General features: G+C 32.6%; 1 protein-coding gene, 1 long non-coding RNA gene and 1 pseudogene across 19 annotated transcripts; 2 read left to right on the forward strand and 1 right to left on the reverse strand.

Moving 5' to 3' along the window:
• Window positions 1-25,162: 25,162 nt before the first annotated feature.
• On the reverse strand, window positions 25,163-29,506 carry LOC149498929 (uncharacterized; annotated as a pseudogene).
• Window positions 29,507-41,599: 12,093 nt separating this feature from the next.
• On the forward strand, window positions 41,600-48,442 carry LOC110009066 (uncharacterized). 18 transcript variants are annotated; one of them, XR_016318700.1, is made up of 6 exons: window positions 46,318-46,477; window positions 46,657-46,695; window positions 47,117-47,203; window positions 47,428-47,481; window positions 47,923-48,072; window positions 48,220-48,442. XR_016318700.1 is itself a non-coding variant. In XM_037635336.2 (5 exons), the coding sequence occupies exons 1-5, from the start codon at window positions 41,678-41,680 to the stop codon at window positions 48,282-48,284; spliced, it is 363 nt and encodes a 120-aa protein (XP_037491264.1). In that variant the 5' UTR covers window positions 41,600-41,677; the 3' UTR covers window positions 48,285-48,442. The 18 variants fall into 18 exon arrangements, 4 of the variants coding, with proteins under 4 accessions (XP_037491264.1, XP_037491265.1, XP_020533316.1 ...); XM_037635336.2 differs by lacking the exons at window positions 46,318-46,477; window positions 46,657-46,695 and adding an exon at window positions 41,600-41,788 and having other exon boundaries at window positions 48,027-48,072; XR_002283887.3 differs by lacking the exon at window positions 47,117-47,203 and having other exon boundaries at window positions 46,299-46,477; window positions 48,027-48,072.
• A 968-nt stretch (window positions 48,443-49,410) lies between these two features.
• Window positions 49,411-53,980, forward strand: LOC149498930 (uncharacterized). The gene is made up of 2 exons (XR_016322502.1): window positions 49,411-51,945; window positions 52,212-53,980. It is a non-coding gene; the product is annotated as an uncharacterized LOC149498930 (long non-coding RNA).
• The last annotated feature ends 7,620 nt before the right edge of the window (window positions 53,981-61,600 follow it).

Raw genomic sequence — 61,600 nt, forward strand, 5'->3', positions numbered from 1 at the left:
TGTTATCTAGGATAAAGCATTTGCACCCGAAAATATGAAAATAACCAATATTTGGTCTTCTACCTTTGTATAGCTCATATGGAGTCATTTTAAGTTCAGATCTTACCAAAGCCCTGTTTAGAATATACAGGCAGTGTTGACTACTTCTGCCCAGAAATACTTTGGTAGTTTAGAATTACTTAGCATGGTTCTGGCCATCTCTTGAAGTGTTCTATTCTTGCGTTCCACTACTCCATTTTGTTGAGGTGTTCTAGGTGCTGAGAATTTTGGAAGAATCCTGTCTCGTTGCAAAAAGCATTGAATTTCTGATTTTCAAATTCTCCTCCATTATTACTTTCTAATTGCCGTGATGTTGTATCCTTTCTCATTTTGTATTTTCTTGAACATATGAACAAACATGTCATATGACTCATCCTTATTTCTAAGGAAGAGTGTCTAGGTGAATCTTGAGTATCATCTACAATAACAATGCATAGAATTTTCATCCAAGACTAGAAGGAGTATTGGACCAAATAAATCAAGGTGTAGCAATTCTAAAGGTCTAGAAGTAGAACCATGCCCTTAGATTTAAAAGAAGTTCTGGTTTGTTTGCCCATTTACCAAGCATCACAAATGTGATCTTTTTCAAATTTTCAACTTTGGCAAACCACGAACCAAATCTTTCTTAGATAGTTAGAAATAAGGTGCATGCTTGTATGTCCAAGTCTTCTATGCTATAACCAACTAGAATTATCAATAGAAACTAAACATATATCCTGGTTATGCATATCAGACGAGATCTACTAGGGTATTGTGAATAACCAAATTTTTGAGGCTCGAAAAGTTATTTTTCCCGGACTGCAAATAGTCTGGCCGGACCGGAGGCCATTTTGGAAGTTCACCCGAAAGTATGCCAATGTGGTACTTAAAACGTCCGAAAAATTACGAGGATCGTAGAACTGGTCCCGGAATAATTTTGGAGGTCCGGAGACTCCCGAGAAAAGCCTCTCGAAACAAAAACTAGAAAGTCCGCCGGCCGCGGCCCGCCCTTCACGGCGGCGGCAGACGCTGGAGACAGTGGCTGCGGCCGCCCTTCACGGTTGGCAGCAGCCGCCCATCCTCGGCGGGAGCTGCAGCTGGCCACAGCGGCAGCGGCCGCCGGACCGGGCGGCAGAGGTCGCCGGCCCCGGCGAATCCAGCCGCCGGCCTCCGGTGGCAGCAGCGGCCGCCCGCAGACGGCGGCAGCGGCCGCCCTTCAGCCCGGGTTTTGCCTATAAATAGGCCCGAGTCCTCAGTTTTTACTCACTCAGTCTGTGTGACGGACGCTCCCTTCTCCCCTACGCTCCTTGCGATTCTTTTACTGCTTTTTCTGCATTTTAATTTAGCTTTATTGCTTTCCTTGCTTTGTTAATTGGTCACTAAAATTGAATTAATTAATATTCCCTTAACGAGGAGCTTAACCTGGAGCTAAGAAGTGGCCGACGACTGACTCAGGTAATAACGAAACCCTGTCTATTTAAATTCAGCATAATCTGCATAATTTCTCTTCTACTCCAATTCTGAATTCATGCATAAAGGCATTCATATCATCAATATGGCAAATAAGTTGCCTCAATTAAAATACGATTAAGCTTAAGTGCCCGGTTAATTAATAATCGTGGTATTAAAGCCTAAAGTCCGACAATATTGGCTAAAAAGCCTAGTTAATTAATAACTATGGTGTAAGTGCCTTTATTTCGAACAAGTTCGGCTAAAGTCCAATTAATCAATAATTGTGGCTAAAAGCCTTAATCAATCACGTTTTTTTGGCAACAAATTGCCTACAATTTAAGCAATCACATTTTGGCAACAAATTGCCTAAATTTCACGTCAATTCTTGGCCAAATGCCTTGAATTAATCAATCTTTTGGCTAAAAGCCTTAAAATCAATCAATTTTGGCGATAATCGCCCAATCAACACTTTTGGCAAACCAATTGCCTAAATCAACTCATTTTGGCTAAAAGCCTCAAATCAATCAATTTTGGCGACAATCGCCTAATCACATCAACTTTTGGCAATAAAATTGCCCAAATAAATCTTTTTGGCTAAAAGCCTTAAATCAACGTTTTTTTGGCAACAAACGCCTAATCAATCAATTCTTTGGCAAAATGCCTAAACAAAATGCACAAAGCATACACACACTCATGCATTAAGCATACCCATTCAAGCCCTTTTAAAAAGGCCTATCGAACTACATTGACTTTGATCTTCCATTCAAACGGAAGTACGTAGGCACGTTTGGGATTTAACTCCGAGCGGCAAGTCGAAATCTCTTTAACATTTCAATTGGTCCAATTACATCATTCACCTTGCAAAGCATTCATTTTTTTGGTTAGTTCATCAACATGACATGGTCTCGAGATCCACCTCGGGTTCGCAAACCATGCTTTAGATATTGGATAATTAATCTAGTAATTAGGTTAATTAAAATCGGAGTCAACTTAGGGTTTTTCCTAGTTTACCCTAAAATAATTAAACCAGGTGGCGACTCACACATCCATGTGCATTTCTGCCCTTAGTCACACGCATCATATGCCATATTTCGGGGTAGGGGTTCACAGGTATATATTTCCAAACCTTTTTCCAGTGAATAAGGTTGTGTTATCATGCATGTTCTGAACTTCACAATGAGAAGGTTCAAAGATCACTCTTCTATTTTTATCACAAATCTGACTCACACTTAATACGTTATAATGTAATCCTTCTACTAAGGATACATCTTCTATTGAAGGATTAGAACCTACCACACCAATACCAACGATCTTACCTTTTGCTTTGTCTCCAAAGCTTACCGTACCCCCCTTTTTCTTGTCTAATTTGGTGAACCTCTTTTTGTCACCAGTCATATGCCTAGAGCAAGTGCTGTCCATGTACCACATCTCTGTTTTTAGCTCGCTCAGATTTAGGTACCCAACTCATATTGGGTCCTGGATGGTTAGTGGTAACAGGTGCACTGTGATTCTTTTTGTTGAAACTTTGATGTTCTAAAGTCACAACATTAGAAACAGCATTTTTCTGATTAGAAACACGATTCAATTTAGAAATGCTATTAGAACTTGTCTTCTCTTTAGAAAATGATTCTGAAATTGATTTTAGAATTCTAATCTCAGTTTTCAAGGATTCATTTTCAGAATTCAGATTTTTGCATTTTTCTTCAAGAAGTGTCAGATTTTCAGAAAATTGATTATTACAACTTTTAAGATCTTTGATTTCTATAATAAGATCTTTACATGTAACTTCTTGATAAAAAGCATCTTTTAAATGATTACTTTCAGATTTTAATTTTGTGAAATATTTCTTTAGAACTTTATGCTTTCTAACAAGTTTTTCAAACTCATTGCAAAGATTATTGTAAGTATTTAGAAGATCACTTTCTGATTCGGGCTCAGAAATACTTACAGTGCTTTCATCATTCTCATGAATTGTTGCATTTGTTTCGTTGATTCTAGCTTTCTGCATTGAAGTCAAAGTGCACTGACTTATATACTATCAAAACTTCTTTATGAAGGAAAGTTATAGAAATTGGAACTTCCTCATAAAGTTTGAGAAATCAAATAAAGCTATGTGAATGACAGTTATTAAATTCAGATTTTCTTCACAGAGCTTTAATAAAAAAAAAAAATCAGAACGACTTTATGATGGAGAGCTATCAAGATTAGAACATCCTCATAAAATCTAGAAAATAAAATAGAAACCCAAACAGTGAATTATACTGGGAATAGAACAACAGTTAGAACATTGTATATTCACTTTATTAGAATACCAGAGTTCTAATGTTCAAGATAGATGAAACTTATTGCCGTTTTAGAACATCTGAATTATTAACAATTTCAGCGTTTCTAAAAATTAAACAAGAGTGTAAAAGAGACAGTATCAACCAAACTTCAGAAATAAAGAGATCAACACCGAGAGTTATAGTGGTTCGGCACTAACTCGCCTACATCCACTCCCCAAGACGCATCTTGAGATCCTCCACTAAGTTATCTCTTTTAAAGGGTAAGGGACAAACCAATAGTACAAGGCAATAATAAAAAACCTAGATCTACCCTTTTGTCCCACTAGATTTTCCAAAGGTTCTAGTTAACCTCAACCCTTTCTGTTTTTGGCAGAGAACAGAAAAACTCGATTCAAGACATTAATATCCCACACATGGAGAAGGTTGCTTGATAACCTCTATCTCAATAGCTTCTAACCTAAGCTATTACACACAAAGTTTAACAAATAAAGAGCCTGTCTACTATAGATTACACAATCTAAATAGACAGAAAGAAACGCCCATATAAGCACAGGAAAAACAATTTTATCAGGTTAGAATATCGATTTGAACACAGAATTGTTTTTCAAAAGCAATTGTAAAAATTCTTTTCACTTCAAATATTGAAAACGTTAAGAGTAGAGATGAAAAGAAAATGGGGGTAGAGAGTAAGTTTTGAGAGATAAAGATTCGTTCAATGAGAGAGTGCTCTTAAAACAAAAACTCTTACTTCACCAAATGTTTAAGGCGTGAACGTTCCTTAATATAGGAAGCAAAGGAGCTGTCGCTTTTTGGAAAGAGATAGAAATCAGAATATCTTCTTTCCTTGTTTAGAAGATATGAAAATCTTTGTTACCAAAAATTATTTTATCTCTTTTGGTAAGAGAATAAAACCCGATTTTTCCTTTAGAAAAGATTTTCGACAGCATTTATTTTGGAAGGATATTCTTACTAAAACCGAAAGAGATTCTCTTTCGTTTTTAAGGTAAGAAAATAATTTTAAGTACCTTAGATCTATCAAAAAATTATTTCCGAAAAGAGAGTGATTGTATTACCAAAAACATTAGAGAAGAGATCTCTTTAGTTTTAGGAAAACAAAACTTTTCAATTTAAAGGAATATTTTCGAAAATAAGATATTTTGAAGAAAACTAATTTTTCGCAAATTATTTTTGAGAGAGAAATATATTTTTGTGCTCATACATGGATTTTCTCTCTATCCTACAAAGTTTCCTAAATTCCTAGCTACTAGGTACTTTCAAATCTTCACACTCAATGTAGGATTTGCCTTGTACGATTTCTTTCCATAGAAATTCTGCATAAAATAAAATTAGCACAAATAACATAATTTTAAATTTATTCGTTTTGTATTAATCATCAAAATCCGAGATTAAAAATCGACCCTTGAGCCAATAAATGATCACTCCAAATATCACAACAATAATTTGTTTTATATAAAGAAATAATAGTTCGTTTTACAGTATTTCTTGGCACTCTTTTAGGAGAAGGATTTAAAGCTTTTTGACAATATTGATTAAAACCTTGGATTTAAAAAGCTTTTTGACAATATTGATTAAAACATACTTTTTCACCAAAACTAAAAGATAAATGTTCCATAGCAATCATTTTAGCTAATTCTTCTTTTTGTTGTTTTTCAGAATATTGAAATAAAGAAATGTTAGAAGATGTGTACCCAAAAATTTGTGTTTGAGACCGATCAACTCCTATTTTTGTTGGATGTTTTGCTTCCAAATGTTTCCAAAATGATCAATAACTGCTCGCTTGTTTGTATTTATAAGATGTTCCACAATAATTGCAAATTATATCGAACATTTTGTCACCTTTAAATTTCTTCGTGAAATGAACGGCGAATTTGTCGGAACTTTGTCTTGCTCTTTAAAAAATTTGTGTACCTTGCTTTTCCTCTTGCTGTAAATTCTCATGATTAAATTCAGATTCTGGAGTTGGAATTATTCAAATTTTCATTTGAATATTCCTCAAGATTATATTGGTCGGGGGTGAAATAGAAGATGTCGTTTGTAAGGATAGATGAATATTGTGTTTCTCCAATCTTTCCCTTGCCCTTAGCGGAACTTGAGTTTCCTCTACTTGCCATTATAGGAAAATAATATGTAACTTGGAAAATTGAATAAAAAAAATTAGAGAGAATAAGTAGAGATTGGAATTTGAAGAAATTAATTCACAATAATTTGGACAAATAATTTGAGATTTGACTTTGAAGAAATTATTTTTCAATATTTTGGACAATAATTTATGAATGAAAATTAGAGATATTGTAGAGTAGAGAATAATATAGAGTAGAGAGAGCAGAGATTGTTTTGTGTCAGGGGATTGTGAATGGAATGAGATATTTATAATAAATCCAAGAAATCATTTTTCCACAAATACCCTTGAAACTAGCCTTTACGTAGCCGTTTATAGTTGTTAGAAGGGGTAATTTGGGGATTTCATAAAACTATTTGAAAAATAAAAAAAGCTGCTAGAACCGCCGATTCTAGCCGTTTAACATTAAATCCAAAATCTGCTTGGAATAGCTGGTTCCAACCGTCGGTTTCAACCGTTGGTTCTAACCGGCTGGAAAAATCGTCGGTTTTAGACAGTTCCGGCCAGTTTTGAGAAATGTCGGTTCACGATTCTAAAAATGGTGGAACCAGAACCGAACCATAGGCCACCGGTTCTGGTTCCAGTTCCCATCGGTTCGGAAGCGACGGTTCCGGTTTCAAAAATCGTAATATGGCCGGGTTTAGTTGTACAATAGTTAATATGTTTACAACTGATCCCTATATTTGTGTTCTATATTTGAATACAAAAATGAGATAATAGCAGTAATAGTAAGCTAGCTATACTCCATCCATAGTTGAATTTAAATTATTGAATCTATTATCCATTTGACGAGAAATAACAGGAGGTTTAACACTCCCCCCACAAGATTAAGGTTCCATCACGAACACTAATCTTGGACAAATTAAGAAGAAACAAAGTCTTGGACAGCGATTTTGTAAGAAGATCTGCCAATTGATCTTTGGAAGAGACATGAGAAACTCCAAGGTGACCACGCTGCACAAGATCTCGAACAAAATGAACACCGATTTCAATATGCTTCATTTTGGAATGAAACACTAGGTTTTGATAGGTATAGGTAGTAGAAATATTGTCATAATAGATAACCGGAGAAGAGATGACATAAACAAGTTTTGCAAGAACCTTCGAAGGTATGGATGCTACGACACGATACTCGGCTTCTATTGAAGATCATGCAACACACTTTTGCTTTCGCGAAGACCATGAAATGGGAACAGTGCCAAGATAGAGAATGTAACCAAAAGTTGAAGTGTGATCCCCAGGGTCACAGCCCAGTCGGCATCAGAAAAGCATAGAAAGTGAGAGATGACTGTGGGGAAATCTGAATTCTAAAATAAATAGTGGACTTGAGATAACACAATAACCTATTTAATGCATCCTAGTGGAGTGAAGAAGGGCACTACATAAACTGGCATAATTTGTTGACAGGGAAGCATATATCAAGTCGGGTCCAAGTTAAATACTGCAAAGCGCACACAACTTGATGATATGTAGTAGCATTAACTGACTGATTAGAAGGACTCAACTTAGTGAGAACTGTAGTGGTGGCAAACGGAGTAGAAACTGGCTTAGCACCATCCATGTTATTCTTCTCTAAAAGCTTTTGAATATAATGGTGTTGAGAGAGAAATAAACCCCGAAAAGTAGAATGAACATTAATGCCAAGAAATAAATATAGAGGAGACAGGTCTTTAAGAGAGAATTTGTGCGACAAGGCAGAAATAAACTTCTTTATTAAAGACCTGTTATTGCCTGTGACATTAGATCATCAACATATACCAAAAAATAGCAAACCACATTAGCCTTCCGATAAACAAACAAGGAATTATCACTATATGCCTAGTGAAAATCGAAATGCAAAATAACGGACCAGAGTGCATGATACCAAGCCCATAGGGCTTGTTTGAGACCATAGAGAGCTTTAACAAGCTTACAAACATACTCAAGCTCGGAATGCTCTTGCAAAGGACCATGCAAAAACGCATTATTAACATCCAATTGGAAAATCAGCTATCGTTGCGTAACAACAATTATAAGAACTACTCAAATTGTAACCGGTTTGAGAACCGGATTACATGTATCTCCATAATCGATACTAGACCTCTGTGTATATCTTTAGCCACCAAACGAGCTTTATATTTATCAAGAGAACCATCAACATGCTGTTTAACTCGAAATATCCATTTACACCCAATTAAGTTTTGATAAGAACTTGGAGGAATAAGGATCCACATACCATTCTTGAGTAAGCCATTAAATTCATCGGACATGGCAGAATGCCACTCAAGCAGACGCAAAGCTTGAGAAACACATGTTGGCTCAAGTACTATAGGAACAGGATGTTTGGTAACTTGATGAAGAACTTTGAAAATATTATTTTGCAGTCTGGAACGCATGGAAATGAGTGCACAAAGGCAAAGTTGGAAGATTAGAAGAGGAAGAAGAAGCTTATATGGACTAAACAGGAGGGATGGAATTAGATGTTACGGAGGGAGAAAATTCGAGAGGAGTATTAGTCAGTGACACAGGCTGCAAGAGGAACTAACCATATGGAATGAAATATAGACTGGATTAGAAGACTTATAAGAAGAAATATCAAACCATGAATTAGTATTTACATAGACTCAACTTTTGCTATCCCAGGAAATCGATTTTCAATAAAACCATATGTCTAGAAACATACATCCTTTTACGAGCAAGATTCATAAATATGAACTCTGATGCAATGAATAGCCAAAAAATAAACACGGAACAAACGTAACATTGTTTTGATTTTTAAGAAAAAGAACACTTAAGAAAACATAGCTTTTTGCAGAGAAAAGGATTCATTCTTCATTAGCTTTCTGCAGTACATATATAGGAAACAAAAAACATATTAAACGGCTGGTCATCACTAACATCACCTGCTTTTAAGTTTTAACATATCTAATTCCATACATCAAGGATTTACATATCTTTATACCTTATCATTGACTGTTGCAGCAGTTATAACAAAAACAAAAAGGACAATTTATTATTTTATCTAACTTAAAGGATTTGGAAAAATATCAATTTCTAACACTCCTCCTTGATATTTTTCTTGAAGACTCCAAGCATTGATCTGAGCCTTTCAAACTTGGCTTTAGGGAAAGATTTTGTCATAATATCAGTAATCTGATTTTCTGAACAACAATAAACCAAATCAACTTCTCCTTTCTTCTCTGCTTCTCTAATTGGATGAAATTTCATATTAATGGGCTTGGTCCTTCCATGCTGGACAGGATTTTTTGTGATTGCAATGGTAGATTTGTTGTGAACCCAAATAACAGTAGCATTTTTTTGACTTTGTCACAAATCTGACAATAATTTCTGCAACCAAGTAGCTTGGTTTGCTACTGCTGCTATAGAGACATATTCAACTTTAGTTGTAGATTGAGCTACAACTTCTTTTTTTTTTTTTTTTTTTTTTTTTGAATTCCATGAAAACACAACACTTCCAAAGGAAAAAACATATCAAGAGGTGCTTTTTGAATCATCAATATTGTGGGTCCCGTATATAAATGGCACAACCCAAGAGGGGGGTGAATTGGATTTTCTAAGAATAAAAAAATAAAATTTAGCTTTAAAAACAAAACTCAGAATTCTAAGTGCAGTGGAAAACTAATGAAAGTGTGAAAATAAGTTATTGATTAGAACTACCTCACAATGTTCTACTCAGAGAAAATAGAAAGACTCTGCAAAGTGCAGCTATCAATTAGAACTGCTTCACAATGTCTTATTGTAATATTGAAACTGCTTTATGACGGAAAGCAATTGTGATTAGAACTTCCTCATAAAGTTTAGAAAGACTGTGTGAGAGACAGTTATCGAAATCTGAACTGTTTCACAAAGTTTTGATCATGTTTAGAAAACTGATTAGAAACCCAAGAAGTGAAATATACTGTAAATAGAAGAACCGTTTAGAACTTGGTATATTCACTGAGCAGAAGTCCAGAGTTCTAATGTTCAGCAAAGATAAGACTTATTTCAGATTAGAACATCAAAACATTAACAACTGTAGCATTTCTAAAAATATAAACAGAAATGTGAGTAAAATATTATCAAGCAGAACTTCCGAAAATAAAAAGATCAACACAGTGATTTATAGTGGTTCGGCACTAACTCGCCTACATCCACTCCCCAAGACTCATCTTGAGATCCTCAACTATGTTATCTCTTTTCAAGGGTAAGAGACAAACCAATAGTACAAGGCAATAGATCAACACCTAGATCTACCCTTTATCCCACTAGATTTTCCAAAGGTTCTAGTTAACCTCAACCCTTTCTGTTTTTGGCAGAGTACATAAACTCAATTTAAGACATTAGAATCTGTCTCACGAAGAAGGTCGCTTGATAACCTCTTTTACAATAGGTTCTCACCTAAGCTATTACACAAATGTTTATCAAATAAAAACCTGTCTACTAAAGATTACACAATCTAAATAGATAGACAGAAATGCAAATATAAGCACAGGAAAAACAATTTTTGAGATTAGAAAATCGTTTAGAAAACAGAACTGTTTTTAAAAAGAAGTTGTTATAAAATTTCTTTTTCTTTTAAAGATAAAACAAAACGTATCAAGATGAAAAGAAATAAGGGGGTAGAGAGTAAGTTTTGAGAGATAAAAGATATGATCATTGGATGAATACTCTTAAAACAAAAACTCTTTCTTCTATATTTTTCAAGAATGAAAATGTCTTTTTATAGAGAGGTCTGTGACTCTCGTTTTTAGAAAGTGAAAATCTCTTTTTCAAATCAGAATATTGACTTTCCTTATTTAGAAGATACGGAAATCCTTGTTACCAAAACCTTTTGAGTCAATATTCTTTCTGTTTGGTAAGAAAATAAGAGACAAACTTTCTTTCCTTAAAATAAAGATTTTCGAAAGTAAATACTTCAATAAATATTTTCAAAAAAGATTTTTCTTACTAAAACGAATTAAAATAAGATCTTTCTTAATTTTAGGTAAGAAGATAAACCAAGATTTTTAGATCTTCAAAAAGGTTTTATTTCTGAAAATGAACTGCATAAGATCTTTATTCAAGTTATTCATATTACCAAAATTGTTAGAGACAAAGTCTCTTTAATTTAGGTAATTCGAATATTTCGAATCTTAAGAGAATTCGAAAAATGATTTTTAACGTAAAATCAAGGAACAAAAAGATTTATTTTGAAGAACTATTTTCGAAAAATAATTTTGATGAGAGAAAAATTGATTTTTGTGCTTATAATTGAATGTTCTCTTTATCCTACAATGAATCCTAAAAGTCTAACCACTAGGGTCTTCAAATGTCTTCACAATTCTTGAATTTGTAAGACTTGCCTTGTTCATATATTACTTTCCATATGTATTCTGCATAAAATATTATTAGCACAAATATAATTTAAATTTATTTATTTTGTTTTAATCATCAAAATCTCGAGATTAGAATTTGACCCTTAAGCCAACAATCTCCCCCTTTTTGATGATGACAAAACCAATAAATTTAGCAAACATAAATCATGTGCTCCCCCTAAATCTTATGCATAGAAAAGTATAAGTTCTAAGTAAGTCAAATGATCTTATTATGAAGCAAATTTAGAACATGTATTATGCTCCCCCTGAATAGGTGTAGTATAAGTATTTATGAGATTTAGAACAAGGAAAACATTTTAGAAACTGATATTAGAAATAGCAAAAATATACAAGATATTCTAAGTTCTAATAATCAGAGCATAAGGATAGAATGGAAACTGATATTAGGAATAGAACAAAAAAAATCTTAAGTCTAACCTGCAGAGCATTCGTTACAACAAAAGAAATCTAAGTACTAAAGACTAAACAATCAGTTTATCATGTAAAACATATAGCTTATGAAATAGAACAAAAATAACACAGATTAGAAAATAATAAGCAATGAGATGTAAGTACTAAAGTTACCACATATTAGCAGAGTACGTTACTTAACCATCAAATATCCTGTGTTCTCCCCCTTTTTGTCATCATACAAAAGGGTTAGTAAAGATCAGAGCACATAAAAAGAAATCTTAAACATAATTCAAACGATATGCTCTATAAAGACATACAAAAAGATATATTGTTCACAAAACATAGACAACACTTAAGAAATCAGAGGGGTTAGAACTTCTGAGATTCTGAGTAGGAGAGGTTTCAGTAGAGCTCTCTGGTCGTTTAGAGGAAGGGTGCAATGGAGGCTTTCTTCCATGAACCTTATGTTTACCCGCAGTGTGCTTTACTTTCTTTGATTTCTCTAAGGCAGGAGTGTAGGGTGTTCCCTTAACTTTCAGAGTAGCTAGCTTCCTTTCATTAACATCCTTCATTCTTTCCAAGGACTCGATGAGAGATTGATTTTGTTCAATCACAGTCTTGCAATGCTTTATTGCCTCATCAAGCTCCTTATTATGCTCTTCTATAAGCTCTTTTTCCATTCTACCTAGCATAGCTTCTCTACTCCTTTGAGCTGATAAAAACTCATATTCTTTTTCAGTTTTGACCTCAGTTGACCTGTCTTCATCACTGAATTCCAGTTTCTCTGTTTCTGCATCACTGGCTTCTTCTACTTTCTTTTCTTTTTCTACATTTTCAGACTCCTTTTTCTCTTCTGTTTCTTCCCCTTTTTCTTTTTCTGACTCTGCTTCCTTCTCAGCTACTGTCTCCTTCTATTTTTCTTCCTTCTTTTCCTCTTCTAATTTCCTTTCTTTCCCTTCTTCCTTTTGTGAATACTCAAATTTTGAGGCTCAAAAAGCCAGTTTTCCCGGACTGCGAATAATAAAATTTGCTACAGTAAATTTGACTTTGCCTACAGTAAATTTGACTTTGCTACAGTGCCTTTTTTTTTTTCGGACTACAAACAGTCCGGCCGGGCCGAAGCCCATTTTGGAAACTCGCCAAAAGTATGCCAATATGGTACTTGAAACGTTCGAAAAATTACGAGGATCGCAGAATTGGTCCCGGAATAATTTTTGGAGGTCCGGAACTCCCGGAAAAGCTCCTGGAGCGAGGTACAAGAGACACCACCGCAAACGGCGGCTCCGGCCGCCGGACACGGTGGCAGCGGCCGCCCTGGGCAGCCGCCCAGCTGCGGCGAAAGCAGCCGCCGACTCCGGCAGCAGCCCCGCCGCGGCAGCACCTGCCGCCCCACCTCCTAGGCGGCAGCTGCCGCCGACCCCGGCGACACCTGCCGCCCCAGACCCGTTTTTTGGCTATAAATAGGCCACTTACCCCTCCATTTGAGCTTGCTCGGTCCATGTTGACGGATGCTCCTTCTCCCCCCACGCTCTTTGCGATTTCTTTTACCGCTTTTTGCATTTTAATTCAATTTTAATTGTATTTTGTTGTGATACTTGGTCACTAAAATTGAACAAATTAAAATTAATTAATATTTTCCCAAACGAGGAGCTTAATCTGGAATTAAGAAGCGGTCGTCGATTAAATCAAGTACTTAAATGAAACTCTGCCTATTTAATTTTAGCACCTCATGCATGCTTCTCTTCTACTCCTAATAATTCTAAAACTGCATAAATGCATTCATATCATATTTAGACAAATAAACTGCCTCAATTAAAAACAATTTATGCTAAAGAGCCTAGTTAATTAATAACTACGGTTCAACTGCCTTATTTCAAATAAATTCGGCTTAAGTCCAATTAATCAATAATTGTGACTAAAAGCCTTAATCAATCACGTTTTAACAACAAATTGTTTAAATGTGATTAAGCTTAAATGCCCGATTAATTAATAATCGTGGTATTAAAGCTTAAATCCGACAATTTTGGCTAAAGAGCCTAGTTAATTAATAGCTACGGTTCAATTGCCTTATTTCGAACAAATCCGGCTTAAGTCCAATTAATCAATAATTGTGACTAAAAGCCTTAATCAATCACGTTTTAACAACAAATTGTTTAAGTGTGATTAAACCCGAACGCCCGATTAATTAATAATCGTGGTATTAAGGCTTAAATCCAACAATTTTGGCTAAAGGGCCTAGTTAATTAATAACTACGGTCCAGCTGCCTTATTTTCAATAAATCTGGTTTAAGTCCAATTAATCAATAATTGTGACTAAAAGCCTTAATCAATCACGTTTTAACAACGAATTATTTAAGTGTGATTAAACCCGAATGCCCGATTAATCAATAATCGTGGCATTAAAGCTTAAATCCGACAAAATTGGCTAAAGAACCTAGTTAATTAATAACTACGGTTCAATTGCCTTATTTTGAACGGTCTCACCTAAAAGTCCAATTAATCAATAATTGTGACCAACGGCCTCAATCAGTCTCGTCTAAAAGTCCAATTAATCAATAATTGTGACCAACGGCCTTATTCAATCACATTTTGGCAACGAATTGCCTACAGTTTAATCAATCACCTTTTGGCAATAAATTGCCTACGGTTTAATCAATTTTAGGCAAACAAATTGCCTATAAATAAGATTAACCATTTTTAGCGACAAATCGCTTAAATTAATCAATCAATCTTTGGCAAAATGCCTAAACAAAATGCACAAAGCATACATACACTCATGCACAAAGCATACACACACTCATGCATTAAGCATACACCTTCAAAGCCCTTTTAAAAAGGCCTATCGAACTACGTTGACTTTGATCTTTCATTCAAACGGAAGTACGTAGGCACGTTCAGGATTTAACCCCGAGCGGCAAGTCAAAATCACATAAATATTTTAATTGGTCCAATTATTTCATTCACCCTGCAAAGCATTCATTCTTTGGTTAGTTCATCAGCATGACATGGTCTCGGGATCCATCTCGGGTTTGCACACCATGCCTTAGACATTGGGATAATTAATCTAATAATTAGGTTAATTAGAATTGGAGTCAATTTAGGGTTTTTCCTAGTTTACCCGAAAATAATTAAACAAGGTGGCGACTCACACATTCACGTGCATTTCTGCCCTTAGTCATATTCATCATATGCCTATTTTCGGGGGAGGGGTTCACACCTTTAATTTCTCTTTCTTTTCTTCCTTCTCTATTTCTTCCAACTTAGCTTTTCCTTTCTCTTCTCTTTTCTTCTTTTTCTTTCTTTTGTTTCTCTTCTTTTTCCTTTTCTTCTTCTCCTTCTTCATCCTTCATTTTCAATGACCCACTGTCTAGCTTTGAAACATTGCAACCATCACTTTCAGAAACTCAAACACTAGTGTCAGCACCATTCCATAGGGTAGTTTCTTAGGATTATTTTGCATTTTGTCAAAGATGTTATGACACAGGTTGAAGGGTTTCTTCTCAACTATGTGCCAGATAATGCACAATTCAACCTGATTCACATATGTAAGTGAAGCACTTTTGGGATAAATATAATGCACAACAAGTTTGTACAACCACTTCATACTATCCGTCAAGTTTGAGCATTCAATGACACCCTGTTTATCTGCAGAACCCCTCTTAACAATTTTCTTCACAAATTCTTCCTTTTTGTATTCACTAACCCTAGAAATATCCTTAATTTTCATTACCCCAGACCCAGTATTTGGCAAATTAAAATTTTACTCAAGTCAACGTAAGAGAACGCTTTGATTTCACCCTCAAGTTTTACAGAAATTGACTCTATTCCACTAACCTTAAGAGAACCATAGAATTCTTTGACCAAATTCTCATAACATGGTCTGTTTAGCGTCAGAAAATCCATCCAACCTTGAAACTCAAAGAGTTCCCTGAAGTTGAACTCAGCATTCCCGAAAAATTTCCAATCAATGACATAAGAACGCATGAGAGGATATGGTGAAAGAACAGATTTACCTTTGTCGCGAGCCCTAGCTACTTGTTTATTTGATGTTGCAGTTTTCGCTTTTTCTTCCTTCGATTCTTCAACTGACTTTTTCTATTTTGACTCCTTTTGATTATATTTCTTTGATAGCCTTTTTAGGAGTTGGAGTTCTTGTTCAGTTAGAGAGTCGGATGAAGAGGTGAAACTTGATTCAGCCATTGTTGAGGTTTTTGACGCAGAGAACGGTTTAGGGTTTCGTAGTAAGAGAACAAGAGAGCAAGAGAGTAGTTAATAGAAAGAAAGAAATAATTAAGTGGCAAAATAAATTTTAGGAAAGAAGAATAAAATGAAAATAAAGAGCAATTTTTAGGGAAATTCAAATCGACAAATAACATAAGATAAAACCGCCAAAACTTAAATAAAATAAAGACGCAAAACCTAGTAAAACAAACACACAAAAGAAAACAAAATTTTGAATTTTGTCTAAAGCTAGATTCTGATAATGACATTAGAAAGTCATATCAGAGCAATACGCATTCCTTTTTAGATAAAAAAAAACGTTTTTCACAAACACACAGAATAAAGTATTAGAACATAGCCTGTCTTTCACTTTCTAATATAGAAAACAGTTTAGAACATACTTACAAAGTTCTAAAGTTAAGAGTTTAGAACTAACATACCGAGTTCTCTTCTAATTAAGCAGAATTGACTTTCATTCAAAGGTTTAGTAAAAATATCTGCCAATTGCTTTTCTGTAGGAATAAACTCAATCACTATGTCACCTTTTTGTACATGATCACGTATGAAGTGATGTTTGAGTTCTATGTGCTTGGTTCTAGAATGCTGGACTGGATTTTTAGATAAATTGATGGCAGTTATGTTGTCACACTTTCTTGGTACTATTTTTTATTTCAGTCCATAGTCTGCCAACTGTTGTTTGATCTATAAAACTTGTGCAACACAGCTTCCAGCAGCAACATATTCTGCTTCTGCAGTAGAAAGAGCAACAAATGTCTGTTTCTTGCTAAACCATGATACAAGGGCGCTATATAAAAACTGGCAAGTTCCAAACGTGCTTTTTCTATCTATTCTACTCCCTGCAAAATCAGAATCACTATATCCAATAAGATCAAATGTATCGCCTTTAGAATACCACAGACCCAAATTAGAAGTTCCACAAAGATATCTTAAAATTCTTTTTATGGCAATTATGAGATTCTTTGGGACACGATTGAAATCTAGCGCATAGACAAACACTAAAGTGTATGTCTGGTCTACTCGCCGTTAGATATAGTAAAGAACTAATCATACTTCTAAACAACTTGATATCCACATCCTTACCTTTTTCATCTTTTTCTAATTTTGAGGATGGACTCATAGGTGTACTACATACCTTGGCATTTTCCATTTTGAATCGTTTCAGCAATTCTCTAGTATATTTTTCCTGATTTATGAAAATTCCATTTTCACATTGTTTAATTTGAAGTCCAAGAAAGAAGTTTGATTCTCCCATCATCATACTCATCTCGAACTCACCCTGCATAATCTTAGAAAATTCCTTACAAAGAAGATCATTAGCAGAGCCAAAGATTATGTCATCAACATAAATTTGTACACCTAGAATGTCATGTGCTTTATTTTTGATAAATAGTGTTGTATCAACCTTTCCTCTTGAAAAACCATTTTCTAATAAAAACTTACTTAACCTTTCATACCAAGCTCTAGGAGCTTGCTTCAAACCATAAAGAGCTTTAGTAAGTTTGTAAACGTGATTAGGTTTATCAAAAATTTCAAAACCAGGAGGTTGTTCTACATACACTTCTTCATTTAGAAACCCATTTAGAAAAGCACTTTTTACATCCATTTGGTACAACATGAAGTTTTTAAAACATGCAAATGCACAAAGCATTCTAATGGCGTCAAGTCTGGCAACCGGGGCAAAGGTCTCATCAAAATCGATGCCTTCCTCTTGGTTGTACCCTTAAGCCACTAACCTTGCTTTATTTCTCACAACATTACCTTGCTCATCAAGCTTATTTCTAAACACCCATTTTGTTCCAATAATAGAATGGTTTTTAGGTCTAGAAACAAGTTTCCAAACTTGGTTAATCTCAAATTGATTTAGCTCTTCTTGCATAGCAAGAATCCAACTTTCATCATTTTGAGCATCTTCTAAATTTTTAGGTTCTAATTGAGAAATGAAAGCAATATTACCAAAATATCTCTTATATTGAGCTCTAGTCATCATCCTTTCTGAAGGATTATCCATAATGTCTTCTTGGGGATGATACTTATGGAAACGCCATTCTTTTGGTAATTGAGAATCTTCGTTTTCTGTTTCTGGCATTTGACTTTCAGCTGTATTTTGATCTTCATGTTCAACTTCTGGTTCAGCCTGATTATCAATATTCTGCCCACTTTCTGGCTGTTCTAGTTATTCATTCTGCTTTTCTTAATTAGAATCTACAATATCATCATTTTCTAAAATTCTAGATGTAGAGTCAGATTCATCATACACAACATGAATATATTCTTCTATAACTAGAGTCTTTTTATTAAACACCATGTATGCTTTACTATTACTAGTATATCCCAGAAAAATTCCTTTATAAAATTTAGCATCAAATTTAGCAAGATGATTTTTCTTTTTATCTAGAATAAAACATTTACACCAAAAATATGAAAATAACCAATATTTGGTTTTCTACCTTTGTATAGCTCATATGGAGTCTTTTTAAGTTTAGATCTTACCAAAGCCCTGTTTAGAATATTACAGGCAGTATTAATGGCTTCTGCCCAGAAATACTTTGGTAGTTTAGAATCACTCAGCATGGTTCTAGCCAATTCTTGAAGTATCTATTCTTGCGTTCCACTACTCCATTTTGTGGAGGTGTTCTGGGTGCTGAGAAGTTATGAAAAATTCCTAACTCGTTGCAAAAAGCATCGAATTTCTGATTTTCAAATTCTCCTCCATAATCACTTCTAATTGTAGATATGTTGTATCCTTTTTCATTTTGTATTCTCTTGCAAAGATGAACAAACGTGTCATATGACTCATCCTTATTTCTAAGGAAGAGTGTTCAGGTGAATCTAGAGTAATCATCTATAATAACAAATGCATAGAATTTTCCTCCAAGACTAGAAGGGGTGATAGGTCCGAATAAATCAAGTTGTAGTAATTCTAAAGGTCTAGAAGTAGATACCTTGCCCTTGGATTTAAAAGATGTTTTGATTTGTTTGCCCATTTGACAAGCATCACAAATGTGATCTTTTTCAAATTTCAAGTTTGGCAAACCTCGAACCAAATCTTCCTTAGACAGTTTAAAAATAAGGTGCATGCTTGCATGTCCAAGTCTTCTAGGCCATAACCAACTAGAATTATCAACAGAAACTAAACATATATCCCGGTTATGCATATCAGAGAGATCTACTAGGTATATATTCCCAAACCTTTTTCCAACAAATAAAGTTTTATTATCATGCATGTTCTGAACTTCATAATGAGGAGGTTCAAAGATCACTCTCGATTTTTATCACAAATCTGACTTACACTTAACAAGTTATAATGTAATCCTTCTACTGAGCACACATCTTCTATTGAAGGATTAGAACCTATGACACCAATACCAACGATTTTACCTCTTGCTTTGTCTCCAAAGCTTACTGTACCTCCCTTTTTCTTTTCTAATCTGGTGAACTTCTTTCTATCACCAGTCATATGCCTAGAGCAAGCGCTGTCCATGTACCACATTTCTGCTTTTAGCTCACTCCTTAGGCACACCTGAAAAGATCAAGCAGATTTAGGTACCCAACTCATATTGGGTCCTAGAGGGTTAGTGGTAACAGGTGCATTTAGCTTACTATGATTTTTCTTTTTGTTGAAACTTTGATGTTCTAAAGTCGCAACATTAGAAATAGCATTTTTCTTATTAGAAACATGATTTAGTTTAGAAATGCCATCATAGCTAAAACTTGTCTTTTCTTTAGAAAATGATTCTGAAATTGATTTTAGAATTCTAATTTCAGTTTTTAAAGATTCATTTTCAGAATTCAGATTTTTACATTTTTCTTCAAGGTGTGTCAGATTTTAAGAAAATCTATTATTACAATCTTTAAGATCTTTGATCTCTATGATAAGATCTTTTCATGTAACTTTTTGATAAAAAGCATCTTTCAAATGATTACATTCAGTTTCTGAAATCCTCCTTTAGAACTTTATGCTTTCTAACAAGCTTTTCAAACTCATTGCAAAGGTTATTGTAAGTATCTAAAAGATCATTTTCTGATTCAGGTTGAGAAATACTTACAGTGTTTTCTTCATGCTTTTAGACCGTTGCATCTGTTTCATCGATTTCAACTTTCTGTGTTGAAGTCAGAGTGCTGATTTCCTTAGAGTCAGAATTGATAGTAGCCATCAGACAGATATTAGAATCATCTGAATCACTCCAAACAGCTATGAATGCCTGCTTCAGCTTCTCTTTCTTTGACTTCTTTTTCAATTTAGGACAATTGGGTTTGATATGTTCAGGTTTGTTGCATTCATAACAAACCACTTCAAAAGGTTCTTTCTTAGGTAAGTTGCTATTTTTAGGTGGAAAGTTCTTTTTGATAAATTTTTTCTGTGGCCTTCCACTCTCTCTATAGAACTTTTTAAATCTTTTAGCAACAAGTGCTAAATCATCACTATCAAGATCGGAAGAACTTTCTTCACTAGAAACTACTTTCAAAGCTAGTCCTTTCTTTTTCTTATCTTCCACAATCAGAGAACATTTTATTTCTTCTGAAACAAGAGCTTCTATAACATAATCATAAGTAACGGGAGTCTCTTCGTAATTCATAACAGTTCCTATAGAATCCCATTTTTTAGGTAGAATTCAAAGGATTTTCTTGACAAGCTCATCTTCTGAAATTTCATTTCTGAAAGTTCTTAAAGGATTAACTATATTAGTAAATCTAGAATTTAATTCTGCAATAGTTTCTCCTTCCCTCATACTAAACATTTCGTATTCTCTCCAAAGGATATTTATTCTGGATTCTTTCACTCTATCTGTACCCTCATAGGTAACTCTAAGTTTTTTCCAAACTTCTGTTGCAGATTTACATCTAGACACTTTGTTATATTCTGTTGCGTCTAAAGCACAATGAAGAATATTAATAACTTTCGCATTTATAGAAATATCATTCCAATCAGCATCTGTGTATTCTTCTTCTGTTTTTCTAATTCTCTCATTTTCTACAATTTTCATAGGAATACGAGGACCAGTAATGACATTCCCCCAGCAGTTTATATCAACTGATTTTATGAAATTTTCCATTCTGGTTTTCCAATAAGAGTAATTAGAACCATTGAACAAAGGAGGTCTAGACACAGATTGACCTTCTAAAGAAGTGAGAGGAAGTGGGGTTGCCATGGATCTTATCTCTTAAGCTGTTAAGCTTCGATAAGTCAAGAGCCAAAGCTCTGATACCAAATTGTGGGTCCCGTATATATATGGCACAACTCAAGAGGGGGTTGAATTGGGTTTTTTAAGAATAAAAAAAATAAAATTTAACTTTTAAAACAAAACTCAGAATTCTAAGTGCAGTGGAAAAATAATGAACGTGCGAAAATAAGTTATTAATTAGAACTACCTCACAATGTTCTATTTAGAGAAAATAAAAAGACTCTGCAAAGTGCAACTATCAATTAGAACTGCTTCACAATGTCTTATTTTAATATTGAAACTGCTTTATGACGGAAAGCAATTGTGATTAGAACTTCCTCATAAAGTTTAGAAAGACTGTGTGAGAGACAGTTATCGAAATCTGAACTGCTTCACAAAGTTTTGATCAAGTTTAGAAAACTGATTAGAAACCCAAGAAGTGAAATATACTCTAAATAGAAGAACCGTTTAGAACTTGGTATATTCACTGAGCAGAAGTCCAGAGTTCTAATGTTCAGCAAAGATAAGACTTATTTCAGATTAGAACATCAAAACATTAACAACTTTAGCATTTCTAAAAATATAAACAGAAATGTGAGTAAAATATTACTAAGCAGAACTTCTGAAAATAAAAAGATCAACACAGTGATTTATAGTGGTTTGGCACTAACTCGCCTACATCCACTCCCCAAAACTCATCTTGAGATCTTCAACTATGTTATCTCTTTTCAAGGGTAAGAGACAAACCAACAGTACAAGGCAATAGATCAACACCTAGATCTACCCTTTATCCCACTAGATTTTCCAAAGGTTCTAGTTAACCTCAACCCTTTCTGTTTTTGGCAGAGTACAGAAACTCAATTTAAGACATTAGAATCTCTCTCAAGGAGAATGTCGCTTGATAACCTCTTTCATAATAACTTCTTACCTAAGCTATTACACAAATGTTTATCAAATAAAAACATGTCTACTAAAGATTACAAAATCTAAATAGATAGACAGAAATGCAAATATAAGAACAGGAAAAACAGTTTTTGAGATTAGAAAATCGTTTAGAAAATAGAACTGTTTTTCAAAAGAAGTTGTTATAAAATTTATTTTCTCTTTTAACGATAAAACAAAACGTATCAAGATGAAAAGAAATAAGGGGGTAGATAGTAAGTTTTGAGAGATAAAAGATATGATCACTGGATGAATACTCTTAAAATGAAAACTCTTTCTTCCACATTTTTCAAGAATTAAAATGTCTTTTTATAGAGAGGTCTATGACTCTCGTTTTTAGAAAGTGAAAATCTCTTTTTCAAATCAGAATATTGACTTTTCTTATTTAGAAGATACAAAAATCCTTGTTACCAAAATCTTTTGAGTCAATATTCTTTTTTTTTTTTTTGGTAAGAAAATAAGAGACAATCTTTCTTTCCTTAAAATAAAGATTTTCGAAAGTAAATACTTGAATAAATATTTTCCGAAAAGATTTTTCTTACTAAAACGAATTAAAATAAGATCTTTCTTCGTTTTAGGTAAGAAGATAAACCAAGATTTTTAGATCTTCACAAAAGTTTTATTTTCGAAAATGAACTGCATAAGATCTTTATTCAAGTTATTCGTATTACCAAAATTGTTAGAGACAAAGTCTCTTTAATTTAGGTAATTCGAATATTTCGAAAAACAATTTTTAACGTAAAATCAAGGAATGAAAAGATTTATTTTGAAGAACTATTTTCAAAAAATAATTTTGATGAGAGAAAAATTGATTTTTGTGCTTATAATTGAATATTCTGTCTATCCTACAATAAATCCTAAAAGTCTAACCACTAGGGTCTTCAAATGTCTTCACAATTCTTGAATTTGTAGGACTTGCCTTGTTCATATATTACTTTCCATATGTATTCTGCATAAAATATTATTAGCACAAATATAATTTAAATTTATTTATTTTGTTTTAATCATCAAAATCTCAAGATTAGAATTTGACTCTTGAGCCAACAAATACTACCAGCCCAATCACTGTTAGCATAACCAACTAGTTCTTTGCTTTCATTTTTTAAATAACACAAGCCATAATCAATTGACCCTTTGATGTATATCAGCACCCTTTTTGCTACACCAAAGTGAATCTGACTAGAAGAGTGCATAAACCTTGATAACAAGCTAGCTGAAAACATAATATCAGGTCTGGTTGTTGATAAATAAAGCATACTCCCAATTAAGCTTCTATAAACTGAAGCATCAGCTTTATCGCCATAATCATTCTTGTAGAATTTTTCATTTGCCATAAGTGGAGTGGCCACAGGTTTTGATCTTTCCATGTGAAATTTTTTCAAAACTTCCCAAGCAAATTTTTTTGTGAGATAAAAATGACTTCTTCACTTTTATCAAACTCCATGCCTAAAAAATAACTCATTACACCGAGATTAGTTATTTCAAATTCAATTTCCATATTCAACTTGAACTGCTTTAAGGAGTCACCATCACAATCTGTTACCAAGAGATCATCAACATATAGAGAAACAACAAGCTCAATTGCATTCCCATTCTTCTTTATATAAAGGGTTGCCTCACTTTCACTTCTTATAAACCCTTATTGCTGCAGGTAGTCATCTATTCTACTATACCAGGCTCGGGGGTGCCTGTTTTAGCCCTTAGAGAGACTTCTTAAGCTTGTAAATCATGCCTTCTTTGCCTGTAATTTGAAAACCCTCTATTGCTCAACAAATATATCTCCATCAAGCAAACCATTTAAAAATGCTGACTTGACATCTAGGTGATATATTCTCCAACCTAGCTTTGCTATAAGTGCCACTAGAAGTTTAATTGTTTCATGCCTAGCAACAGGTGCGAAAGTATTCAAAAAATCAACTCCATGCTGACGGTAATACCCCTTGACCTCCAAACGAGCCTTATATTTATTTATAGAACCATCTAGATTAAGTTTGGTTTTATAAACCCATTTAACAACAATCACTTTCTAACTTGGAGGTCTTTATACCAAGTGCCACATCTCATCCTTTTCAATCATATTTATCTCCTCCTTCATTGCAACTCTCCATTCTACTTTGCTTGTAGCTTCATCATAGCTAGCTGGCTCAAGTGTAGCGATATTGTATCTCTCATAAATATCTTCAAGAGATCTTGTTCTCCTAATACGAGAATCATCAATTGCATCTGAATCTTCATCATTTTCCATTGCATCTAGATCATGAGACAAATCTCCTTCAAGTTGAATTTTCTCTTTATTTTCAACCTCATTTTTCAACCAATCCCATTTAACTTGGTCATTAAATTTTAGATCTCTACTCACTATCACTTTTCTAGTCCTCAAATCATAAATTCTATATCCCTTTACATTGCTACTATAGCTAATGAAAATTCCAAATTCAGCTTTAGAGTCAAGCTTGTCTTTCTTAGCTTTTAGAATATAAAAATAGCAAACACTTCCAAAAACTTTGAGATGTTCAACTGTAGGCTTCACTCCATACCAAAGCTCATAAGGGATTTTTCCATTTAAAACTTTTGTTGGAAATAAATTTAGCAAATATACTGAGGTATTTACAGCCTCAGCCCAGAAAATTTTTGGAAGCTCTTTTTCAAATAGCAAGCATCTTGACATCTCCATAGTTGTTATATTCTTCCTCTCACTCCATTTTATTAAGGAGTGTATGGAATAGTCATTTGATGAATAATTCCCTCATTTTCACAAAAAAGAAAATTTAAACTCTTTTGAGGTTTACTTGGATCCATTATCAATTCTGAGCAATTTAATTTGACAATCAAATTGCTTCTCAACAAGTGATTTTGAAATTTAGGAATGAAGTGAATACCTCAGATTTATGCTTTAAGAAATATAACTAGCAAAACCTGAGTAATCATCAATGAATAATAGAAAACATTTACTACCATTCAAGAATGACACTTATAAGACGACAAACATCAGAGCATATAAGTTGCAATTTTTCTGAGGCTTTCCATACGTTGTTTGAAAGACATTCTGTTTTGCTTTCCATATTAACACACATTACAAACATCTTTACATTCAGTAATAGTAGGCAAGTCTTGGACTAACTCCTTGGCATGCATATATTTCAAGGTTAAGTAGCTGAAGTGACCAAATCTCTTATGCCACAAAATTGAATCATCGATGATGCTAGTTTAAGCATGTAGCTTTGTGTGATTCCAATTCAGATTAAAGCTTATGTTCCTCATTTTTCCAGTAATGATCTCACAGCCATTAGGATCATATATGATGCAAGACTCATTTTTAAAAGACAAGGCATAATCTCTTTCTAACATTTGCCCAACACTAAATAGATTTTGACTAATTTCAAGAAAAAAGAGTACATCAGAACTGATTTTTGTACCTGAATTTGTTTCTATAGAAACATCTCCTTTGCCTTTCACATCTATAAATTTTCCATTTCCAATTTTGACTTTGGAAATGTAAGATCTATCAAGGTTACAAAATAAGCTTACATCATTTGTCAAGTGGTTAGTGCAACCACTATCTATTGTCCAGACATCTCTGATACAAGTTGTTGTGAAACATGTTGCTGTTAAGCAAGTGGCTACAAACAAGTTATCTCCTTTTGGTTCTTGAATCTTAGCAACTTGCGCTTGAGCTTATTGATTAGGCTGATTTCCTTTATTTTTGAAGAATTTGGCAATATGCCCAAATTGATTACAGGATCTGCATTGTACATTAGCCCTGAACCAACAAAAATTTTGAGTGCGGCTTCTTTTTTTACAATGAGGACATGGTGGATACTTTCCTGTAACGCCCCGTTTTTCCTGTGTTTCAATAGTAGTTTACCGGTCTATGAATAGTACTACCGGTCCAAAAGTTGGTATTATTTTTGGTCCGAAAAAATTACTATTTATGTTTTATATTTTATTTAACATTTTTGGAGCATGTATGCATAGTTTTTATGGGTAGAACGTAAGTAAGGAATATTTTTGGAGAATTTAGATAATTAGTGAATAGTGAATTATGGTGTTATATTAAGTAAGGAAATTTGAGCAATTATTTTTATGGAAGAAATTTGAGGAATTATTTTTATGGAATAAATTAGAGAGTTTTGTGGAGATAAATAATATTTTGAAGGAATTTAATTGGAGAATATTTGGAGAAAAGACCAAAACACCCTCCAATTTGGAGAAAAGACCAAAATACCCCTTAGTTGCTTTATTAAAAGCAACTATTAATTATTGAGCAACACTTTGTCCTTCTTCTCCTTTTCCTACACGTCTCCTTCTCCTTCTTCTTCTTCTTCTTCTTCTTCTTCTTCTTCTTCTTGTTCAATTCTTACTAAGTAAACACATCAAATTCACCCCTCCAACTTGATTTAAGTACTAAATCTTAGAGAGTGAAGCTAGAGAAGTCATTTTTGGTGACTAATTTCAAGGAATTTGATGCTTTTCCTACTTGGGTCAGGTAAGTGATTTTATGATAAGTTAATTATTTTTGGGTTTAGAGTTGTCTTTTAGCATATACATGCTTAATCATGCTCCAATTATTTCTTTTATTTGTTTCCTTTGTTTGATTTTGAGTTTCTTACATGTAGAGGGTGGAGAGCCTTCTAACAAAGATAAAGGCAAGACCAAAGCTTGAGAAGCTTTGATTAAAGCTTGTTAAAGCTTGTTTTGAAGGTTAGTGTTCATAAACACACTTACCTTACTCAAAATTTTGATTTTGTGCCTTTATGCTATTATGTGTATATTTTGAGATTTTGTATGAAATGATTGATTTGTTGAATTTTGGTTGCCATTACATGCTCTTGGATGATGTTTGATGAGTATTTATGTTGTGGTAGACATTTCTACCTTGTATCTTTGTGGTTCATGTTCCTTTCATGGCTAAAGTAAACTGAATTTGGGAAAAACGTGATTTTGAGTGAGATTTAGGACCATTTTTCAATCCTTTCTAATTTCCATATGTGTCTGAGTCCTTCATAAACGTTGTAGGTCTATCTCTGAGCTTTCCAACCCATCCTCTTGTGTCCAATTTGGAGATATATAACTCAACTTATGGCTAAAACACCCAAACTGACTCTGTTTGTGTCGGGCCACATGCATCACTAAATTGAGTGCCCATTTTGACCACTATAATGACAAGATTAGGTTCTGAGTTCTTCATAACAGTTGTTGCCCTGTGTCTTGAGAATTCTCTCGTTCTGAATTGGTTTAATTTGAGTGTGGGGTTTAGTAGGAATTCAATAAACAATGGACTTGGTTCTGCTGAATCAGGTTTGGTCTGTTAGTCTGTGTTCCTAGCTTTGTTTTGTTATCTTTCATATTGATCTGGGCTATGATCCCTTCATAATATTTGTAGAATTTTGTCTTATCTTTCTAATGACTCTGATTTCATTTAATTTGGAGACCCATAACTCAAGTTATGTTTTAAAAACACAGCAAGGGTCAATGTTATTTTTATGCTGGAATTTTTCTATGTTAAGTCATTTTATTTAAGTATGAGAATTTTTATGAATTACTTCAGTGTAAATTAAGTTTTTATTATGAGAAGACTAAAGAACATGAATTTGATGAGAAATGTTTTTGGGCTCTAATATACTTGGTGTGGATTTGATGCATGATTTGATTTTATTATGTATGATGAGCATGCTCGGCATTTGATGCCATTATGATAAGAAGCTATGATCATATGCTAGGCACGTGGGTGTCTTATGTTAGGGCGGACGCGCTCTATATGTTATGAAAAGGTTGGCGACCTAAGACCATTATGAATAAGCTATGAAAACTTATCTGCTTCTTTTTCTCCTAAGTGTATGTGAGCCCTTATACAATATTTTTAAGGAAGTGAAATAAATGAGATCACAGTATGTTAATAACTCTTAGTTTACCTCAACGTATTTATGATATCAAATGAATTTTTAAAGCATGATGTGTTGGTGTACATATGTAATACATGTTCAAATTTAATGATTTTATGTATATAAATGATTTTTTTAAGTATGTTGTCATCACAACATTGGTTTGTTGTGTTTTATGAGCACCACTGAGTTTTATACTCAGCGCGTTGATTTTATCACGCGCAGGTTGGAGATTGTGCTTACTGCTTAAAGACCTGAAGAGTAGCATCAGAGCTGAAGAGATCTTTTGGTAGTTGATTAGTATTTTATGTAACTAAAAATTATGGCATGTATAACGATTATATTTTTGGAGATTGTATTATTTAATTTATAACTTAAGCATATTGTTGTAAATTATTTTGGTGTATATATTGGGAGAATAATTTGGAACTTATTTAATGGTTAGAATAATAGACGTTGATATATTTAAATGAATGTATTTAAGTGATGAATATTATAATGTTATTGAGGAACTATGGAGTTATGAAATTATAGAAGTGTTATTGTGTTGTTATTGGAGTTTGATGGGGTTTGGAGTTTGAATTTGGGAGTGCTTTGTATTCATATGTTTGGCAACTTCTATTTTTAGGGGAAACTCTTGCAGTTTTTCTGTAGGATTCTCCCAAATCATTTTCAAAACAAAATACTATTACTTGCTAAACTTGTGAATACTAAGTCACTTCTAATTCATAATATGATTGTTTGATTTATATGTAGGTTAGGACGGTGCCTCCGGCACCGAATGTGGCATCCACCGTTCGGTCTTTCGGGATCGGGCGGCGGGTGTTAAATTTCCTCTTTTTCCACCTTTGTACCCATCTCCTTCCTTTTTCTCTTTGTCTTTCTTTTCACCTAATTTCTTTTTGCTCTCATGACTGCTACTATCATGCTTTTCTTTTAATTTTGCATGAAAAGCTTCTTCAGATGAGTCTTTTTTCCTTATTGCCCTTCTTTGCTCAACGACTTGTAAGGCATTCACAAATTCTGATAGACTCATACTTGAGAGGTCTTTTGAATCCTCTAAGAAGGAGATCTTTCCTTTAAATCTTTTAGGAATGCTGACTAAGACCTTTGAACTATCCTTTTTTTCTGGTAGCTCTTCTCCAAGCAACCTAACTTGATTCACAATTTTCATGAGTTTGACTGTATACTCTTTAAGAGTTTCAGACTCCTTCATTCTTAGGACTTAAACTCTCTCAGCAAATTCAACATTTGAATTTGATTTGTACTCTCATTACCTTGGAACTCTTCCTATAACTAATCCCAGGCTTGCTTTGTTGTTTCACAGTTCATAATCCTTGTGAAAATAAAATCGAGTACAGATGAATGAATGGCAACAAGTGCTTTGTACTTCTTAGCACTTTCCTCAGTATGCTGATGAACTTGAGCTAGAGTAGGATTTTCCCTCAATGGAGGAGGATCTCTTTCAATCTCCACTACTTCCCATAGATTAAAAGCTCTAAGGTATGCTTTCATTTTTAAAACCCAAAGAGGATAGTTTTCTCCATTAAAAGTAGGGGGAGTTCGAGTGGAGAAATTTTTTGAAGCCATTAATCAAGTCAGATATTGAAAGGTTTTTTTAGAGGTTAAGCCTTACTGGTTTTCTCTCAAAAACACACACAACCCTTGAAGATCAATAGGGCTCTGATATTATGTCATGATTTTTAAGAAAATGAACACTTATGAAAATAGAGCTTTTTGCAGAGAAAATGATTCATTATTCATTAGCTTTCTACAATACATATATAAGAAACAAAAAACACATGAAACGGCTAGTCATCACCAACCTCACTTATTTTTCAGTTTAACAGATCTAATTCCATAAATCAAGGATCTGCATATCTTTATACCTTATCCTTGACTGTTACAGCAGGTATAACAAAAACAAAAAGGACAATTCATTATTTTATCTAACTTATAGTATCTGGAAAAATATCAATTTCTAACAAACATTAAATTTATTTCTTGCATGGTCAGAGACATGGATAACACAAACACCTAAAGACACGAAGACGAGTATAATTAGGAACCTTGCGAAAAAGCTTAAAATATGGAGAGGAGAAGTTCAGAATGGGTGTTGGAAGACGATTTATAAGATAAGCAGCTGCCTAAAACGCAAAGACCAATATTTAGGAGGTAAACATGTCATGTGAAGAAGAGTTAATCTAGTTTTAACTAGGTGACAATGTCATCTTTCAGTAGCACCATTGTGTTGAGCAATATAAGGTGGAGTTTGCAAATGATTAATTCCATGAGAACGAAACAAAGAGTTTAGTGCCTAAAATTGCCCACCACCATCAGTGTACACAGACACAATTTTTGAATTAAACAGATTTTCAACCAATTTCTGAAAAATAGGAAGCACGGAATAAACATCGGACTTAGCTTTTAATGGGTATAACCATATATATTTGGAGAAATGATCAATAAATATAAGATAATACATAAAACTATCAACTGATTGGACAAGAGCAAGCCCCCATAAATCAGAATATAATAATTCTAAAGGACGAAAACTAGATAAAAAAGAAACACCAAAAGCAAGTCTATGGCTTTTATTACACTGGCAGAAATTACAAAGAGAGTCCTTAACGGCCGAAATTGGTAACTTAAAATGAGACAATACATAGTTAAACTTGTGAACAGCTAAATTTCCTAAACACTGATGCTAAAAAGTGGAAGGCATATGAACAAACACTAAGATGAGCTGTTGGCGAAAAAGAGTGACCAGAAGACGAGAGACGATAGACAGATTGATCAATTTGCCCTTTTGTGATTATCTCCCTCGTGGAAAGATCCTTGACAACAAAATAATCATAAACCCTGGAGGTATAATATCAATCACTTGATGTCCCTTTGACACATCCGTTATGGTTATTTCGTACCCCCCTTTTTCTTTTCATATGATTTTACTTACTATGCCTATTGCTATAGCATTATAAAAATTTAATGGATACGTTGTTAGAATAACAAAATTGAGACACTGATAAGAGATTGGCTTGAGCGTGAGAAACACATAATAGATTGTGTAAAGAACAAGTTTTAGAAGGTAATGCGAGTGACTTAGAACCAACATGAGTTATTTTCAAACCTGAGCCATATGTGAGCTAAAGTTCATCAATACCCTCATACGGAGCATGAATAGATAGATTCTGGAGATCATTTGTGACATGATGAGAAGCTCCAATATCTAGGATGCAATCATTATCTGATGAAGCCTTAGTGTTTGCATGATTGGCCTACGACTGCGGAAAATGATCTTAAAAATAATTCTTAGCACAGAAGCATTGATGAGCAGTAATGCAGGTCTATCACAAAATTTGACATTGTACTTTTGAATTATTATTGCCACGCATAAATTGAGAATTGACACCATTACTAGTAGCATGCCCAGGATTGCGAGGACCTTGAGAATTTTGAAACATCAGTAGGAACAATATTAGATGATGAAAAGCTAGAATTACCTTGACAATAATTTTGTTTTGGTGAGAAACTCTTCCGAACAACATTAGCAGTCATTAGAATGGGATCATAGGACAAATCAATTCTTTTGAGATATAATTCATGAGCCAACAATTTATATTGAAGCTCTTCAAATGTGATAACAGTATCTCTTACACGTATAGCCGCAGCTATATCACGAAACTTGGTATCAATGCCATTCAACACATATACCACCAAATCAACATCAGAAACAGGGTGGTCAAAAAAAGCAAGTTCATCAGCTATATTCTTGAGAGAATGCAAATACTCAGTTACCAATTTGGTGTCCCTTTTCATATTAGAGAGTTTCTCTATGAGAGAAAGAATCCTTGTAATTGATTTATTAGCAAATGAAACTTGAAGTTTTTCCCAAGCATATGCAGAAGTCTTTGCATTGGAAATAATATGCATAATCGAGAAATGGGTTGATGCAAACAAAGCTGCCAGAATCATTTGATCTCGACAATATCAAAATTCAAAATCATTATTGCTTAATTCCTAGCCATCTTTTGTAATAGTGGCAACAAGAGTTTTTTTTCCTCCAATCTACATAACTAAGAAGATTGAGCCATGAAATAGTGGAGAAACTTGAGCACGCTTAAGTAGGATAGTTTTTAGATGTATGTTTGAGAGGAAATTGGGTAGCATTAATAGTAATTATAATCTTGCCAGAAGAATGAGTGATATTGGAATTAGTTGACAAAGCCATAACAATGAAAAAGAAAGATTAGTCATAGGATCGAAAAAGCTTAGAGCTTATACCTCTAATACCATAAAACGAACTGAAAGAGATTGAATTGCAGCAAAGAATTATATATTGTATTCATTAAGCATATGAATTTATAGTTGTACAATAGTTAATATGTTTACAACTGATCCCAATATTTGTGTTCCATATTTGAATACAAGAATGAGATAATAACAGTAATAATAAGCTAGCTATACTCCATCCATATTTGAATTTAAATTATTGAATATGTTATCCATTTGATAAAAAAATAAGAGGAGGTTTAACACACACTACATTTCTGAACTTGAAATATCACTCCCAAAAAGACAATATAAAATATAATCCAGCAAAAGGAAATAAAATTCCAAAGGTTAAGAACCTAAATTTGCTTAAGAACAACAAACAATAGAACAAGCTTTCTTTGTTATCTCAAAATCATTTTTCCAATTCAATTACAAAAATACAAAAATCAAATTCACAATAGCAAACAAATACTTAAAAGGCTTAGTGTCACGACTCGTTTTCATGGGCCGGACCGGCACTAGGGCCCAGATAAGCTGAAAGCCCCCGAGGCTCGTAGTAAGCCTGAATCACTAAAATCTACTATCTCAATATAAATTTCAAACATTCAGCCCATATTACTAGGAAAAATAAACCTCAAGATTTTATTATACCTCGGCCCAAATTTATCATCTTAAACATTGCACAGTTCGAGCCCAATTTACAATACATTACATTTCTAATATGGGCTCACAGAATTATTTCATCTATGTTAATACACGACTAAATGTATGTAAATTCTACAACTGCGGAGTAATTAATTGTTTGATATACATAGCTTCTTATACATATAGTTACATAGCAAAATAATTATGGAACTAGGAAAGTTTCTTTATAGCCCTACGGCGAAAAAACATAGCTTAAACTGAATTAAAGAGAAACTTACTTCCTGAAAAATTAAACAAGACATGTGGGTTTTCTAAGGAGTAATAATTATTGCACAACACATGCATTCACACAAATGTGTAAACATACCAATCTAGTCATTCGACTAGTTATATGCTCATGCAGCCAATCACACAAATGGCATATCACCAACACTCACAATTATTAACATCTTCGCATAATCACATCATGTGGAAATTGGTCTGTGGCGTCACCAAAACCCCCAATGGGCCGTCCTCACACATGGCCCACCCTCTCATAACGTGTGCACTAGGGAGTCGATCCCTCATACGGCCAACCAATCTAATCCTCACTTGACCAGCCCTCTCATTGTTTTTCCATTCTCTTTTATCTTTTCCATACCAACAGGAGGCCACCCTATGGTTTATCCATATTATCCATATCATATCAGGTGCACAGGGGGCGCCAATCTCCCATACTGCCAACGGTCTCGTACACAGCCCTCACAAACTCACGGTGACCCACTTCATTCCAACTCCACACAAACATGGCAAAACATTGTCACATCACAACTAATCAAGCATTGCAATTAAATGCAAACATATTAATCAATTAAACATCATAATGCAATGCACAATTAAACATCAATATTCAAATGCAAATAAATAAATAAATAGTGTTAACAATAAACAACAATAATAATAAAATAAATAATAACAATAAAAAACAATAATGATGAAAATAGATAAATAATTAAATAAATAAATGAATACTAATGATAATAATAATATAAGTAGAGATAAAGAATTAATCTAATTAAACCTATTAATTATATTATTAATTAAGACTAGCCTAGGTTCTATCAAAATTTCAGCAGAACCTCCCCTAAAATTTGACTAAACCATGATTCAACATTATATAATATCAAAGCCCATCCGTCGGGCAATTCACGTCAACTCATCTCGTCCGCCATAACCTTATTTATCAATCATTCGATTACTCAATTCACGCAGCCTATTCATCGGGCAGTCAATTCAACCAACCCATTCGCTTTAAGCTACATCGTCATCCATCACACACACACATATGCACTTAATAACTCCCAACCAACTAATTAATAAGTCATATTAGCGTTCGAACATATTTCAATGATATTAATAAATGTTCTATATCTGATTACCAAATAACTAAACATTTATAATAAAATTTGATTCGCCAAGTTAAATACAGGTACTCTCATTTGATAGTTTTTATATTATACTTACTCGTCTAAGCCTTAGATTTTAATTTCCCCCTAATAATATTTTAATAAAATTCCTAAGTTAACCAACATAAACATTAGCTAAGAATTTCCATTTCAATAACAAATCTTCTAATTATAACTGATATTCATGAAATGTAATGAGCATTATTCAAAATTAATTGCTTCTAACAATATGCCCCAAACTAATTCTTAATAAGAATTATATCTAACTAATTATTTGTTAGAATTAAATTTATTAACTATAAATTTTAGATTTGGAATTTATACTAAAAATGAGAGAATAGGTCTTAGGACATACGTTGAGAATCGGACTACAATTCCACGACCCACATGAAGAGGAGAGGAGATCATTCTGTCTCTTGGGCCTCGCCGGAGTGTCGACAGCCAGTCACCGAACCGCCGGAAAATCCAACAGCCCAGAAATGCCAACTCTTTACATTGATTTGCTCCGTTTGATGAGGAGGTCTCCGATTTCATGTCCATTAGACAAGTTGGTTACCCTACAAGCCGGAAATAGCCCCAAAAGTTTGCTAAGGAGACTGCCAGCCATGGCAGCTTCGCTATTCTCCACAGGAAGCTCAATTCAACAGAGGAGAGGCACTCGCAGGTCAACAGGGAACCGTTCGCGCCTGCTCTCCATGCGCACGGTGGTCGGAAACGGCGAGATGTCGCTTGAGATCGAAGAACCGGGGCTAATGAAGGAGACAGCTCCGATCCGCGTCGCTGGGGCTCTGTTTGTGTGAGAAGAGGCTGGAAACTCAGCCAACGAAACGAGGTGAGTCGTCTGCCACTTTGCTCTCATCGAGCGGTGACCGGAAATGGGATGGGGGCGAAGAACGGCGCTGCTCTTTGCGTGTGCCAAGAAGAAGAGAAGAAGAAGGGAAAAAGTAAGAGGATTTTCTGGAATTTTCTGGGCCATTCCGGTTCAATTCGAACCGGCTTGGTCCAATTCAGCAATTTGATTTGATTTTCTCTTGGTTTACAGGTTATTCACTTGGTTCTCGAAAAATTTAAAACTGTTACAGATCCGGTTTATCAACAATTAAATATTTGCCATATAATCTCATTTTATTCTTACTGGTTCGATTTATTTCCCCGATGGTTTTCAAGCGGTTTGATTTATTTAATTGATTTATTCAAATTTATATCTTCAATTTACTCAACGATTGTTGCATTATACATTAAAGTTTAGGATAATCGAGTTAAGTGGTAAATATAATTTTTTATTATTATTTTAAGTGATTCAATATTAATTCTCAAGAAGTTTAAATTATTCTTGACTAGAAGTTTTGATAATATGTTTTGGGCTTGTGCCCAACTCCGCAAACTTTGGCTCAGATTGGAATTGCTCGGTATTTACAACCCATACCGTCAAAAATTTGAATTTTTGATTTAATAAAAATTCTAAAGTTTTGAAAATAAAATTACGGAGTGTTTCACTCAATATATAAATTCACCTCTATACTTTGTATGCAAAATCCTTGTGCCACCGCAACTTTTCACTTGACCTATTGAACATTTCAACTTCTAAAATTGCACTATTAAATACTTTAATTGACATGATGGACACCTCAACTTATAAAATTATATCGGTTTAACACTTAACAATTATTAGATAGTTGAAAATTGTGACAATTATTATTCCAAAAGTTGCATTAACCATATATCAAATTAATATTTTACATATAAAAGCTAAAAATCTTTAAAAAAATTATTGCTAGCATGGTGAGGTGTGAGGTTATTACAAAAAATTAAAATATGGGGTGTCACACAAAATTGATTTTAAAGTTCAGAGTGCCACAATTTTCTTTTTAACTTCAGGGATTAAATTATGTACTCGGTCAATATTTAAACCTACAAATGGACAAAACAAATAGTAAACAAAAGAACGACATGTACTTCTCCCTCCCCAGCAATATTAGATTCCAAAGCTGTATAAATCTCCATTGGCTGTTGTCTCACTTACATATTTATTTTGAATGGCATTCTTGAGATATTTTTAATCAACTTACAAAATTGAACCAATTTAATGGCGAAACCTTTGTTTTGTAGTCTTGCCTCATCATGCTGAGGCCTAGTCTTGAGGTGGCTATATTTTTCATTAATCGGTTTAAGTTATATAAGAAATAATTTTTTTGGTCTTTAAGGCTTTGTTCAACAACAATTTTTCGTGTAGAGTTTAATGTTTTGCCTTGGTCAAAACACTATTTCTATTATTCATAATGTTTGGAGACATAGCATTTATATTAGTATTAATATTTAGAGTTTGAGAGAATCGATTATTAAATGTTACTCCTTTAAGGTTTAATGAAATACTAGTAAAACAACTAATTTTGCCACACATAACTAAATCTTTTTAAATTTTTATCAAAGATAAAAATTGTTAAGAATTTCGTGACATATTTACATTTTATTTTCCTATTTCTAAAATTAGTGGTTCTTAATTTTAAAATAATAAGACAAAAAGTTAACTTGAAAAACCTCCTAGATGTGGAAAATTGATGATTAGATATCAACTCCATGAATCTTATATAGAAAGGCAATAATCTTTTCTCTTTTTGTTGAAAATGAAAAGGCAATAATCTTTTCTATGTGAGATAGAAATACATTATACACACATCTTCAAGGTCTGAAGACCCCAAAATAAACTTACCTCACTTAAATGATCTTCCTTTTAACTCTTAAAAATACTTAGAGTGTGTTTATTTGCAAAAAAACAGTTTCTTGTTTTCTATTTTTTGTTTTCTAGGAAAACAGTTTTCTTAGAAAATGAAACTAAAAAATAAAAAATGGAAAATGCGTTCACTTGGCAACAATAAAAAGTTATATTTTTATTTAACTTCACAAACATTATTCATAATTTTCATAATTAAAAGAAATAAAATATTATAAAATAAATTTAAAAATTTTTTATGTAAAAGTTTTTGAATTTTTAATATTGATTATTTATAATAATAATATCATTTTTATCAATTTTAAATTTTGTAAAAATAAAGGATATAATGTATTTGTAATAATAAAATTAATTATTAATTAAAGCATAATATAATTTTTATGTTATTTAAATATTTTTATTGTTTCAATGAAAATATTTCATAGAAAAAATTATTTATAGATATTATAATTTTAATTAGAAAAATATCTTTTTCAAAATACATAAAACAGTTGGAAAACATATCTTTTATTATAAAGAAAAACTCTGGAAAATAACTTAAAACTATTTTTCAAATCTTAATTAAATTTTGAAAAACTTGAAAACTATTTTCTAGTTTTCCAAATAGAAAACCGACTGATTTGAATACAGAACACTGTTTCCAATTTTCTTGGAAAATTTTTCTATAAAACGACTCAAGTTTTCTACAAGTGAACACATCCTTAATCTTTCAAGAAATTGTTCGCAATATAAATCATGAAAAAAATAAGAATCATATCATAAATTAAATTAATGATACACTTCTTAAAACATTTGGCAGAGACATTTATAATTAATTTTTCCATGACTAAATCGTACATAAATTATACTAACCGCCCTTTAAAAGAACACATTCTGAATAAAATTTCAATTTTCTTGGGGCTTAATGCACTATTTCACCCTCAATTTTGTATTATGTTACGATTCTACTCTATTTTGATCTTTATATCAATTTCACCATAAACTTTGATATTTTATTCCTAAATTGCAATTAAACTTAAATTGCAAATAAAAAATATATTAATATGAGATCTATTCTTGACCTTGGATTAACTTAATTCAAACTTTCTTATTTACACAAATTTATTAAGTTTAATTGTTGTTTGAAACAAATTTTTTTTTTTCATTATACAATTATAAATTATAAATAATTATAATTATATCTTATGTTTTGATTTTGACAAAAAAAAAAAAGACATTAACAAATTCTAATATTTTGTGAATCAAATAATCTCGAAGCAGTTCAATTTTTTTTCAAGTGTTATTTTTCAGATTTTACAATTATTTCTAAATTTACATTAAAAGTCGAACAATAATAGTGATTAATTCATTGTTTAAGTTTCCAATTTTTTTGAAAAATGCATCCATATATTAAATAATACATTTTTATTTATTATTTATTGTCAATAACAAGAATAATATGAAAATATTAAAAAATAATAATAGAGATTTTCCTTACTATTAGCGCAACTCATTCACACAAATGCACATATAAGTTAATCCAAACTCAAAGTCAAGAGTCAACCTTATAGTAGTGTATTTTTTATTTGCAATTTAATTCGTAATTATAATGTGAGGTGATATTGCAACAGAAGGTTGAAGTAGTCAGATGAAATTGACGTAAAGTTTAAATTGTAAAGTTTAAATCCATTAGGCCATTTTCTTGGAAATAATATATATAGCAATAGCAATAGCAAGTAACGGAGGGCCATATATCTGGGAAAGCTATTCATGTTGTCTAAGACTTTAACCTTACCAACTTTGACAGGTTTTTCATCTTTACCAATCCATGGGTTTCTGGTAAAATAGCTCAACCCAAAATCCTGAAGATTACTGTATCTAACAGGATTTCTAACTGAAGAACCCATTGCATTATCACTTGGTTCATTAGTGTGAGCCGCCATTGCTACTATTATTGCATTCACCACCATATGTCCTGGTATCTGCAAAATTTATATTTAATCCCCAAAATAAATTAACGAATTGATAGGTCTAAAGAAATTATATATGTTGCAGGAAAGCATAAATGTGTAATCCTTGAAATGCAGAAACGAAGAGGGAAATACATTTTGAAAAATATAGAAAACGAAAAAATTTTCAGAAAACAAAAACATGGGGAACACATAATAATAAAAAAAAAGTATAGGATTATATTTATAAATATAAAAATAAATTATTACAAACCATTAAAACAATAAATCAAGTTCAATTAATGTTCAATCATATCCAAAAGAAAAAAATATTTGTTTTTAAGTTCTATACTCAAAAAAATACATATTTTGCATTAATCAGACATGGTTTGATTTGTCTTCTCATTCATATGAAGAATAAGAGATTTTGAGTTCTAGTCATCTCGATCATAAGTATTTTCATCAATTTGATGAGTTTAGAGGCGGGGTTATTATCTGAAAATGAATTTGTGTTTCTAAATTACCCAATCTTGTTTAGCATCCTATTTTTCTTTTTTTAGAATTTTTAAAGTTTTTCTTTAATTTTTCTGCACTATGATTGGCTACAATTAATATTTAATGATAATATTATAGAAAAATGTTCAATTTGCACCTTGAACTTGGACCAAATATACAAAAAACTGACAAATGAACTTTTGGATAAAATAACCCACGAACTTGGTATTTTATTGTTGCTTAGCTAATTTTTCACTTGGTCAACGCGCGAGGAAAGCAAATTTAAATTAAAGCAATTGAAAGCTAATTTTATGACTTGAAAAAGGTGGCTATGGCTTTGAGAATATACAACTTCTCTTTGCTAGATTTTGAGAGGGAAAATATGATAAAATTTCCAACTACAACTCTAGGTTAACCGTCTATATTCTGTGGCTAATTGCAAGTGTATACGAAATTAAATTTGAAGATTGGTTCAATGCATTTAGGGGATTGCAGCAATCAAGGTAAGCCATTGGATTTTTTTTTTTTTTAATTGTAAATAATGTACAATCACTACTGTTGCATTGATTCGTCTGCTAAAATTAGATTTTTTATTGTAAAGATTAGTAGATGACTTTGATGCATTAATTGAAGAAAGTGTTTTTAAGTTGTACTGTTGAATAAAAGTGGTTCAATGGGTTTCATTTTTTTGTCAAGGTACGTCATTGCAGTAGATGGCTTTCATCTTGAATGTGTTATTTGTATAAATATTGATAACATTTAACTTTTTAGTTATAAAACAATTAAATATAGTATATGGGTTTGATAATAGTATTTTTATTTGGCATAGTTTATTATGAAACTGTAATGATTTGGACCATTAAGTCTATTATATTACATTATAAAAACTTTTGCTGCATGGTTCTACAGCTCTCTCGTATTATGGAAGGAAGTATTTAGATTTGATTAGAACTTCACCTTATATCTACAGCTCTCTCGTCCATTTTTTGCGTCGTGTCATTCAAAGTAACATATACTTTGGCTGGAAAGCAAAAAAAAAAAAAAAAAAGAAAAGAAAAATTTAATAAAGGTTCAAGAATAAAAGAATGATAACAGAGATTCAAAAGGGTATGAAAAATAGCACGCACTTATTGATAAATCAATGACAAAAGAAGTTGATTTTCAGAAAGAACAAATTCGCATTTACCTTTAAGAATCTGCAGGAATAAAATCTTCTACATGTGTTCTTCTTGCCTTCAATCTACAAGTACAGTATGACTTGCTTCCTTATAATCTACTATGGCCGCGAATTGGATTGCCTCGGTAGTTACTCGTTCTCAAAACTCGACTAGCATAACTCATATTTCTTTTACTCTCTTGCTTTCTTTCTTCAACTCAGTAGATTTCATTCTGTATTTGATAGATTTAGAGATTTTAGTTTAAATTTGGTTATTTTGGCTAAGTGGATGTTGCTGTTACTATTACTATTACTAGAGAGGAAAAATAATTTTTAATTCATTTATTTCTTATTGTGGGCATCAACCCTTAGTAAAAAATTGGGCTAAGTGACAATAAAATACTAAGCATGTGGATTTTTTTATCCAAAAGATTCATTTGTGAGTTTTATTTTTTGTAAATTTAACGCAAACAAATTGAACATTTTCCCTAATATTATATATATAAAACATGTAAAAGCGCTCCCTCTCGAGTGTTTAAAGGGATTTCATACCGGTTAAAGGAGAAGGGATCATGTTATCCCATCTCACCCCTAGTATATTATTTATATGCTTATTTTAAATGAGCTAAGATATTTGTAAATAATCGTTTGTCTATATAAGTTTGAAATAGACTATATAAAAAAAAAAACACAAACTTTCATTAATTCTTTTGATTTTATCTCTAAATTTTTTTTTTCGGATAATTGTGGCTTCCATTTCCGGCGGTAGATATATACCAAAACGAGGGGGAGTTGCACTACCACCGCCACTCCAGCTCAAATAATTTATATAAAAGTGTTTGTTCACTTGATGCTAAAGAGTATAATGGAAGGGTTGGTTAGCACATTAGCTATACAATTGATGGACTAGGGGTTGATTCCAAACAAGTATTGTTTTTTTTTTTTTTTTACTGCTTGGCATGATACCCACGTGTCAATCATGCAAATTTGCTTTGTTGAATGATTTGAATGATTGATCCGTCCTTAGCTGAATGACAAGTGCAATAAACGGACATTGTCATTCTCTCTCTCTTACTTTATTTTTCTCTCTTTTTTGTCTAACAATCTCATCTCCTTCTTCTTTGTCTTGGCCATGGTGCACGATTTAGCGTTGTTTGGGAGAGATGAAGCTGGAAATGATGCTTACCATGGCAGCCATGGATTCCGGCGAGTTCGCACCCTTTCAGCAGACACATGCATTAAGGTTAGTTTTGGTTGTTAGACTATCAAACCTGCAAAAGGCATAAGCTTTGAGATTCGATTTCATTTCAAATTATTTCTACAACTAACTGAGATTTGAGGTTATTCATTAAAATATTGAAAATTGAATTTATGGACTCTTTAATTTTTATTTCCTGGGCTAGTGGGTTGAAGTTTTTTATTTTGGTCTTTTTGGTTTGTTTGTGAGAAAGCAAAAGAAAAAGAGAAGTTGAATTAGAGCTTTCAAAGAAATATTATGCAAAGTGTTTGTTACAGTTAGAATTGAATGTGCAACCCTCTTATGTTTTCTTCCCTATTGGTTCATAGGATATTACAAGGTACTTAAAGAAGTTTCTAGTAAATTGTAAAATGAAGGCTTGAATTATATTGCCAAAAACTGAGAAATATATATACAACAGATGATGACTACTAGCAGCCATAAAGAACTCAACAACCTGAGATAATATCTTAACTAATATGCAAAAATAACAGAGAATGAAAGCCTACAATAAAGGAAAGATCATAACAGAAATATTATTTTGTTTTACACCCCCTCAAGTTGTTAGGTAGTGCAACAATAGACAACTTGGGAAAAAGAACATGAAATGCACGTTGTGACAGAGGTTTGATGAGCGAATCTGCAACTTGATCTGCAGTATGAAGGTGACAAATATGCACTTGCTTTGCCTGAACTTGGTCACAGACAAAATGAAAATCAATGGCAACATGCTTCATTTTATTGTGGAACACTGGATTTTCACAAAGAACTGTTGTCCCAATATTATCACAGGAGATTTTTGGGATATCAGCCAATGGAAACCAAAGCTCTTTCAATAAATTTGCAATCCAATTTGTTTCAGCTAAGACAGCAGCAACCGCATGATATTCAGTTTCAGTTGAGGAACGTGAAATGGCTCGTTGCTTTTTAGAAGACCAAGAAATAGGATTGTTACCAAGATATACAACAAAACCGATGGTAGAAGTGTGATCAACTGGATCTCCAGCCCAGTCAGAGTCTGAATAAATATGTAGTTTATTATCACTTTTCTTAGACAAAAGTAAACCATAATGTGCTGTTGATTTCATATAGCGAAGCAAGTGCTTGACTGCCCTCCAATGATCAATAGAAGGACAATGCATAAACTGAGCAAGTTTGTTCACAGAGAAAGCAATATCAGGCCTGATGAACGATAGATATTGAAGTTTACCTATAATTCACCAATAAGAGGTGGCGTGAACAATAGTTTCAGGAAGAGACTTGGTGAGAGCCGTAGAAGCACTCATAGGTGTAGAAACTCCTTTTGATTTGTGCATATTATTTCCCGTCGACAAGTCGGAAATATATTTGTGTTGAGAAAGGAGCAGCCCATTTTTTAAAGGAATAACGTCAACACCAAGAAAATAACGTAAGGCACCAAGACCTTTTAGTGAAAATTTATTGGAAAGACTATGAATCATCTGCTGAATAGCAGTTGTATTATTGCCTGAGACAATAATATCATCCACATAAACAAGTACATAAATAATGAACCCAAATTTTTTGCCATATGAATAAGGAGGAGTCAGACTTGGATCAATAAAATCCCACAGACAAAAGATAACTAGTCAATGCAGTGTACCATGCTCTTGGAGCTTGCCTTAAACCATAAATTGCTTTTTTTTAACTTACAAACATAATGAGGGAGAAGAGGATCCTCAAACCTAGGTGGTTGACGCATGTACACCTCTTCATCAAGTTGGCCCTGTAGAAAGGTGTTATTTACATTGAGCTGATGAAGGAGCCAATTATTCTGAGTGGCAAGAGTAAGAACAAGTCGGACAGTTGTTAGTTTGATCACCAGACTGAAACTAGAATGAAAGTCAATTCCTGGCCTTTGAGTGAATCCCTTTGCAACCAATCGAGCTTTGAATCTTTCAATGGAGCCATTTGGTTTGTACTTTATACGATATAACCATTTACAATCAACAATGTTAAGAGAAGAATTATGAGGCACTAGATCCCAGGTTTGGTTTTTACTTAATGCATCAAACTCTTCTATCATGGCTTTGTTCCAGTGAGATTGTTGTTGTGCTTGCTTATAGGTTGTAGGGGTTGTGAGTAGCAGACTATGAGCAAGAAGAGATTTTACGATTTTTGGTTTACTAATGTGATTTTTGGCATGTGTAGTCATAGGATGAACATTTGTGAAGGGTGGATCGACAGATGATTGTGGGTTATTTGGCAAGGGTGGTTGTGGTTTATTGGATAAGGGTGGTCGAGCTGCTAAGGTATCAGGTAGAGAAGCTGATACAGTACCTGACGTTGATGACGTAGAGCTGGTTTGGACAGCAAGAGCGGGAGCTGAGGGCACCAAAACAATAGCAGGAAGTAATTCATTGGACGAAGGTGAAGCAAAGTGCTTTGAAACAGAATGGTCAATAACATTTTTCCATTTATGAATATGAAAATTTGATTGTAAATGAGAGAAAATATTACTAAAAGGAAAATTGTTCTCAAAAAATAATACATCTCGTGAGAGATATATTTTAGAAGAAGTCGGGTCATAACATTGATGATAATAAAATTTGGTGGAAAAGTAAAAAATCCTAGACTTAAAAAATTATTCAATTCAATGAATAATGTCTGGACTTAAAAAAATCCTAGAAGAATAGAGGATTTCTAGACTACCAACTCTTATGTTTATGAGTATTTTTTTAAAAAAGTAAAAAAATTGGGTCTTATTAGTTTTTCTAAAACTATAATTTATGAATTTATAATTATATTATATAAAATTCAAATTCAAATTCGTTATATCTGAACATGAAATTTAATTAATTATTTTATAAATTAGTAATAATCAACAATTCAAATATATAATTTTTAAATTTTTAAATAATAATAAAATTAATTCAAAAAATTGCAAATGCAACCTTTTTAATTCCTATTTTTTAAAAGATAATTCATGTGTTTTAAGACGATACAAAACACAAACGCAAAATAAAACTTCTATACTCACATGCTATTTTTTATGTGTATGTTTCAATGTTTGTGTGTTTTAATATATTATTTAATTTTTTTTTATTTTACTCTGTTATATTTATTTAATTTCCCACACACTGTTTAGCATGATGGTTTTTATTTTATTTAGACTTCAACTAAGGACAAAATATAATGATTGAACATTTTAGCCTATATTTCTATTTTTCTCTCTTACATTAGAATGTTTTTTATGGTACTGTACAAATCTCTTTGACATGATAGGAACAATCCAGAATGCCATATAAATGAACTAATAAACTAAATTAATCTGAAAATTAATTAAGATTCATATTACCGTCATTAGAAAAACATTGCAATTTTTTATGTATGCTTGAAAAGAGAAATGAAAAGAAACTTATAATTGCATTTACTGTATCTCTATCACATCATTCTTGAAAAACATTGCGGAAACTAAAAAACTCAACAATTGAACATAAACTCTTGATCATTCTTCCAAGCATACAATATAAGTGAGAAACCAAGACCTTGCAATTGGTAGTCTCTGAATCGCTGAGAGTACAACAAAGTCAATATACAGGCGTCAAAAAATAGATTAGCTAGACCGTAATTTCTGAGCAAATAGGCATGTTTGGAACATGAAAACTGCATTGCCCATTGCATTACCAAATAACAATTATGGACATCCTAGGAGACTTCAACAGGGAGCCCATCCGCCAAGATGGTATGATTGTCTCGAAATTTCCACTTTAATCTGTTATCCTGCACTACCGTCTTACCAATGCGGGCAAAAGACATGGATTTTTAAGATCAACTGTGTCACATTCGATTGTGACATCATGCATTTATCCCTTATCACAGAATTGAGCTTTTGCACCATAAAACTTCTTTCCGAAAATATGCTCCCTTTTAGCAATAAAAATGGCAGCGGAATGTATTAAGGCATATATCAATTTTCAGGTAAGAAAACATTTAACGTTCTAGATTCTAAAAAATAACACATATATACATATTGGCATAGAAACTCATACCCATTTAAACAAAAAAAAAAATTAAAAATAACAACCATAATAAATTAGTCATTAATATCAAACACTAAACAGTTTAAATATGAAAAAACTACAAAAACTGATGTTAAAATAAGCCATAATTAAGCATGACAACTCCACCATTCTCATTTTATCTTTTTCTCAGCCATCTTCTCAACAATCTTCGATACCGGCTTAGCCTTTTTGTGGATTTGTAGAAGTACTGTAACTGATTGAAATTGGGACTCCAAAGGGAGAGTGAGGAAATACAAATGTTTCAGGTTTGATATAAATATATCTAGATAAATATGATTATAGATAAGAAAATATTCAAAAAAATTCAAAGGGATATATATTTAGTTAGAGAATAGATTTTTTATAATATATATATATATATATATATATATATATATATATATATATATATATTCAATTAAAACTTAAAAAATAAAGAAAAAAAAGAAAAAATTCAAAAATTTATAAAAATAGGAAAAGTAGAAAGCTGTAAAAAAAAAGAGCCACGTCAGCATTTTTAAAATATTTTTTCTTCAGGATTATATATATATATATATATATATATATATATATATATATAAGAGAGGCCGAAAAGAAAAACCCAAGATTGACATAATCTAGATTTTATTTCTACTTTCTGATGGATCAGAAAAGAGAGAAAGAAAAGCAACAGGTATCATATTTTTATTTCTTCTTTTAAAATGTTTTCTTTGTTAAATTTTTCTTTGATTTCTTATGTTTGTTTAATCCATCTATCTGTTTAAATTGTGATTTCCATGATTTATTTTTGCTTTTTAATTTTTGCATTTTCTATCATTTTCTTTCTCTTCTTTTTCGATCGGCAATGGTTAGATAATGGCAGTGATTATCGTTTGATTTTTTCCTTCAAAGGTGATTTCCTTTCTATTCTTTGGCCAAGAGGCATCATTTGATTCTTTTTTATTTTATGTAATTTCATATTTCATATACGTGCCCTCGGTTCCTTTATTGTCTTGCATGATTTGAGACAAGCTAGAAGTATTGAATGAGAAGAGGTAAATATTCATTTTGTCTCTTTTGCCTCTTTCCATATTCACACATTATATCAAAACTATAATTGCATACTCCATTTTGCCTGAACTGCACCAACTGCTTATTACAGTTGTAAAAATCAGAACATTGGTGAAACCCTGATTTAATCATGGTTGTCAGGAGTTCTTCAGCTTTCTCAGGTTCTTGCACATATAATATGTAAATCAAGAAAAAAAATCAAACATAATAATTGAAATATGTTGCATGCAACATATTTGTATCAATTCAATTTATCTTGCAGAAAAAGGTTATTGAAATTAGAGAACAACTCAAGAGGATAGCACTTCAGATAGGCATAGTATTAAAATCATGTGAAAAAGATTTTCTGGTAAGTGTTGCAATACTACTTATTTACTTTGGGTTGGTGCTTGAAATGATATTTATTCGGCTCTACTGTGTACTTGGTAAACTTATATGGATCTTAATAATAATTTTCCGCTTATGGGAATTTTGTTTTTACATAACATTTTTCATTAGACAAGTTAAACAAACTGTATTGATCAATATGCTACTACTCCTGATTCTTTTTTCTCCCTCTGAATGATGCTGCAGGCCATAAGAAAGGCAGTAACTGCCGGGATTTTTGCAAATGCATGCCGTTTAGAGGTGAGTTGAATGCTAAACATATTTCCTTTTAGAATTGTAAATACTCTATCATCTTCCTTCTTCCTTAAAGGAATGTTCAATTTATGTTGTGTTTCTTTCAAATATGCAGTTAAAAGAAGTTATTGTAATGGAAATTTATCGCTCCTTCATCTGTGAAAAGTTTCTATCTCATGTTTTGGACATGAAGGATTTTATTTTTATGAATGTATATAATTTGACAGTAATGACTTTGCTTGTCAATCAAAGCTATTTCAATTTTCTTCTTGTCAAATCATTGAGCTTCCATTCATTTAATCCAATTATAAGTTATCATATTTGCATCTGTTTGTATGATGAAAGCATTTTTTACATGGAAATTTAATATTACTTGAGTTAATTGGTATTTGTTTTTTCATTGCATGTTGCTTCAAGTGAAATGAACAATAATTTGTTGGATCTCAGCCACTTAGGTGAAACGAAATAAAACATTTCCAGAAAATGTGAAAATAAGAAAGAATTGAAGTGAAGAAGAGCTTTGAGAGCTGAATTTATTGGTGGTTTTGCAGTTACTACTTGCTGTGAAACAATATCGAGAGCAGGGTATTTGTCACGGTCAGTGGAGTATTTTTTAGAGATTGTTACTTTTGCAATGCGATAATCTTTTGTTTTATCCATGTCCATTTGTATTGCAATAGGTGACATTAAGTGTGAGAATATTCTGGTCACTTATTTAATAATTGATTGATTGTCTAATTACAGGTAAGAAAGAGGCTGACATTATCAATGAAAGAAGAAAAAAAGACTACTTGAAAAAGATATGTTGATTTGTTTATTAAATTCGAAAGATGATAAAGGGCAAGTACGTACTAACCTATATATGATCAAATCATAACATTATCGGAATTCTTTTACCCTACTACTTGACTTGAGTTGTTATTTTTATTATATTTTGAATATAATCTATAATCTATTAATTATTTGAATTTGCATTTTGAATGAATTTCATGTTTTCTTTAACTCATTAATTTATCTTTATTTTAGGAACCGTTTGTGACTTAGATAAAATTTAACATTGAAATGAGAATGAGATTTTAATTGAACACTTGCCATTCTTGTTAAATCTTTAAGCATTGGTTAGTGGCCAATTTGAACAGTATGAGACTGATTGTTAACGAAACAAAAACACAAACTAAACAAACTATCAAAATTAGTTTAATATGGTTGAAAATAATTATTAACAATCTCAAAAATATCAAAAATCATTAACATGAGAATAAATCAAGTGTTTCCTATACTAATTATTTTTTTGTAAAAATTCAATTCTCAATAAAACATATTCTTTATTTTAAACACAAGTTGATAGCTTAATATGGTTGGGAATAATTATTAACAATCTCAAAAATATAAAAAATCATTAACATAAGAATAAATCAAGTATTTCCTATACTAATTATTTTCTTGCAAAAATTCAATTCATCTCAATAAAACATATTCTTTAATTTAAACACAAGCTAAGAAGATCTTCGATCTTCTTATTAATAATTGTTCAAATTATGACAAATAAAATATGAATCTTAACAAAAATTATTAACCTTTAAATATGATAATCATGAATATAATTTCAACATTTCCATAGGCAAACTTAGCCATCATTTCTCCACAATAAAAATGCATAAAATTAAAAAGATCAAAAGATCTTTTATCGAGGTTGTAACGGGTTAGGGGGTATAATCTGGTTAACAAAGAAAAGAGATAAAAAGGATAAACAAATAGTACAAATAATATATAATAACAAGACTTAATTATATTAAAAACATATATTCTTTTTGTGGGTGACTAATATATAAATTAATTATCCTAAAATCAAATACTGTTATTATTGAGTAAATTGAGGAAATGTTCTAGAACCTAACCAAAACAATTAAAATAAATTAAATCGGACCAGAAAACCAATTAATATCTTTGAAACTGAGTCAAATTACTGAATTGGACCAAATCGGTTCGAATCGAACCGGAATAGTCTAGAAACTCAGATTTTCTTTCTCTTTTTTTTTCTTTTCTCTTTTTTTTTTTTTTTCTTACTTTTCGTTTTTTTTTTTTTCCCTCTTCTTCTTCCTTTCCTCTCCAGCGTCGGCCTAACCCTCGCCCTCTCCTCCTCTCGTTTTTCGATCACCGGAGACCGGTGCAACGCCTTGCCGCCGCTCTCTCTCTGTCTCTCTTTTCCGTCTAGCGATAGTGCAGTAACGATAGTGAGCTGTGTTTCTTTCCAAACGAGACAGCTCTTCCCCTTCGTTTCATTTTGCCGGCGACTCCACCACCATAAACGTCAGCTCCACCTCTCTCTCTGGTCTCTCTTTCTTTCTGGTCTGGGTTCGTTTAGCGCAGTAAAGAGGAAGAGTGCGGGCTATGCTTTCCAATCGTCACAGCCCGTGCTTTCCATTTCTTTTTTTTGCCGGTGAGACCAGCCAATTACCGGCCAGTTTAGACCTCCTGCTTCATCACCGGTCCTCCTCTGTCCTCTGTCTTTCCCATTTTCCGGATTAGATGGGGCGCAGCAGCAAAATAGCCAGAGAGACTTGTGATTTGTGACTGTTGATCCGGAAACTCGAGTCCTCCGACGTGTTTTGCAATTTAGTAAGTAATTTTCAGCTTCGTTCTTGGTGCTATATGATTTCTTGCGACTAGATTAAAGAATTTGAACTTGGATGGTAGTTGTGATGGAGTTGTTGGAAGTTGATTCAAGAATTGGTCCTGCAGAATCTTCTCAATTACTGCTCTGCTCCTAAAATTTCTGGTTTCAGTTAATAAGATAAGTTTGTTATTAGTGGCATAATAATTGAGCTTTATTGAGTATTTTTAGCTATTTTAGTTAACTTTGTAAGCCTATATAAAGGCACTTCAATTCTTGAATTTAATATACTGTAGAACTCATCCATTTTCTGCATTTGTGAGTTCATCTGCAATTGCAGCATTTTTGTTTCTTTTAATTCTATTTTCACAATTGTTCCAACATTGTGGTATCAGAGCCAGGTTGGTTTGAGTGAATAGAGAGATTAAACACGTGAGGTGAGTGAAACACTTTGAAAATATCATGGCAAACAACAACAATGCAATGAGTGTTGCACAACCACTCATTCCCATCTTTAAAGGGGAAGGCTATGAATTTTGGAGTATTAGAATGAGAACTCTACTCAGATCTCAGGATCATTAGGACTTGGTGGAATATGGTTATGCAGATCCAGATGAAGAAAATAGATTGAAAGACAATAGAAAGAAAGACTCCAAGGCATTGGTGATAATTCAGCAATCTGTTCACGACAGTGTCTTCTCTCGAATTGCAGCAGCAGCCACATCGAAGCAAGCATGGTTAGTTTTACAGAAGGAGTTCAGTGGTGATTCAAGAATAATCACTATAAAACTGCAATCGCTACGACGGGACTTTGAGACTTTATTCATGAAAAACGGCAAATTGGTGCAAAATTTCTTGTCAAAAGCAATGGCAATTGTGAATCAAATGCGATCTTATGGGAGCAAATTACTTATCAGACAGTAGTTAAAAAGGTATTGAGAAGCTTAACCCCAAAATTTGATCATGTAGTTGCTGCAATAGAAGAATCTAAGGATTTACCTATTTTTTCATTTGATGAACTAATGGGGTCATTGCAAGCACATGAGTCCAGAATTAATAGATCAATTGAAAAGAATGGCGAACAAGCATTTCAAGTTGTCACCAAAAGCAGGAAAGGTGAAACTTCAGCGAATAAAGGTCGAGGAAGAGGAGGATTCCGTGGCCGTGCCCGTGGTCAAGGAAGAGGCAGAGGCCGATCTGATGGACAACAAAGGCAGTCCGAAGAGCAAAGTAAATGGCAGAATGGTGTTCAATACTATCATTGCGGCAAATATGGGCATATAAAGGCAGAATGTTGGTATAAGACCAACAAATGAACTTTGCTGCAGAGAATGAAGAAGAAAAAGAAGAAAAACTTTTTATGGCTTGTATTGAAACTAACTCCAAACCAAGTAATTTATGGTTTGTTGATAGTGGTTGTTCAAACCACATGACAGGCACCAAATCCTTATTCGATGAGCTTGATGAGACACAAAAAATAACTATGCAGCTTGGCAACACAAAAGAGATGCAAGTTGAAGGTAATGGCATGGTGAAAGTGGAAACTGATCATGGTAAGGTAAAGTTATTAGATGATGTTCAATTTGTGCCTGAATTGGGATACAATTTATTGAGTGTTGGACAGTTGATGCTTAGAGGGCATTCCATTTTATTTGATGACAACGCTTGTGTCATTACAAATAAGAAATCAGGCCAAAGAACTCAAATAAGCATGACTTAAAATAAGATGTTTCCATTAAACATTTCCAGCATGGAGCAGTTTGTACTAGCAACAAGTGAAAATGATGATTCAACGTTATGGCATTTGAGGTATGGGCATCTTAATATGAAGGGCATGAAGCTACTCAATAATAAAGGTATGGTTTTTGGACTACCAAAAATTGGTTCAATTAAATTATGTGAATGATGCATTTATGGCAAACAAACTAGAATGTCATTCCTAGTAGGAAAAGCGTGGAGGGCAACGAATTGTCTTGAATTAATTCATACCGATTTTTGTGGTCCTATGCAAACTAAGTCTCATGGTGGGAGTCGTTATTTCTTACTTTTTATTGATGATTGTAATCGGATGAGTTGGGTTTATTTCTTGGAAAATAAATCAGAAACATTTGAAAAATTTCAGCATTTTAAAGCCATAGTTGAGAAGCAAAGTGGATTGCAAATTAAAAGTCTTCGCACAGACAGAGGTGGAGAATTCTTGTCAAATCAATTCACTCTTTTTTTTGCTAAGAAAATGGAATTCATAGGGAGTTGACAGCTCCTTGTACTCCAGAGCAAAATGGCGTTGCGAAATGAAAGAATCGCACGATTATGGACATGGCAAGAAGCATGTTGCAAGCGAAAGGGCTCTCTAATCAATTTTGGGCTAAACCAGTAGCAACTTCAGTCTATTTGTTGAATCTATCTCCCACAAGAGCTATGATGAATCAAACTCCATTTGAAACTTGGAAACATACAAGAAGAGGTTTATGTCTCACAACCAAAAGGTTTTATAATTGAAGGCAAAGAGGAGAAGGTGTACAAGTTGAGAAAGGCGTTATATGGTCTGAGGCAAGCGCCACAAGCATGGTATAGCCGAATTGATTCATACTTCCAGCAATATGGGTTCTTGAGGAGTGAGAATGAGCCCACACTTTACATAAAAAAGGGAGGTAAAAATGATTTCATCATTGTTTGTCTCTATGTAGATGATATCATTTATACTAGTGCCTCTAATTTTCTTATGGCTGAGTTTAAATCACATATGATGAATGAGTTTGAAATGTCAGAAATGGGTTTGCTACATTATTTTCTTGGTCTTGAGGTTCAACAAGTAAAAGATGGGATTTTCTTTCTCAAAGTAAATATGCAAAGGATCTTCTCCTTAAATTTGGCATGCTTTCTTGTAATCTAGCAGCAACACCTATGAATGTTAATTAAAAATTACAGCTGAATGATGGTGCAGAGATTGTTGATGCCAGAAAATTCAGAAGCCTAGTTGGAGGTTTAATTTATCTAACTCATAGCCGACCTGATATTACGTATTCTGTGAGTTTAATTTCCAGATTTATGCAACATCCTTCAAAACTTCATTTTGGAGTAGTAAAGCGGGTACTAAGATATGTTGCTGGAACCATAGATTATGGTATTTGCTACTCAAATGCTTCCAATTTCAGACTATGTGGCTGCACAGACAGGGATTGGGCAAGTTCGTTGGATGATCGGCGAAGTGTTTCTACAAATGTTTTCAGTTTTGGGTTAGGAGCAGTCACTTGGAGCTCAAAGAAGCAAGCCACTACAGCTTTATCATCATCTGAAGCTGAGTATGTTGCAGCAACTTCAGTAGCATGTCAAGCTATTTGGCTTAGGAGAATATTAGTTGATCTTCATCAAAGGCAAGAAGGACCAACAGAAATTTTTTGTGACAATAAGGCAACGATTTTCACGACAAAAAATCCAGCTTTTCAAAGCAGAACAGAGCATATTGATATCCGGTTTCATTTCATTCGCGGTCTAGTTGCAAAGGAAGAGATTATCCTGAAGTATTGCAATACAATGATCAAGTGGCAGACATACTTACAAAAGCTCTTCCATGTCAGAAACCCACTCACTTTAGATCCTTATTGGGTGTGTGCAATTTTGAATCAAGAGGGAGTGTTGAAAGTTGATTCAAGAATTGGTCCTGCAGAATCTTCTCAATTAATGCTCTGCTCCTAAAATTTCTGGTTTCAGTTAATAAGATAAGTTTGTTATTAGTGGCATAATAATTAAGATTTATTGAGTATTTTTAGCTATTTTAGTTAACTTTGTAAGCCTATATAAAGGCACTTCAATTCTGAAATTTAATATACTGTAGAACTCATCCATTTTCTGCATTTGTGAGTTCATCTGCAATTGCAGCATTTTTGTTTCTTTTAATTCTATTTTCACAATTGTTCCAACAGGAGTTAGGGATTTTAAATACTGTTTATGTGAGATTATTAAAATAAATTCTCAAAATTTATGCTGCCATTGATGATATAAACTGAATTTCTATGAAGTATAATATAAGAATGTAACACTTGTAGAATTGACTTGAGATTGAACATGAATTTCAATTTGTAAAGAGTTTTGGGATTCATAAACGCTGTGCTGAAAATAATTCGGGAATTTTGATATTAATCTCTAACTGAAATATAAGCTGAGGTTTATGTTTATTTTGAAATGGCAGCAAGCTTATGACAAGTCAATAGGAATTATGAAAACTTCTTAATCATGCAAAGAGTAGTTGATTTAGTATGAGTTTTAAAGAATTTACTTCGGATTTGACAATTATGTTTTTGCATAAAGTAAATATGATGTTATTTAGACTATGAACTAAGCTTATGTAAGTTGTTATGGATGATAAATGGCGATGCTGTTGTTTAAAGGAGTACGGATATTCGATTTGTTGTGAATTGCCCAATGGATGGCTGTGTGTATTGATTGATAAATATATAATATTATTGTGATATTTAAACAGGTAGATAGTCGTATTTTTAGGGGAGGTTATGCCGAAATTTCGATAGAACCTAAACTAATTTTAATTAATAACATAATAAATAAGCTTATTTAGATAAATTCTATAATTTGATACATAATAAATAAAGTGCTCTAATTATTTATTTATTATCATTATTAATCGTTTAATTATTCCATTATTTATTTATTTATTTTCATTATTATTGTTTATTATTATTATTTATTTTATTATTGTTGTTTATTGTTAACACTACTTATTTATTTATTTGCATTTGATTTTGGATGTCTAAATTGTGCATTGCATTTCGATGTTTAATTGATTAACATGCTTGCATTTAATTGTAATATTTGATTAATTGTGTTGTGATAATGCTATGCCTTGTATGTGTGGAGTTGGGATGAAGTGGGTCACCATGAGTTTGTGAGGACGGTCCACGCGATTGTTGGCTGTATGGGAGATCGGCGCCCCGTGTGCACCTGATGATATGATATGGATGATATAGAAAACCACAGGATGACTTCCTGATAGTATGGAAAAGAAAAGAGAGAATGGAAAACAATGAGAGAGTTGATCAAGTGAAGATTAGACCGGTCGGCCATGTATGGGGGATCGGCTCCCTGGTGTATACGTTATGAGAGGATGGGCCATGTGGGAGGACGGCTCATCGGGGGTTTTGGTGACGTCACAGACCAATTTCCACGTGATGTGATTATATGAAGATGTTAATGATTGTGAGTGCTGGTGATATGTCATTTGTGTGACTGATTGTGTAAGCATATAACTAGTCGGATGGCTAGATTAACATATTTAAACATTTGTGTGAATGCGTGTGTTGTGCAATAATTATTATTCCTTACAAAACTCACATGTCTAGTTTGATTTTTCAGGAATTAAGTTTTTCTTTAATTCGATTTAGGCTATGTTTTTTCGACGCAGGGCAGTAGAGAAATTTCCCTAGTCCCATAATTATTTTACTATGTAATTATATGTATAAAAAGCTATGTACACTAAACAGTTAGTGACTCCGCAGTTGTAGAATTTACATACATTTAGTCGTGTATTAACATATACAAAATAATTCTATGAGCCCATATTAGAAATGTAATGTATTGTTAATTTGGCCCGAACTGTGGAATGTTGTAGATGATAAATTTGGGCTGATATTTAATAAAATCTTAAGGTTTATTTTCCTAGTAATATGAGCTGAATGTTTGAAATTATATTGAGATAGTAGATTTTTAGTGTTTCAGGCTCACTACGGACTTCGGAGGCCTTAAGCTTACCTGGACCCTAGTGCCGGTCCGGCCCATGGAAATGGGTTGTGAGATTTAAGTAGTTACATGGGAGGTGTATTTACAAGAAAATGAAAATGTTCGCTCTTATATTGCTGCATACTATCTCTTGTATTCCTGATCTTCTCTTTTTCAGAATATTGCACCTGCTGGCTCAAAAATTAGTCTATACCTGTGTGCAAGATGGAAATTCTGGTGAGGACTTTAACAAGGATGGCCTGATGAAAGGCTTATAATAGAAATGGATGGCAGGACGGTGGAAATATTTGTTCTTGCTCATATTTTCGAGTAATGCATCCAACTGTAGTTGTGTTTTGTAAATTGCAACAATACTAATGCAACAAACTTGCTTATTTTATGTAAAACCATCGATGATGTTGTGGTTCAGAATATTAGACCTTTTTTTAAACTTAATTAGTCTATTTGTGATTTGTTTGCCTTTCTTCTCTTTGAATTCCTTCAATTTTTTAATTCTGGGCATGAATATAAACTTTGGGAATCTGACGAAGAAAGTTCAAGAATTTAGAGGTTGTACTAATGTTCTGCAGTTATGCACCTTTAAATTAAAATATTCTATTTTGTTTTGGTCTAAATGCATTTTTGATTATATATTGAATTGATTGGCCATCGAATTATGTTTCATTTGCAATTTGCTATCCATAGGTTGCACCAGTAGAGGGTTACTGCTTCTCATTTTATAAAATTAGATATTGTCATCATCTTGTAAGTATAAACCGATTTTAACTGTTTTTATACTTATGTCTTCCTTTACAAGCAGTTACTTGAATGAGTAAATGTCTGTCCATAATTTTTTGGGCACTTTTGTAGATTTCCGGATCCGAGAGCTGGTAAAGTCCCAGTTGACTATGTTTTTCACTCACCTGACAGCTCCCTTACTAAAGAAGATGTTCATAAATTTATAGCAGAGCAGGTAAAAGATATGCCTGCTCTCATACTTAACTGGACTAAAATGACCACGGTAGTGTCATTATTTATCTGGCACTCTGTTTTTTTTTCTGCACTCAGAAAAAGATGATGCATTAAGAGAAGCTGATAAATGTAGAAGCTGACAAATGTATCCTTATCCCTATGTTCTTTAATTTAGTTTTTGGAGTAAAAGTAGTAATTATAGTTTCGTTGCATTTATCTATTTTCTTATAAGCTTAGAGAATGAGTTTAATTTATTTTTTATTTTATTTCTTCAATAAAAAAAATGAAATTTATGAAATAAACGGTCACTAAGAAAATACTTAAATGAGTGGATGACTTCATCCATTTACAGAATTGAGAAAATTTACTGTTTTTGCTTTACTGACTATGTTTTGGTCACATTGTCACCCTTTAGCTGACATTAAATTGAAGTAGCATATAAATATAATTGAACTTCAATTATAGTTGAAGTTCAGGCGACGTATGTTGAACTTCTATTAGTTCATTGGGTTTATCCTTCTTTTTACCATGTAGCTGATTAGCACTTTTGTTTTGAACCTCTCAGCTACAGGATTTGATGTGCAATCTTTTATGAATGCACGGAGACCTAACTCCAGTAGGTAAGCAGGGGACAATTGTATAGCATACGTACAGCCAATAAAAGGGATGTTTTCAGGACGAACTATTGATTATTGCCCCTTACTGCACGTTTAGTTGAAAGCTACTAACTAATACATTCAATGAAATTGATTGTTAATTTATTTTTTCTATTATTTTTAAAGTGGTTTTCAATTTGTAATCGGTATTATTTCATGCTTTAGAAAATTTTTGTTTTTCAATTTGTAATCGGTATTATTTCATGCCTTAGAAAATTTTGCTAAGGGTTTTGGTACATCTATACAAAGTTTGATATATTCCTGAAATGTAGGGAGTGAAAGGTAAATTTTCTTTTTTTATTTATCACATTTATTTTTTGAACTGTACAATTTTTTAATACATTGTATCAAACTTTAAGACAAAGGACAGGGAAGGGACAAAAATAAGACAAGTGGCTTTCACAAATATCTTTGCTCTCTCTACCTCTTGAAATCCCCATTATCTTTCATTAAAGATTTAGGTGGAGGACATTACAGATATGGAGGTGGGATAAATGGCCAAGGTGGTTGGTGGTTGGTTGTTCCAACGGTTGGTTCTTTGTATTTGGATGTTTGGTAAAAGAGAAAATCAAAAAAAGTGGAAGAAAGATATGCAGAACGACGTTATTTTTAAAATTGATGTCTTTTTTATTTTTTTTTAATTTTAAATCAAAAATTTTTATCAATTACAAATATGAAAAATTATTAGTTACCATTATTTTTAAAAATATTGAGGCATTTTGCCCATTTTGTACAAAATCAAGGTGATAATTAACAAATAAGAGGGGGAGGGGATCTTTGAACAAATTGTGTATCACAAATAAATTTAGAGGATAAATTGAACTAAATGTAATTTTCTCATGCTTTTTCTTTTTTTTTAAAAAAAAAATTCCAACTATTTGATTAAGTCAATAAAAAAGATGTTTCCATAATCCGAACATATGTAAGCTAAAAATGGAAAAATGAAAAATGACCATCAAGATACAATTCTTTATAGATATTATGAATATATATATATATATATATATATTTTTAATTTTAATGTCAATTAATATTCAATTTCAATAGAGACTGATTGTTTATTTTTGGTGGTTCAAAAAATAAATTCTTCACAATCGGCTTTGTCTTATTTTTCTCTGATTATTAGTGATTGCAAAGCTCTTCTTAATAAGTTGCAAGGAGTTTCTTATGATTTTGTTAGTTAGCTAGCGAATCAAGTCGCTCATACAGCCGCTAGGACGACTAATTCCATGTCTGGTTTTGCATTAGGGTATGCCTCTTTCTTTCTTATTTGATAACTTGTTGTTTATTATTAATAATATGAGCTAAGTGCAACCTTTTATTCAAACAAATATTATTTATTATTTTAATATATTATTTAAAATATTAATTAAATTTTAAAAAATATTTTATATTAACTTATTATTTTTAATAACCATAAACAAAATGATAAAAAATATTAAAAAATTATTAGTAGTTATTTTATAAGATTAATAAAATTTAAATATAATACAAACACAAATAGCTATTTGTAAGAATTAATCAACTTTCCAATGAATTAAAATGAAAAGATCTCTAATGTAGGAAGTAGAAACTTTCAACTTCAAATCCGCTATAGTTATTCTTCAAAACAAAAAAACCATATTACTGAAGTTAAATTAATTATAAATTACCTTTTGATCTCCAGATTCCTCATGACCAGAAATTTTTTTTTTTTTTTTTGTGTAAACTACTGATATTCGGATGTACCCTATTAACAAAGACTGTCTATTTTGGATCAGAGCTTAGTTACAGTTAAGGCTTTTCGTCCCTCTCTGCAAGTTTGTTTAGTGGGGATCGACCTGAGAGCTCTTTCCACAGGCTCAACCTGTGTAACCAACTAAGCCACAACACGTAGGTATTCATCGTGACCACTTTAATGTGTGCTTGAGTATCTCCCTCACTTTGAAGTTGATCTAATTTTTATCAACCGATTTCTTCTCTCCCTCAATACTTAATCCTCAGACACCATTGAGTGTATCACCCAATTGATATGGTTTCTCCATCACAAGCATGGAACTTTCACCACAAACATAAGCTGCAAACAGCAGAATTATATGGAATTATATTAAGTTTAATTTCATAAATTAAGAGATTATAACATATATATGAAATTTATATATACGTGAATTTTGAATTAATCCTAATTTTTTTTTAAAAAAAATATTCAAATTGATACATGGATTTGCAAATTCTATATAGTTAACCTGTAGATACATGTATAAGCAGGTTTAGTTTGAGACACTTTTTGGCAAAGTCCCACATGGTAAGCGAGGCAACAAATGCAAACCCAAAGGCTCCCATAAAGCTCCTGCTGCTAAGCTATAAGCTGCAGCATTACACTCCCTAAAAGCTTTGATAAATAAAGCTTGCTTATTTATATTGTCTCATTTTATTTTCTTTTTTCTCTTTATGCAGTTTGTCTCTTCATCTAATTTTAATATTTTCATTTTCCACAGTTATATCCCTTCATGTTTCTACTGGTAACCTGTTGATAAATAAATTCTAACATCCTCCCTCCTTCTGTACCAAAATTTTTTTTTATTATTTTCTTCTCTACTGTTATGTCCCTCCATATTTCTACCATATTCATAAATAAACATATAAATCGAGAGACACTTTCGTTACCAATAAGGCATTAATTATGGTGACAAGTGGGCTCAATCTCGTAAAGGGATTATACCTCCTGATCGTACCATAACCAAAAAAAAAAAAAAATGGAGAGATACACTCGATTGTTAATTATAATATTACATTCCCTGTTCCCTATCTATATCTAAGAGAGAATTTTGATTTCTTCCTTTTTTTTTTCCTTTGTTTTCTTTACATAATAGGATGAGCCTATTACGCATATAAAAAATTTTATTTTTTATTTTTCTTTTTACATTTTGAAGGTACAATGAGATATGTTAGGATTTTCTTTATCATTTATTTTTAAATAGTTGTATTTGTATTATTGGCTTAACTAGTATTTATAAGAAGTTCTTTTAGTGTCATCAAGTATGTATAATATTTTGTATTATATATGTAGAAGTTGAATCAAATTAAAACTTATTGAAGTAAATTTTGGCCAAGTACTAAATCTATTTACTTGATGTTATAAAATCTTTCGAGTAACTTTATGTTCCAAGAAAGGAAATAGTTTGTTTATATTATCCACCTGCTGCTAATGTTTTCAAGTGTAATATAGATGCTGCACTTATTAATGAGAAAGTTGTATTGGTTTTGGAGAGAGTTTTAGGAACTCGAACGGTGAAGTTGAGATTGGTTTATCTGGTAAGTTGCTTGGTTTGTCTTTTCCTAAGTGAGCAGAAGCCTTAAATCTTCGTGATCGAAGTACTGCATTGGATTAAAAGACAAGGGTATGGTTGTGCTTGTGGGGTTAGATGCTTTAATTAGAGGTTCTTAGGGCCATTCATTCTACAGTAATTTGGCTATGAATTAGATCTAGAAGATAAGACTTATTTATTGTGAAGTAAATTTCATGACAGACTTTACATAACTTTACTAGCTCTACCCCATTGGGGCTCGTAGTTTGTTAATATTCCTGCTAGGATTTTAAAGTGGTTGTTACATGATCCCATGGGGTGGATAGAACTATTGGATAACTATTCCAGCTGTGTTCTGTTACAGATATAATACAATACAATATATAATTATGTGATAAAACACTTGAAAGAGATACTTTGTCCGTAAAAGATGCTTTGTCTATGAAAGATGCTTTGACCATTCATGGACTTGCCTAATCAGATTTGCTTTCCTTTGTATAAAAAAATATATAATTATAACGATAAATTAATAACGATATTACTCAAGAAAAATTAAAAAACAAATAATAACAGAAGAAAAAATAAATGATTATACAGGGGTTGAATGGCCAAACTGGCTAAAATCAGCGGAGTGAAAGACTAAATATAGAATATAGAAATTTCAAAAGGGATTTCTTGAAATGTAAGGATGAAGTATTTGTATTTTAAAATATACAGGGACGTAATTTTTTTCATAAAATAAGTATTCTAATATTGCACTACACCAACAAGCATGTTTATATACAATGAAATGAATTTTCCATACTCTACCGTACTGACAGCATTTATAACGATTTAAAAGCCAGAAAGAATTAAATCCAGAAAGT

The sequence above is a fragment of the Jatropha curcas genome, chromosome 1 (assembly GCF_041381405.1).
Source record: "Jatropha curcas cultivar XTBG-Jc1 chromosome 1, XTBG_Jcur_1.0, whole genome shotgun sequence".
NCBI lineage: Eukaryota > Viridiplantae > Streptophyta > Magnoliopsida > Malpighiales > Euphorbiaceae > Jatropha > Jatropha curcas.

Bases quoted from the DNA above. Each gene is read 5' to 3' on its own strand.
- LOC110009066 (XM_037635335.2), top strand. From the start codon at position 41,678: ATGGTGCACGATTTAGCGTTGTTTGGGAGAGATGAAGCTGGAAATGAT. The intron at 47,204-47,427 runs GTAAGTGTTGCA...ATGATGCTGCAG, and splicing joins CATGTGAAAAAGATTTTCTG to GCCATAAGAAAGGCAGTAAC. The intron at 47,482-47,590 runs GTGAGTTGAATG...TCAAATATGCAG, and splicing joins CAAATGCATGCCGTTTAGAG to TTAAAAGAAGTTATTGTAAT.